The 72,089-nt window shown below is 37.2% G+C and overlaps 3 protein-coding genes across 5 annotated transcripts; 1 reads left to right on the top strand and 2 right to left on the bottom strand.

The window, feature by feature from the left end:
* Positions 1 to 14,914: 14,914 nt before the first annotated feature.
* On the bottom strand, positions 14,915 to 21,287 carry LOC149413840 (uncharacterized). 3 transcript variants are annotated; one of them, XM_089644608.1, is made up of 3 exons: positions 21,224 to 21,287; positions 17,425 to 17,676; positions 14,915 to 16,632 (listed from the first exon to the last, which is right to left on the bottom strand). In XM_089644608.1, exons 2-3 carry the CDS (start codon positions 17,674 to 17,676, stop codon positions 15,898 to 15,900), a joined length of 987 nt encoding a protein of 328 aa, XP_089500734.1. In that variant the 5' UTR covers positions 21,224 to 21,287; the 3' UTR covers positions 14,915 to 15,897. The 3 variants fall into 3 exon arrangements, with proteins under 3 accessions (XP_089500734.1, XP_089500733.1, XP_089500735.1); XM_089644607.1 differs by lacking the exon at positions 21,224 to 21,287 and adding an exon at positions 20,998 to 21,209; XM_089644609.1 differs by lacking the exon at positions 21,224 to 21,287 and adding an exon at positions 21,159 to 21,189.
* Positions 21,288 to 32,638: 11,351 nt separating this feature from the next.
* On the top strand, positions 32,639 to 35,010 carry LOC149413841 (uncharacterized). The gene has a single exon (XM_089644482.1). The coding sequence runs from the start codon at positions 32,701 to 32,703 to the stop codon at positions 35,008 to 35,010; it is 2,310 nt and encodes a 769-aa protein (XP_089500608.1). The 5' UTR covers positions 32,639 to 32,700.
* A 6,621-nt stretch (positions 35,011 to 41,631) lies between these two features.
* On the bottom strand, positions 41,632 to 55,262 carry eIF2D (eukaryotic translation initiation factor 2D). Its single transcript, XM_089644553.1, has 11 exons — positions 54,954 to 55,262; positions 54,607 to 54,865; positions 52,149 to 52,324; positions 51,878 to 52,019; positions 50,687 to 50,928; positions 49,770 to 49,866; positions 48,898 to 49,127; positions 48,641 to 48,736; positions 44,128 to 44,326; positions 42,589 to 42,732; positions 41,632 to 41,834 (listed from the first exon to the last, which is right to left on the bottom strand). The coding sequence occupies exons 1-11, from the start codon at positions 55,007 to 55,009 to the stop codon at positions 41,739 to 41,741; spliced, it is 1,737 nt and encodes a 578-aa protein (XP_089500679.1). The 5' UTR covers positions 55,010 to 55,262; the 3' UTR covers positions 41,632 to 41,738.
* Positions 55,263 to 72,089: the final 16,827 nt, after the last annotated feature.

Here is a 72,089-nt window from a genome sequence, read left to right on the forward strand (position 1 = left end):
TAAAACAATATATTTTTTATTTATGCTGAGAAACTACCATAGTACCGAAAATATAGAAATTGAATAGCCAGGTACCTAGCAATAGCCTGATTCTTAACAACCTTTTCGTCCCCTTCCCCTTTCTACTTCTTTTAACCTTCTCCATGTTGAGAACACCATGGCCGCACTGTTTAACTGATGGCTAATTCAATTATTATTTTTGTTTGTTTTAAACAAAAGTATTTATTTAATAATTTAATTGAATCGTCGCCAGCAACTTTTTGCAAAAACTCCACAAAATGCTTTATGAATATCTAAATATAGCTTATCCACCATACCTGAGAATAATCCAACATTTCCTTCGTATATCCCAGAGTTTTGAGTAATTTAATTGACATTGCATTCTTTAAGGGGGTGACAGAGTGCTCCTTTAAGTTCAAATCGTTTTATATAACTCCATATTGCTCGCCATATAATCCCATACAGACCTGTCACATCTAAAAAGATGATGTGCTATAAGTGTGGGCGTGGCAACGATATGAGCTATCTGCTAGGCAGGCTATATTTATAAATTATGTTAGGTATTATACGTATTATTATAGCTGTTGATTTTGTTTACGGACTTTACGGTGAGGGGAAGTTTAGTTTATTGTTAAACAATATTGGAGATATAACAACATGCGATTATGGGTTTGTTCGTAGGTACCGATGCGAACTTATTTATTTATTCTCAAAGTATATTTGAGTAATTGTAAAGAAAACTAATTTTCAGTGTTAGTTAATATTTGATTAATTTAAATGGGTTTCTTCTGATGGGAATGTAATGCACGTAGCTTTGTGGTATATTCTTTTTTAAATCAAATTTAAAACGTTTGGTGCATAAGTCTGAGTGCTGGTGCGGGTCCGGACCTGCAGCAGGACTCACAGCCCGGTGCGCGTGGTCCATGGTCCGGAGCCGAGTTCGCGGCTGGAACCATGCGTCCCGGCAACCGCCACACCACCCAGAACTCGGAACCCTTTCCTAAAACACGAGTTATTTCTAAAGGAAGCACTCCTCGGAGACTTCCGGAAATCTTCTGCAGTTTCTGCAGCGGGGGTATGGGTTTAGAGCAGTGTTTCCCACGCGTATTTTCCCAGGCGTACGCCCCACCGTGGGAAACTTTAGCTTGACTTTTGTGAACTAAGAAAAACACTAATGACTGGTTGTTTCGGAGAATTCGAACAATTCATCAAATTTCAACGTTCATTTTCGGGTTCTGTGAAAGATTTATTCAAGTTCTGTTTTGATATCATTGTAGGCTAGTTGCTTGACAAAACTGAAATAAAAACAGAACTTGAAAAAATCTTTAAACAGAACTTGAAAATGAACGATGAAATTTGATGAATTGTTCAGATTCTCCGAAACAACCCGTCCTAAGAAATACACTAAGAAAATGAGAATGGTTTATCCTAAATATGAGTGATAATGTGTGTCGTTAAATTTGACTTACATAAACGTGAATAATTATAGTATGAAAGGTTTTTCTTTAGTATGAGTGCTATTGTGTCTCATTAAACGTGACTTCTGTGAACATGAATTATCGCAGTAAGAACATGAAAATGGATTATCCATAGTGTGAATGCGGATGTGAGTTACAGTAAGAACATGAGAATGGTATTTCATTAGTATAAATGCGAATGTTTGCCATTAAACTTGACTTCTGCGAACATGGATAGTTACAGAAAGAACACAAGAAAAGAGACGGGTTTTCCTTAATATGAGTGTGAATGTGGCCTATTATGCTTGACCATGAATAATCACCGTAAGAAAATAAGGACAAAGGTGATTCAGATTCAGAAATTCAGATGCCGGTGGGGCATCTGAATTTTGAAAAGACTACGGTGGTGCATGACATAAAGAAGGCTGGGAAACACTAGTTTAGAGCCTTTAGGAACCCTGGCGCTTGCAGTGTTAATTAAAATTGCATAGGATACAGACAAACCTTTTGGCACTTACCTAAATAAACAATTATACAGGAGAAATAAATCTTGATTTTGAGACTGCACATCGAAAGTTGAAACTTCCCGTCTAACTTTGTTACAACAGTATAAGTAATTAGTATTCTGAATAGCTTGCACATGCTTTGGGACTCTCCCACCATACCTGAGAAGAATCTAGAAGTTTATTCCTTCATCCCAGAGCTTAAAGTAATTTAATTGGGTTTCCGAATTAAGAGCTTCTCAGCATGCAATGGATGCAGCATAGTTTCTGTGGTGGAGGTATTGGTTGCGATTCTTGAGGGACCCCGGCGCTCGCAGCGTTAATTAAAATTGATCTCCCTGTAGACACGACCTCAAACTACACCAAAACTATGTCTGTACCTACCTGAAATATTTCCAATATAATTTTTAACGCTGCCAAATATTTACGTGACATTATAGAAAAAATTACCATTTTATATATTTTTTATAAAACCTGTAATAATACGGTATCGTGTCGTATTTTACGATTTTAAAGTGGGTAGTTCAAATCTCCGTAGCCCCGATGGAAATGACTACCCGAAATAGTAGTGATGACTTAAAAATTCAAAACAGAAAAGTGTCTTGTCTGGTTTCATGACTTAAAAATTTTGTATTTACATTATTATTTTAATTTAGGAATAAATAAGTGTCTACCACAAAGCAGAAATCAAATTCAAATTGCTAGTTTGGCGTCAGGAATCGTCTCACCTTTTGAATCTGATTTCTACTACGGTAAACATTTATTTACACCTAATATGAGAATCTTGTTTATTTTCTTTGAATTACACTTACTCACAGGTATAATTAAATCGTTATTTTCGCTTCAAATTACAACAACCAGGTAGGTACTTACAACATTCCAATTTCTCCACACAACGTATCCCAATTTTGGGGTTGTCGTAGACTCATTGCCTCCGGTAAGGGAACCTGTTGCAGTGTGACGTGAAAGTCCTTAAATAGTATGCAAATTTTTATCATACCTGTATTCAATTTTCCCATGTTAAAGAACGAAAGCTCATGAGTGTTTTTTTCAGCCTCCGGAATTTCCTCTACCCCTCCCCTTTTGCGTTTTTCCAATTTCACGAAGTTCTGAAGTGCAGGGCGCAAATTTTGATTAGAAGTCTTAATTTTATGCAATGACAATTCTAAAGAAAACTAAGAAATCCTTGTAGGAGTATTACATTACGTAAGTACTTATTTCCTAACTATTTCTAGAAGGGAATTAGGTGCCTATCACAAGAAAGCGGTACAAACGTGGGGATCCGGGAAGAATGCAAGGAAGAAGTCGAGGACGCTCTATGAAAACATGGCACCATCGAAGGAGTTAAATATTTGAGTTGGGACATGTCAAGAGTATAAATAACAGAAGAGTTAGTACGTATGATACGACGTTCAATGGTAAATGAAGCAGTGTTTGTCGAGGCAGAGCTGTTTGGCGGTACAAACTGTGATGAGATAGGTTTCCTCCAAAAAGAAAATGTATTTAATGAAAGCTAAACCTCAATTACGAAGAAATCATCACACTAGAGACACCTAGCGAATTTTATTGAAATAAATGCAGGAGACTGTAATTGGAAAAAAGGGGCGTTCTAGTAGGATGTGTCTACCCAAATTTATTACTAAAATTAGCCAATCACAGTGGGTTTTTGACAGGACAAAGGAGAAATCTACATTATTTATTAACATGGGAACGAAGACATCGAGTCAAAGGATAATGCACTATAAGATAAACATGTTCTCACGGGGGAAACATTGGTCATAAACTTTCGGTGTAAGAAACGAAGAGAGATTGATACAAATGAAAAAAAAGGATTGATTGTCATTCGAAATCAAATAAAGTATGATAGACTGTTATCTGGAAGGGGCAAGAAACTTCTAATAAGTGAAATTAACGCGTGAGGGTAGAGTAGACTCAGGAGAACCCGAAAAAAACTGTGTAGAGAGGTGAAAACAAGACAAAACTAAGTGATTTAATTATAGTTTTGAATGATGGAGGGAAATACATCTACAGATCAACAAGAAAAACGCGTAATCGATATGCAAATTTGAGAGGATCGTACTAGGAAACTACCGGCCGAGGAACCAATGGTTTTGGATCGATGGGATTAAATACAATGGCCTGATTCATAAATTTATGTGCTTATATCGAAATAAACAATACAAGATCCACGATCATTAGAAGGACAATTAAGATGGAATTGGTCATAAAATTTAACATGGGACATATGGGACTATTTATTTAAGACCAAATACATTAGATTGACAGGCAGACACATTAACTGGAATTGATGGCTGAGGTACAAAGATTTCATGATAATGACTCCATATAAATCAAAAATTAATGACTATTTTTGAGGGAACAAGATGCAATACGGGTAACGCCTTAATATTTAATTACTTTACAGTGGCGAAACGGTGAAAGGGGGCGAAAATAATGTTCATTTCTGGTCAAATGACATTAAGGTGAATAAGAAATTGAGATGGTTAGAAGTACTACCCTGTACGTTTAAACTGAGATAATGCATAAAGATATAAACGAAAGCATTTGAACTCTGTTTTCCGAGCGAAATTTGAACAGGACGCGTACAGACCGACAGATTGGCAAGAACTAGAATATACACGAAAATAGCAGCATTATGAAGTTGATTTCGGCATCATAGGAGCGTGGAGACGAATTTAAAGTGCCATAATAACCAGAGGAAGGATGAAATAAAGGTAAGCACTAATAAACATGATTGGATTGAGGGAATCCAATGCGAACATGAACTTGCCTGCTAAGACAGGAACAATAGTGACTGAATTATGAAGCGCAATCCCGAAAAGAACAAAAATTAGAGGGAAAATTATTTATAAGATAAAGAATTAGATAAGGAACGTTGAATGTGAAGTGTGCGTAGGGAGTACGGTAATGGACTGATTATATTCCCAGAAAAATAAACGAAATTAAGCACAGCTAGAAAAACACATCTAACCTTACGACGAACTCTATGAAAACAATTAAAGGATGCTTATCCAGCCCTGCAACTGCAGAGGACAAAGACGGTAAATTTGAAGGCGTAGCCGAGAGATGACTATGTCGTATGAATAAGTGACCAGATTTAAATAACCAAAATTAGTGACACATATGTTCCAATTTACGAGTTGATTGATGATCTAATTGCCTGAAGGGTGAAATCGACTTAAGTCATTTTGGTATTGAAGACAGTATAAAAACGAGTGCGCGAGAGGATTCGAGACAGTTCTCGGGGAATTTTGTGAGGCTTGAAAGGACGGGAAGTGCGAATTACGCGTGTGTGTACGTCGAGAAAGGTAACTAATAAGTCCCTGGACTTAGGAGATTTTCAATAAAAGTATTAAATTCAGTTTTAAGTCTCTTTGAAAAAAAATCCAATCAGTGAAATTTGAACAAGTCAGTTTTAATTAATTAAACAGTGTTAATAAAGTAGGGTTATATTCAGTGACTTTCAATAAAAGTTAAATTCAGTTATTCCAAATCCTCTTTGAAAATCCCATCAGTGAAATCCTATAATAAAATAGAGTTTAAACTCAGTGTTTAGGAGTGTTAATGTGAAAAGTGCAAAAAAGTGATTTGTAAATTATTTAAATTCTAAACTAATTATTTCATTCAAAGTGAAAATCATTTAAATTCAATTTAAGTGTTTTATCGGATATCTAAAGTGAACGTGATCGCGTATTGATATTTAAAAATAGATTATAATTTAGTATCAATTTTGGAAAAAAAATATTAATAGTAGATACGTACATCATTAGCTTAAAAAGAAACACAATTTAGACAGTTCGAAAAGTAATATCAATGATTAGATTTGATTAAATTTAATCTCTTTGTGATTTTATTATTCAGTTAAAATAAGTACGAAGAGAATTCGGAAGGATTAAAAAAAAGTGAAAATGATAAAAATAAATATTGTCTCTTTGTTTAAAAAGTAATAATGAAATAAATTTGAAAATAAAGGATTCATCGGATACTTTAAAGTTAAGTTTAAAATTAAAATAAACGTTACCTCTTTGTCTTAAAATAGTGTTTCGGGAAAAATAACAATAATCACTCTTCTTTGTTTCGAAATAAAAGGAGTAATAATAATACGATTAGTTCAGATTTTGTATAAATAATAATACTAAATATCTTATCATTGTTTGCGATATATTTTGGAAAGTATTAACCTCAGTCCTTACGTCAATCAACATTTACGAAAACTAAATCAAAACTTTAAAGCCGCGGTCAAATGAAAAAGAAATGGTAGTCACGAATCAATTTAATTAAGACTACATTCTAAACAGCAAGTAGGTAATATTTTGGAACCTTGATCGCAAATTTCGTGTAAACCCGAACGGATATATTTGCATGATCGATCAAGGTGGGTGAGTCAAAAGAAATCAAAATATAAAATAAAAATTCAGAAATCAAAAGACAACGTTCCTGAGAGCCGAGAGGGGAGAGAAAATCATTGGCGGCAACGTTCCTGAAAGCCGAGAAATCAAAAAAATGAAATCTTATAATATTTTATATTTTATATATACAGGTTATAATTCGGTCCAGCCTCTGGTTGCGATATTTCAGCAACTAGATCTATCCCAAGAATTAGGTACATATGATACCTATAATATGGTATAACTTTGCACCATTTCACATATAAAGATGTATATATCACGAATACCTATTATCACACTTGTGTCATGCACAAATGTCTACTTCAAATACCTATTACCACATTCGTGTCAAAAACAAATACCTACTTCTAAATATCCTTTCATAATTAGGTACACCTTATTTACCAACATGTACTATGAAAATCCAAAAACGATAATGTACGATTGGCCTTCTAAACTATCAGCTGAAGTAGATATTATGTCACTGATAGCAGATACAAATATAACCCACAAAGAATTCATAAGACCCTAAGTAGGTCAAAGTCCTCTTAATTAGACGAACTGCATTCCAACCGAACTCTAAAATAAATAAAACATCGTGTCCGATAAGGGCAGGTTTCTCAAAGCTCGTTTCTTCATACCAAATCACAGCAAGCATATTCATGTGTGTTTTATACACTGGCTATAAGTCAAAATAATATCAACAAGAAAACTTCCTAAATACCTAACTACATACGTCAGAGATGAATAGCCCACTCAAGATACCTATTCGGTTAATTATGATTCAATTAAGTCGCACATACTAGTTATGTGATCATATCCAAAGTGGCCAAATCAAAGTGTCATAATAATTTTGTACGTATGAGTACAACCTATTTCCACCCAATGTTAAATAACTCAGTCAACTTCAATCAAAAGAGGGGGTGGTCACTCCTTATAAAATCCATCAACGAAAACAAAAAAAAAAATGTGGTTGTCAGACCGCGATACCAAAACTGTCAAACAAACAAACAAACAAATATATTACTTAGTATATCGTATTTATTCGTATTTCCTATTAGTATTTATGTATCGAGATATCGGACTCAGGGCTCACAACCCTGGGATTTGAGATTCTCGGTTCCCAATGTTTCATGTGAGAAAATGTTACATTGTGAATTATAAAAAACGTATGTATACATATATGTATTTGAATGTATAATCCACTGGGTGATGTGAACCCGCCTACAGCTGGCGTTTTAGGCCTAAGAATGGTCATGTCACATCGCTTCTTGGAGTGGTGGCAAGCCTAGGAAACTTGTCATTACAACAACCGTGAGTATATGATTGTTCAGAAGACGAAACCGGTTCGCTTCAGTAGTCGTAAATCCGGAGGTGATGGAATTTGGAGTGTACTGGACCCAGGGGAGGTTCGATCGTAGCGCTAGAGGGTTGTGGATCTGGAGGTGTGGGAAAGCCTCGCAAGTACCTACCACTAGAGGCACCTGACGACGGTGTGAAAGTCTTATTCGACCTTGGTTCACCCGGTTACATTGCAGGAGGAGGCGCCAAATTATTAACAGCAATATTGCTTTCCGAGTTCGTCTTCGTACAAAATCATAAACACTAACCATACTTACAAAGATTAAATCAACATGTATGTACCCCACAGGTCGTCGCAGAATTGGAGAGAATTTTGGAGAACATGTGTTTCATAACTAATATTGTACTAACCTATATTCGATTGTTTTAACTATATATGTATGCTATGACACTAAATTAAATGTTATGTATTTTCCACAGGTTTTACGGTTTCTAAAGGAATTAGAACTAGGAGATAGGGATTATCAGGAAAAATTTAGTTAGGTTAAATGATACCAGCGTTCGCAATATCTCGACGTAATCCAATCTCCTTACCCAATCACTAACCTGAAAAGAACCAAAGTTACCACAAAATGAAAGTAATTAAAATCCTATATCATAAATCAAAAAAATTACACAACGTTTGATGGAATTTAATTACAATATAAATACGAAAATATTTGCGTTCAAGGCCGTAAATAACGTATTAATTAGTTAAGTACATATGTCTATAAAGATATATAGTACAAGAGAGCTTTAAGTGGCTTTCTGTAGTTATCAAAGAAATTAAGGGTCCAATTTTCATGGAGGCTTATGTGTTGTAGGGGAAGAATTTTCCAACCCTACGAACACATGTGTAAAGCCTTAGAAAAGAAAAACAAATATCGATCATAGCCAAGAGAGAAGAAAATTCTATTTGTTTTAAACAAAAAAAAAGAAATATATAAAATTACTCTCACACCCAAAAAGGTGAAACATTACAATCCTCTCTGCCTACCCGAACGCGAAAACAGCTTTAGTTAATTACCACAAGACAAAGAAGGGGAATTCTTCTATTCTTGACCTATTCTATAAAATTAAATTAGGAATTTTATGACAAGATTTCCGGAAAGAAGTTTTGAACAGCTTGGGTTTAATTAAGTAAGTACCGACTAACTTCATTTTGCAGCCGCGAAACAGATTAGGCCGTGTAGCGTGACATTTGAAATTTGAACTCCCTTTGTTATTTAAAAAAGAAAAGAAAGACATTTCCCTCCAATTTTCACCTAACCTTTCAAAACAATGGCGGCGATCAAGAACAAAAGATTGCCAACGTAAAAGTTTTATCCGCAAATTCAATAGAAGGGTCTCAGGTGAATATTGCCTCTTTGTTTTATTTGTTTTCCGCTACAATTCACTCGGGGCGAACGTTTTATATAAACATATTGCGAGGAAGCGGGTAGACGCCATTTTTCGGTAACTTTTGGAATACCACTCGATCCTTTATTGCCGGAAGTTCGATCAAATAAAAGTAGGTATGAAGTTTTTTTTTAATATTTGCACACATTCGATTGCTGCGTTGTTCACAAATCATTTTTGTGTACCTTTTAGTTTTTCGTATTATTATTTACTTTAACTAGGTATTGTATGAATTCATAACAGGGGTTTTTCTTCTTTTACTGATTGAATAATTGATTTCATTTCATTTTCGGCAACCCGGGCTTTATTTCAATTTTCCTGACTAGGCAATATCTGCTCTGAGACGGACATGTTTCGTTTTATAAAAAATGATTTATATACCTAGATAACTAATAAATCTGCTTTCAGTTCAATTGAACCTCTGAATACACAAAAAAAATATTATGTCCAACAAAATAAGAACCGAGAGTTATTAATTAGTTTTTCCACTTGTTGCGACCCACGGTAATTAGGATATGCAACGTTCGCTCTTCCAGAGGGTAGCGCGGTGATTGGTTAGAAAGTCGTGACATACGAAACTTTCTCGGCTTACAACACCTGAAAATGATTAATTTTGCTGTCTGCCAATCTATTATTGAGTATGGTATCATAGCATGGGGAGGCTGAACTTCATCTGCACTAAACCCAATCATAAAGGTTCAGAACATTATTTTTAAAAATAATTCTTAGGCTACCTATAACTACAGACTCTAACCTAATCTTTAATATTATGAATGTGTTCGATGTTCGGCACTTATATGCAAAAACTATACTAACTCATCTGTACACAAATATACATAATTACTACGAAAAAAGTTCAAATACACGATGAACTCGAAGCAACAACAAAAACTTACAAGGCAAGACTCTACAACATTCTTCGAGACAATATAAAACTATGAGATTCAAAAAAAAATTTCAAAGACAATGTAAAAACTTAGATCAAAAATAAAAATAGGGCCTTTACCGGTGCATTCACCCAAATTTCGGTTTTATTAAAATAAACACATTATTGAGCGAATACATCTTAATACAAGTATAGGTATGTTCAAAGGTATTAGGAACTAACTTGAAAAATTCTGCCTCAACACAGGATAGCCTAGTGAGGCGGTATTTGAGAAACCTCAACTAACTGTACTTTTATTTTCTTTTTTTACCTTCATCATATTATTTTTGTATTTTTCTGTCAATATAACCTTAAAAAACTTACTCACTGTACTTAATCAATGTACAATATACATCATAATATACATTTTTAGTTGTAATGTGCAAACTTTCTTAAATAAAGATATATATTATTTTTCCGACTTTATGTCCGGGTTAAATCTTCTCCATGGGAAAAACTAAACCCTTCCACACACTTTTCCACAAATGATCATCTAGTCCAGGGGTGTCCAAACTAGATGGGACCCAGGGCCAATAAAAAAGACTAAATACATTGGTGGGCCGCAAAATATTTATAAAAATAAAATACTGGTAATAATACGTAATATCGTTATTTTATTATCTACTTTTTCATTAATTTGTCTTTTACAATTCTGTCAACATCAACCTCAATACTAGTGGTAGCTAGGCGCAGTGCATGTTTAAGTGAAGTATCTGTCAATGAAGACCTGTATTTCGATTTAATAAACTTCATTGTTGAATATGCACTTTCACAAAGGTAGGTACTGCCCATCATCGAGCCCATTTTTCGCCCGAAATTCGTCAGTTTCGGGAAACGTTCAGCGAGGAGCTTAAAAAAATCAATTCCTGTTTCCGGACTTTTTTTTGAAGTCGGTTAAAAAAAGGTTCAATGGGCCGCAATAATCTAAACCGCGGGCCGCATGCGGCCCGCGGGCCGTGGTTTGGACAGCCCTGATCTAGTCAATCCACATTATGTAAGTGCATTATATAAGCAAAATAAATACAAAACAATACAAGAACAACGCGTCAACTCACCAGAGATCAAATGGGAAAATAATTCACCGACTCCAGATATTTTCATATCAGAGGGTTCGGCTCGGTAGAACTCTTAACAGGGCCTATAAATCCTACTGATCCCTCAACATAAATATTTAAAAAATCTTTCGTAATTTTTATTTTATTTTTTATTTTATTATGACTTGAAACTCAATCCACCGGGAGACTTGAATACACTGCAATACAAGTGGCATCAACCGACTCTGAATGCATTTGCAAATTATTTTATATTTTTATTATATTACAATATAGAAACAAACAGTACATTGGTTACAGTGATGAAACAATTTACAGATATTATATCTTTCAAGGTAAGATTGTAATGATCTGCCCTTTCTACTTCAAACTTGTCCTTCTCTTCTTTCTACGATAATTTTCCTTAAGTCCCGTAGGTAACTTTTCCATAAGGCTTTGGTTATATATATATCCGGGGAGGGAAGGTCCTCCCTGCCGTCTTTTCTTTATTACACACCCCTTCAAGAGTGTACATCCTAGTTTGTCTACGTGACGTACGACCTTGAACGTACTCATTTCACGTGACGGTTCAGTATAAAAAGGCTTCACCGAACGTTGTGTTGGTTTTTTGTTTCTCGGTTTAGAAACCTAGTTATTTATGTATGTGTGGTATCCCTTGGTTCTTTTGAGATAGAGTGAGTTGAATCCATTACCGCTGTGTTTCAAAACCATTTTATAAACCTTATCTTCTAAGTCGCCTGCTCCCCCCCCCCCCACTAGCTACTCGATTCTACCTATCGTAGGGTAATGTGAATATAATAAAGTGTTAGATTTTATATATGTGATATACATACGATAAGTTTATGGTGTTAGTTGTCGGCGCCATCCATGTATATATTTTGGGAGGGGAAGGAGAGGAAAGGAAATGAATTTTTTTCAAGCTAAGATTGACTCCTCCTCTTACCAAACAAAACTGATGGATGATAATTTGAGCAAGGCGATCGATATCTGCGTGTCTGGATATCACAACCGGCCGGGTCTCCCCTTGTTCCAAATCGGCAACCTTCACGCCAGAATAAAGAAAACCAGGTCTCATCACCAATTTCAGAATTGCCCCAATCTCAAACACCTCCAGGAAAATCTACTTTACTGAGTGTAGAAGGGGAAAACCATGACATCCCTTGTCACGAATCTAGTCGCGAAAATGTGACACGCAAGGTCCTAAGTTACGTGCCACCTCCAGAAAACGTTGTAACTCCCACGCCGTCGGGGATTTACATCCCTTTCTAGGTCAATACATAGATAACACACGACGATCTTGTCGACATTTAGCCCGCTTTTTAACGATAGGTTGTGTGCCTACCCATTCAGCCAATTATCATGTGAGATATATGTAAGGTCTACTCGAAATGCCAAATTTAGGATGAGGACTGTCTGTATTTTAATATTCGGTTCTAGTAATTATTTTATGAGGTTACTAGCATCCTCGTGTATTAGGTATGGGTAACTCCTACTGAATACCTATCCTCTCAGGTAGGTATAAACGGATAATTGGTTTGATTTTTGCATTTAATTTAAAGAGGCTGCCTACCTCTCGAAAGGTACCTGTTGAGAAAAGTTGTTCGGTTGGTAGTTTTATTTCGGAGATTACCATCTCCCTCTTTCGACTTTAGATTTGTTTTTGTGCATCCCAATTCGTAACTTAGAAAGTCAAACAATAGATGAAAAGTATTAAATTAGAAAGTCAAATAACAGAAGAAAAGTTTTCATTTTGTTCCGTCTGGTTGCATCCGATCGCTTTCAATTTGGGACGGCATACGCTAGCAAAACTTCCCCTTTGACTGACTGTACACCGCGCCTTGTCCTATATATGAAAAGGTCGTTGACTCGTCTCTCGCTCATTGACGGTTGATTGACGGTTCGCCTAGCACATCCCTGTTAATGATAACATTATTTGGGCGGCAGGTGTCGTAAACTTAGTTCCTGTACCTCGGTTGTATCCGTCTTTTAAAAAGGTCCTCTGAAATTTAATAAATAATATAAAAAACTCACCCAGTTAGGCACCTCTCATTCTCAGCGTGAAGCTTACCTGGTTACACTATATAGCTAAATCACTTTAATTTTCGACCTCCTCCCTACGCTTATAAAAGGGTAATTAAATATTCCTGTAAATAAAATTGTACCTCCCTAATCTGTTAGGATTCGAACCCACAGTTAATAATCTATTTGATTCTCTGGTTTTCGGTCTCCGTGGATAGAATGCCATCTCGCCAAATCAATAACTTAGCCCGATTAAAACTTGCTGCCTTTATATATGGTCACTCTGTTTTTAAAACGAAATCATTATTATTATTATTTTCATGTTTTTAAGACAAGTAATTTAGTTTGAACTACACATTTAAATCAACACAACTTTATAACACAATCGCGATTGCACAACACCTGGCGCCCCTGAGGTGGGTTTTTACAAAACGGCGCTCTACAAATTATCCAATTATTATTATTGTCATTATTATTAATTGTTCTCTCACTGAGTCGAACCACTTTCACTTCACACAAACACCGGATCAATAATCTTTCACTTTAATTCAATATTCCGCAATATTCTCTAATACCATTTGAATTCAATAATTAACTGTAATTTCAAACAACACTTCTGATTTGTATCCATTTCTCGGGGCTGTCAATGCACCCAAGTTCAAAACTCGACTGTCCCTCCGGTCTCTCCTTTCCCGTGGGAATCTGTTTACTCCAGGCCTGTCTGTCAATAAATCTTCCGTCGTTGTCTAAACAAAAAAATTTTTTGAGCACGTTCGTTTATTATTTATCGTTTATTTTTGTGGATATTCAAAACATCACAAGATATAATATCTGTTCTTACCTATGATATGTTTCCTTGTAATGTCTTATAATATGCGGTATTTATATTTAGTAATTACCGGATGACATGTGACATGTGTATTGTGTATTGTATGTACAGGGGTGTGTGAGAGTGTGTGTATGAATGTATGTGTATTGTTGTGTGTGTGTATATATAGGGGTGTATGTGTATCTATGAGTGTGTGTGTGTATGCACATTGAACTGTTTATAGCATTGATAAAAATGCTTCTTTTAAATTTGGGCACTGAATCCGAAAAATCCGAATAATTCATTGGTAATAATTATAACAATTATTATTTATTTAAACCAGTATACGGAATGAAAGGTAAAAAAGCCAGGAATATTTGCAGTGTTACTTATACATTGATGATGTAGAACAAGGGTGGCCAACCCGCTGTGTGTCTACTTGTGGCCCGCGGAGCATATACACATATTTTTTTTCTTTTAGCACACATAAAACCACCAAAAGAACATTCCAACATGCGTAGTTCGTATCATATCTCATATATGGAAGTATCTCAATACATTGATTCAACTATTGTGACAAGCTCGCAACGCCGTCGGACGTGTGGTCGCTTCCATTGTGTGCGTTATCACCAATCACCATGTGTCTCGAGAGATTTTACGTGAAACTTTTAAATACACATTGATAAGAATACAAGTTGCTATAACCGAGTATCCAGTCTAATGCTGTACCGACTCCTGTCTACTTTCTTAAGTGCAGTGAAGGTGAGCAAACCCAGATATTATTTTTTTAAATTAATCTATGATATTTGGCTTTCATTTAGTAGAGTTCTATTTTATGTTTAATATTGGGTATCTAAGCAAATTACCAACCGTGCTGAGTACTGGCTTTTCTCTCAGTACCTACTTTTAAATTTATTAGTACAAAAAATAAAAGGCCTTTATTTAGTATTAAAATATTTATTACTTTATTTAGAAAAATAAAAATTGAAAGCATTTATTGGTTTGCCTCTCGACATAGAAAAATTATCGCCTGCAGCACTTTTTCCGTGTGTTTGTGGATATAATAATTCACATTATACTCCCTTCACCCACACCACCTACCCCAATTTCGTCTGCGGCACTTTTCCGTGTCTTTGTGAGAGTTATATGTATCTAATTTTCTACTCCCTTCGCTCTCGTCACTTACTCCAGTTGGGGATGCCATAGTTCCACAGGCTCCGAGGTTAGTGACGAAAACAAAATTGGGTCTGAGGGGCCTTTTTGCAACAAAGCACTGTTAAAACAAAATGCCACAATTTATTCCAGCTCTTTCAAACCATAGCCACCTTTATATGAAAACCTGAATACATCGGAAACGTAACTATGCATTACATCAAACCAATTGCTGATTTCATGAATGAAATTTGTCATGTTATCGCAGAGAGATTCATTATTACCCACGTTGTAGCATTTCAGAGATGTGGTTGTGGCATATGAGAAGTTGGGCAGATAACTTCACATTCATGCACTGTGACTGCAAGAAAGTTTACATGATCCTCGGAGGGATTAAAACATGCTTCAAATTCTCCACAGTCTCGATTAACAAGCTCCATTTCTGACCCTTGTTGATGAGCGCCCCATTTTCGAGCTTGAAGCCAGTGTCCAGCTACCAATTTTTAATTAACTTTAATAAATGCGATGTGTCTGCAAAGAAGTGGATGCGTTGTCCATCATTGGGATGAGAATACCACGGCTTGTCCATGCTTACCCCTAGTTTCTTCCAAATACCACGATTTGAAGCCCCCATATCGCTCACAGGAGTCACAACCTTATAACGGACACCAAAGCTTGGAAGCGAGTCCTTTCAAAATAGTAGTCGCTTTCACATTTCAAAAAGACCTCGAGCCAGAATGCCTTGAACGCATTTGCGAATTAGATCCAAGAATCTCGACAGCCTCTGATCCGTATTGATCTTCAACTCGTCCAACTGCAAGACAACAACTAGCTCACGGGGTTTCTGCTTCTGCAAGGCAATTTCTGGCATTATGGAGAAGACATCTTTGAGCATTCTTTACTGCAGCCCAACGCCTCAAAGTTGACAATGCAGGAAGTGGATACTTCAAATAATTTTTCAGATATAGATAAGAGCGACAGCTTAAGTATCTCAATGCAAAAGCAACTGACATACTTCTGTCATCCCACTTAACCTTTTTGTGCTTGTCAACAAGTACTTTTCTCTGCGAAACAGTGAAAACTTTGTTCATTGCATCGCATACTTTTTTGTGTTCATTTGAAATTTTTACGTGGACTCGCTTCAATGTGTGCATTTCTTTCTTCAAAGTGCTAAGCTCAATTCTCTTAACTACAGTCAACCTTCTCGATTCTGTCAATTTCTTATTAACACATTTGAGATCAGCTTCTAAAAACTTGTTTCTGTCTAGTAAAGTTGCATTCTCAGCAAGAAGCTCGTCTTTTTCTTGGACTACGTCACTCAACTGTGTGAACAAATTCTCTTGCTTTGCAGGAAAAGCAACAGGAGCAGTAACAGGAGCAGTAACAGGAGCAGCAATAAGAGCAGTAACAGGTTCAGTAGGAGGGGTAACTGCAAGTTTAAGCAAACTGGCCACTTCTTTCCTACTCGTTCGGCGCTGTTGTCGCTCAAGTCGCTTCTCACAAGTGGCATTCTTCACCGATGTACCTTCACGTAAGAGTAGGGATGGTGCAGCTGACATTTTGAGAACCTAAAAAAAAAATAATCAAGTATATTTTGTTGATATTTAAGATTTTGAACAAACGAACATTTACATTTTTATTTATATAGATAGATTATTTAGGTGCAAACTATTTAAAGTTTCTTTGTCCAAACGTAGTTATTGTTTTGGACTTTAGTAGATTTTCTTTAGATTAATGTGGCATGTTTCGAGTATTTTGAGTATTTTCATAATATTAGGTTTTAAATAGGTGAGTTAAGATGTTTTTTTGACAAGAAATTTGTCAAACATCAATACTTGTAGTTTTTTAAATAAATCTTCAGTGTTTGTTTATAACTCATAGGGCCGGCAAGAAATTAAACAAATTAAAATATTTTTTTTTGCTAAGTAAAGTAAAGTTGTTAAAGGTCATTATTGAGAATCGTGAGGTTAATGCTAAAAGTTGGTAACTACATTTTTTCGTTTTTTTTGAGTTACCAATGATTTTTAATGTTTATGATTTATTTTCTGTGTCTGGAAAAAGTTTAGGTCACCCCTTACGTTGTAAAGTAGATTTTTAGCTACTCTGTTTTTTTTATAAAACTTTGTAACCTCATTTTTTTAATAACTAATAGACAACAAAAATATTGTAAAAGAACTTAAAAAATAAGCATGTTTTTTAAACAAACAAAACTCTAATGAATTTTTAAAAATTATCATTAACATTATTCCCAAAACCTTGACTTTAAAATTGTGTTTACTCCAATATATATGCTGGTAAGTTACCAACTTTTGGCAGTAACCCCACGGTATATTACTAGCAAGTTTATATTTGGGTCTTACCCTTCTAGCTGGAAGGCCCAGTAGCTCAGCTTTCAGATCCCTCACGTAGTCCTCGCTAGTGAAATGAACGGAACAGATTCGAGCTGTTGTTACTTTCCACTTTCCCGCCCGGCGAGTACCGATTATCCACAGCTTGCGTTGCTGTTCATCTAGTGGAAAGCGATGGTACATGATGTGTTGTGTTGCTGGATCCTTTACCGTCACCATCTTAGAATTTGTGCAGACAGCGACTGAACATCTCACACCGGGCATCTACAGTCAGATATTTTAAGGGATATTTATTTAATGACATAATATGTAGTTTAGTGCAACAGTAATCAAGAAATAAAAGATTGCTATTGGTTATATATAAATTCAATGCAGAAGAATAGTATTATGTTTAGCTTAGTTATTAATGTTACTATAGCCTTCTTGTAACTATATTCCGTGCAGTTGAACATATCTACAATTTCTGCGAAATTATTGCCAACTGCGTGTACTCTAGGTACAAGTGAGTATCTAAATGCCTCAGTCCTGATATTGTTGTTGTAATTGAAAAGAATTTTCGATTGAGTAGTTGTAGTTGGTTATGTTCAGTATCAAGGAATTGTAATGATATCTCGGCATATAGCTCAAGTCTCCCAAGTTTTTTCTAATAAAAGAAGCTACTAAATAAAAATTCAGTAAAGTTTTAGAGTGTGTGCCCAGTTACTCTAAAACTTTACCGATGTTTTTAACGTGTTAATGAATTCAACAATTGCACAAAGTCTTTAATTAGCAACAAACCTTTGGCCTACAAGTTTGCTTCGTGCATCATGTCATTCCAAAAGAAACTCACAACAATATATTTTTTTATAGAATTTTTGTTAACGTTTTAGAGTAACTGGATACGCTTAATATGAATATTGAGTTGAAATAACACATGGATTCAACATAATTACTATGAAAGTCAATCAGTTACTCTAAAACTTTATCAAAATGTTATACAGTGTGTCCAGAGGTGAAGTGTGCAAACTTCAGGAGGTGATTCTTCATGATAGTACAAGTAAAAAAGATTAAAGACTTATTTCGAAATTTAAACGTTTTAAGGTAGTTTTCAGGTACAAAAGTTGAATTTTTTGCATGGAAAAAATAATATTCTTCTATAGAAAAATGTTTGATAAACTTGTAGAATTCCGCTTCACGCTTAGTACGCAAAAAAAATAGCACTTGGTTTCCACTTAATTACTTCAAGAAACAACTATTTATTTTGGGGGAGATGGTAAAAGATGCTTTAAAGTTCCATTTATCTCAATCAAAGTTAAGCTTGGAGGTTAAGAAATAATAGTGCAAAATACCAAATTATTGATATAATCCAAACTAACAATCTAAAAACCTGGTTTGTGCATGTTTACTTAAACCCCCGACTTAAATAGTTTTCTCCATTAGACATATAATTTGATATCAAGGGATGTTTTTTTAAAGAGCCTTTGCATACATCGGAATTCGACAAATTTACCAAATATTTTTGTATGAGACCAAAACAACGGAATTTTGAAAAAAGTTTTTTGACTATTTTACTTCTACCGTCATGTAGAATCTAACGAAGTTTCAATTTTTTTTCGGGAAAAAATTGAATCCATTCGTGCTTCCACATCTCACGCCCCTCCGCCAAAATTCACTGTAAATTTTCAAGGAATTTTGTCTTCCTTCAAACCCACAACGCCGGAAGAAGTAATAAAAATTATTTCAAGCTCGCCTAATAAGCAGTGCAGTCTTGATCCTATACCGACATGGTTATTAAAACAATGTTCTACTGTTTTAGCTCCATTCCTAGTTCACGTTTTTAATAAATCACTGAGCATGGCTGACTTTCCTGAACCACTCAAGTCAGCTGTAGTTACACCAATACTGAAAAATTCACAACTAGAGGCCGATAACTTAAGGTAATTATCGACCCGTTTCAAACTTACCATTCATTTAAAAAATCTTAGAGAAAATTGCTGCCGCACAAATAACCAGTCACTTGAATTCAAATAAATTATTCGCAAATTGTCAATCTGCGTTCAGAAAGTTCCACTCAACTGAAACCGGACTACTTCGTATGATATCAGACATAACTCTTGCCGTAGAGTCAGGTGAGTTATCACTTATCTCACTCCTAGACATGAGTGCAGCGTTTGATACGATTGATCATGAATTCCTCATTAGGAGATTAGAGGAAACGTTTGGTTTGAATTCCGACGTCCAAAAATTGGCTGGTATCGTATCCATCCAATCGCTTACAAGCCGTGAGGGTTGGAAATAAATTGTCTATCTTCGCAAAACTTTCTTCGGGGGTACCCCAGGGATCCGTTTTGGGTCCACTTCTCTTCATCCTTTTTACAAATGATGTCGCCAAAATAATTTGGTCTCTTGTCTCACTACGCTGACGATCAGCAAGTTTATTTTTTCTGCGCTCCAAACGAAATCAATAGTCTCACGATCCGTATAACTGAATGTCTAGAAGCAATAACTCGTTGGATGTCTTCAAACAAGCTGAAGCTGAACCCATCTATGACTGAGTTTCTCTGAGCGGCCACAAACAAACGTCAACATTTCATAGACGATTCACTTATTTCTATTTCTGGCAGTGATATCATCCCATAAACCACAGTCAAACTTCTCGGTCTCAATTTAGATTCAGACTTTTCGTTTAAAAGTCAATTAAATAAGACTGTAAGCACCGGTTTTTCTCACCTAAGACAACTCAAGTCTGTCCGGAGAAATCTTCCTACAGAAGCAACAAAACTACTTATCAACTATCGATTACTGCAACGGCATTTATGCCAGCCTTCAATGAGTGTTTAATGCAGCAGCACGGCTCATAAACGGAGTTTTAAAATATTCGCACATTTCAGAACACCTTCGTAACCTTCACTGGCTCAAGTGACCTGAAAGAATCCAGTACAAATTGTGCTGGATGGTGTTTAAATCCATCAATGAAATAGCCCCACTGAACTATGCGTCCCGGAAAACACTGGTCTGAGGCAGTCAACTCTTAGATCAGTAACATCAGCAGCTGTAGGCAGACTGATGGAACCTAAGGGCAAGCCAAATACTAAGTTTGGTAATCGGGCTTTCAGAGTATCTGGGCCGAAGGCTTGGAATAAACTCCCTCCGGAACTAAGATTCATAACAAGTCCAACAGAATTCAGGTCTAAACTAAAAACTCACCTTTTTAAGCTGTCATACCCTTAAATTAAATATACCATTCCTGAGAGAAAGTCCAGTTATATCCAATTATGTCCTTAATTTAGCTAATAAACAATTAGTTAATGTTAATTAAGTGCTAATCTCAAGTGACCTACCAGGTAAGTATTGTACTGTTTATTATCTCCATATATAGTTAGTAATAACATTGTATGTATGTATATATTTGTACAGCGCCCTTGAAGTGATATTATTATTATTATTTGTGCGCTATGTATTATTGTTTATAAAGGGTTGGAATTGATCCTACAACCGCTCAAAAGGAAGTAAAACATAACGTCAATGAAATTAATAGATGAATCAGACCCTCTTTTACACCGGATTTTTACCGTCGTTTTACAACAGCAAATGCAAAATTATTACCTTTAAAAGTTATTTTATTTATTCACCGTACTTCCTTCGTGTGTAAAATGTAGTAACACAACACTGAAACGGCACGTTTACGGAGAAAAGAATCAATTGATCTAGAGGAAAGAATTAGACTACAGCATAAATAAACCATTCTCGAATATAGTAGTATTTACTTTTGGTATTTATTATTTATCACCGACTGTCAACTGTCAGTTTGTTACATAAATAAACCACTCACGTTTGTTATGAAGATGAAGCATAGATGAAATGAAAAGTGAAGTGCAGTGATGTGATCGTCCGGGACTTCGATCTACGTCACGAGCTTACAAGCGGATTTTTCGAATCTTTCGTGTACGAACACAAAAGGACGCAGTTTTTAGCTTTCTGATTAATCGGCGCGTAGGCGGCTGACTGGCGCAGACGCGCCAATGAGAATGTTTGTGAGTGTGAGTGGTTTATTTATGTTTTTTTTATGTAAACGTGTGAGACCGCACATAGTGAAGGCAGGTTCAGAGTCATATTCAGAGTTGTATATGCGCGTAGTGCAGCTGATAAACTTTGCTTCGTTTGTGCAGTAGAAGTGAGTCGTTCGCGAACGAGTCGGCTCAGTGAACCGGATCTTTACACCGATCCGTAAGATCCGGTTCCCAAATCATCCGCTCACTCGTTCGCGGATCGGTAGTGACTCACCCGTTCGGGAACGGTGAGCCGGTGACCCGGTGACCCGGTGATCCGCTTCACTCGTTCGCGAACGAAGAGCCGGTGAGCCGGTGAGCCGGTGACCCGGTGACCCGCTTCAGTCGTTCGCGAACGGTGAGCCGGTGAGCAGGTGACCCGCCAGACCCGCAGAGCCGACTCACCCGTTCGCGAACGAAGATCCGCATACATCGTTCAACGGATCTCACGGCTCGCGGGTCACTACTGACGTACTGACCGGATTGATCATATATATGACATAATAATACTGGTATTCCCGCTTGCATAACATTTTAGTTGTTGTGTCGGCACTTATTTAGTTTATTATAACAGGAACAAGGAAGAGTTATATTATGTTCATGGTTTATTTTCAGTTAATCATTGATATCGAAATAATCGTAAAAAAGTAATGTTGGCATTGAGTACTTACATGAACGACGTTTAGCTATCATTCTCACACCGAAGTATTTTGTCACAACACAATTTTTATATTATTATTGCACTTATTTGGGACAGAATTAATTTAAAATAGATTTAAGTTTATTTTCATTGTTCTATATTTTGATTCCATTCACCAATTGATTTTTTTAAACTTAATTTGAAGAAATTTTTTCAATATTATTGATATAGATTATAGATTTTAATTTAAAAATAACACATCTGACAATTTTTGTGGCCGCAGAAAAATGATTCCAAATTTCACTCTTTTTTCTTGTGGAAATCATGGTAAATTTAAATTAAAGCTATTAAAAATTTCGTAATTATGTTTTCCGGGTAAAAAAAAACTAAAAAGCGATAAGAAACGTGATTCAACGATTACCGTACGATTGAAGTTTGACGTTTTGTACCAAAAACCTAACAAAACAAAAGATTTCTCGATTTCATTTTTTCATTCTAATAAAAGGGTATTCCAATAAAATTGGGAATCCCCCTTGAATGTAATCATAAATATACGATATGTTGATCGATTTTTCTGGGCAAAATTTTTTCTTCGAAATATATAATATTCCCAAAGAAGCAAAAATGTCGGAATGTTTCCTCACGATAGCAAGGTCCCATCTGACGAAGCGCAGTCCTGAGAAATGACCTTTAAAGCATTTATCTTTTCAGCTCATTCTTCCGGAGGGAGCTTTGTCAGACGCAACCTGTTATGAAACATCATAAAACCCTAAAAATATTTTAAGTGCAACTTTTATAAAAGAAAAATGAAATCTCATGGTTTCATGTTTAAATACTTTTATTTTATAAGCAATAATTATTAGCCTAAAACACTCATCCACATTGAAAAATCTCCTGATAAAAGATACATGACACATCTCTTATCCGCGAAATAATTCAATATATACTAGTGTTTCAGGCTAATAATTATTGCTTATAAAATAATTGTTACCCTTTGTGCTATGCATAAAAAATCTTGTCTTAAATATTAGTTTACCAAAAAAAATAATAAATACTTTTAATTTCACCAAAACATAAAAATAGCACATTGTATAATAAACGATCCAATTTGATTTCGGTCACAATGTACAATTAAAATAAATTTCACTAGCGAATCTTAAACATCTTAGGACACTGTAGAGTGTAGAACACATGTCGATTTCAATATCTGTACCATTGTATAATATCGACGACTACACGTATGTATTCTTTTATCGCGAAGAACTTTGTTTTTATTTTATTTATGGAGGGGGGAGGGGGGGGTTCAATCGAGCCGGTTCACTGAAGCGGATCTTTCAGGTGAACGGGACCCAGTGAACCGGCTCCCTCAACTGAGCCGCTTCGCCCATCTCTATTGTGCAGTTCGTATACGAACACAAAGGACGCGGGTTTCGGCTTTCATATACAGGGTGTATCGGCACTAACCCGACAAACTTTAACCAGCTATTCCTTAGCACATTTGGAGTAAAAAATGTTATGTGCACTTTGCTGTCCGGTAACGTTTTTTTTTAATAAAAAATTAATTAAACATATTTTCACCACATGTCACCACTGTTTTATCCTTTGTCAAAATTTGAAAGCAACATCGCAACTCTCGCGTGTTGCTGCGAACGAAGCCCGTATTACATAATCCAGTACCAGAAAAGAAATATTTTATTTAACAATAATGATTATTCACATTTTTCGTATGCGAATCACTGATTGTCTTCTTGTATTGTACACATCAGTTTTATTTTTGTATCTAAATTGTTTCACCTCTGGAATGCTTTGGTTTCACCTCTTACGCGTTTCACGTATTAAATAGTCTAATTTTGAAACTAAGAAACTAATTAGTAGATTTCCTGAATTTATAATCGAAGTCCAATAATTCTGAGCACTTTTAAAAACAATTTTCCTCACTTAGGTACTTATCAATAATAATAATTGGATTATTTGAACAGCGCCGTTGTTTTTTAAATCACCGTAAGTGCTCTGTCAAAATGTTACTTGCTAGGCTATCCTACAACGTATATTTTTTAATAAATTTAGTTATTTACAACTTCGCGGAATGTGATTTATGAATATTATTGCTTATGTTAAAAGCCTTCCAGAATTACCGGAATATAACGAGCAGCTTGACACACTTAAGTTTATTTCCACTAATTTGAAGGTACAAAGAATGTATAGTTTTAAAAACAATCCCGATGAATCAAAAAACGGTTCATATAAAACTGCTGCGCAACACACTGAGACAAAGGAAAGCACTCACACAAACGTCATGACTGCATTGGATTGACCACCTGCAAATGAATGCTGCCAGATTGCTAATTTATTTAAACAATAATTATTAAATTTTATTTAAAATATCGCAATTTTTTTAAAAAATCGACAATAAATTACAACTATAATTTTAAAAAAATATTCTTAACCCCACGCTTTTTCGTAATTGATTAATTAATTCAGAATTTAAACGTTGCTTGAAATGACTAGCCGTATTTGGTGACCAGATCTGAATATCCAGGTTCAGAATTTAAACGTTGCTTGAAATGACTAGCCGTATTTGGTGACCAGATCTGAATATCCAGGTTTAGAATTTAAACGTTGCTTGAAATGACTAGCCGTATTTGGTGACCAGATCTGAATATCCAGGTTCAGAATTTAAACGTTGCTTGAAATGACTAGCCGTATTTGGTGACCAGATCTGAATATCCAGGTTTAGAATTTAAACGTTGCTTGAAATGACTAGCCGTATTTGGTGACCAGATCTGAATATCCAGGTTCAGAATTTAAACGTTGCTTGAAATGACTAGCCGTATTTGGTGACCAGATCTGAATATCCAGGTTTAGAATTTAAACGTTACTTGAAATGACTAGCCGTATTTGGTGACCAGATCTGAATATCCAGGTTCAGAATTTAAACGTTGCTTGAAATGACTAGCCGTATTTGGTGACCAGATCTGAATATCCAGGTTTAGAATTTAAACGTTGCTTGAAATGACTAGCCTATTTGGTGACCAGATCTGAATATCCAGGTACTTCCTCACCTTCCACTCCTTCCCTTAGCCATAAAACTTACCCCAATTCAACATAAAAATTGTTTAAATTATCGGATGTAATGAAATGCATAATAATTAGACCCCAAAATACTTAATTATTCAGGGAAATAAACCCCTGAGTCATCAGTTGGAAATACCAACGACATTAAGTGAAATTAACAATGCAATAATCCTATTATTGCATTGTTTAAAATTTCACTTAATTATTAGCATTAGCAAATAATATTGGGATTAGCAAATAATAATTTACGACAATTTACTCGGAAATCAATAAAGCCAGAATAATAAAAAAAGAAAGTTATCACTTACGTCGTCTGTAAGTGGCTTTACCAAAGTTTGATAATGCCGTCAGAAGGTGAAACAGCTGTCACGCGTAATAATAATTACAACTAGCAGAACTTGTTTATAAACACACTGTTTTTATAAATTTTTTAATAAGACTGTTAAAATAAAAAAAATCTCTAAATTGAAATGGAGTTCTACAAACTAAACTTAAAATCAAATAAATTTATTGCGAAGGTTCAAAGTACTGTACTGTAATATTATATTAAATAATTTTTACGTGTTTAATTATTGTTTAAAGTCAGATTAAAGCGATTAAAAAACCCACCTGGCAATTCTTATTCGAGTTTCGTTGTTTTTACGTATTGGCGCGCTTACAAGCATCAGTCGTCTCATTTTTAACCATTAATATTTAGTGTGTAGGAAAGAGAGAAGACGCTTTTCGACACACTTGTCGAAAAACTTGTTGAATGCCGACGGGCATACTCTTCTACAGATTTTATTAAATATTGATATGTAGGTAATATTGATGTGTAAATGAATGACATTGTGAGAATTTTACCAATAAATAATAAATGAAAATGCGGACATGTAGTTTATGTTAATTTTTTTATTGGAGCATTTGTTCGAAGTGACTACCATTATTTTCGATGCAAGCGTGTAGTCTTGTTATATTTTGATTATTTAAGTTTGCAGGATTTGCTTTAATTTCTGCAGCGGCTTCCATCACTCGTTCGAGCAGTTGCTCTCTTGAGGCTATTGGCTTAGCATACACTTTTTCCTTGAGAGCCCCCCACAGGTAGTAATCCAGGGGGGTCAGGTCGGGTGATCTTGGTGGCCAAGCAATGGCCGGACTTCCACGGCCTATCCAACGACCAGGAAACTCGACATCCAAGTAGTTCCGCACGGCAATCGAATAGTGTGGTGGGGCTCCATCGTGCTGGAACCACATTCTCCGTAGTAATTCGAGGTTCACATCTTCCAGAATCTCGCCCAGTTGCACTTGTAAGAACTCCAAATACATCGGTCCATTTAGTCTGGGAGGCAACTCGATTGGACCGAGTATTTGATTTCCCAGGATTCCTGCCCACATGTTGATGGAAAATCTGTCCTGGCTCGACGACTCCCGAACAAGCTTGGGGTTTTGTTCAGCCCAATGGTGCAAGTTGTGCACATTTAGCACTCCTGTTTTAGTGAACTGTGCTTCGTCGGTAAACAATATGTTTTTCATGAAGTCTGCATCTCTTATGACATTATGCAGCATTCTTCTGCAGTACACGACTCTGGAAAAGTGGTCATTCTCCATGAGGCCTTGGCAGCGCCTATAGTGAAAAGGTTTGAGCCCGTGCTTCTTCAGAACTCTCCATACCGCCATGTGTTCCCTGTGTCCTATCATCAGAGCGACCCGACGCACGGACAGCGTGGGGTCTTCGGTAATTAAGTTCAGGATTCTCTCCTCAACTGCCACAGGAACGATGTTGTGTCCTCCGCCGGCGCCTTCAATCCGTCCGATGCCACAGTCACGCAATTGTTGATACATCTGAAACAAAACAACAAATAACAACTGCTTTTATTATTCAGCTCAGTAATAATGTCAAATAAACAATCGCGGGCTTTTTCACTCATTTTATTTTTAAAGAACACTTATTTTAGGCACATATCAGAAAACTTACGTTTTCTCTTCATTTATTTCATTTTTTTATAGTAAAATGTATAACAAAGTGTTTTAATGATAGAACGTCCAAACCCTTGTCCTGCCGGAAGGAGCTTCCGGAAGGACAATTCGACGAGTGTGCGTCCTGCCAGCAGTACGCAATTTTTTGCGGTTTTTGTATGAATATAAGAGGCTGTCCTTCTAGCAGTACTCGACTTTTATGCATGTTAAAAATAGGCAGAGGTGACAAACTTTCTGTATTTTATTTAATAAAATTAGATATGGGCGCTTATTAACATAACAGGGTAGAAAATAAACAAGAAAATGAAAAAAAAAACGAAAGTGAAAATTGTATTTATTTTGAGAAAATTAAAAAAAGGTATAATAAAATAAGACATGGGCGCTTATTAATATAACAGGGTAGAAAATAAACAAGAAAATGAAGAAAAAAAAACGTAAGTGAAAATTGTATTTACTTTGAGAAAATTAAAAAAAGGATTATGCTGGAATTCCATTCGCGATATGGTAGGTGAAGCAGTTTCTTCCTGTCTGTGGAGAGCATAAAACACATCGCGGACCACATGTCTTGCAAAAAAAGCTCGCCTTCTGCTGTTTTTTGTTGACTCTGGAGCAAACTATACATTTGCGTTGAACTCTCTTTCTGTCATCTGATTTTGACAGGGCCTCAAGAATGTGTTCTCCGCTGTGAGCGATGTTCTCGTGTGGTGGCGGCTCATTCTCTTGTAGGTTATCATCGTCATTAATAGTTAGAGCTAATACCAGGTTGGTAGTAAACCACCTGTGAGACACCTGATCATGTTCGGAGCGAAAGAAATTATTAAAAACCAAATACGCATTCGTTTCTATAATGCCCAGAACTGAGGCATATATTCTATGTTCCCATTTTTGTGTGCCCCAAGCTTTCTCCAATGCCAATCCATCCTGCCTAATGTGATTGTGAATATCGATAGCCGCAGCCCCGTCAAAATATTGCTGGACTAATTTAGGCCGATCGACTTCTCGGTAAAATAAATTTCCTTCATCGTCCCACCTTCTTTTGCGTGATGGCAGGCCAGGCAGTGTCGTTTCGCAAGTGGCTACAAATGTATGAATCTTTTTGTCTCTCCAGGCACAGGCAGTGAGCTGCACAGAGTCTTTTTCTGCTGTACTCACAACAGATGCCCCCTTATGCGTAGGACACTGAGCTGCCATCTCAGACACAGGATAGAAACTATGTGCTGTCTTTACCAGTCCAATAAAATACAATCCAACTTTGAATAACTCCACAGCTGTTTTGACTGAAGCAAACCAAGAGTCACCAACTATAACTCTGCCAGAACCATACCATGGCTCTGTCAATCTCAAAGTAGTTGCAGTTCCTGCGCCAAATTCTCTTTGCCATTTCTTCGTACTCATTGCTTCTTTGCCCTCATTAATTTCCATTCTGATCATAATGTTTGTGTCACTATCACACGCTGTTTTTACTTCACAACCGACTCCTTTTGGTTTTCTTTTAATCTTCATAACTGCTGGCATTCCGTTTTTGAAGTACGCACCCCTTCCATACCAGGCGAACATGGATTCATCTACAGTTATTTTTGACCCAGGATGGATGGTATCTTTTAGTTTATCATTCACCATCGTTACTAATGTTCTAGTGTTACGCCATTTATCAGAAAAATCAAGGTCTGAGGATTGTGTGAAGCGCAATGCCATGAGAATGATCTCAAATCTTTGGCGGCTCATACCAAATCTTTGTCCAAAATTTGCAGGGGGATATATTCCATCAGAGGTGGTATTCCAATAGGATCGTCGATCTGGAAGTTCTTGAAGAGTCATAGCATATAATATGCCAAAAACAGTTAATAATTCCTTCTCGTTCAACAGTTTTTGTCTTGCTGGAAACGAATAGTTGGTGCAATGGACTATGTAACTAAGCTTCTCTCTCGGAAATATCATGAAAAATGCATCCTTGATACTTCGTGCGGGCCCCAATGGTACTAGCAAGGTAGCTTTGAAATAGCCTTGTTGTCGTTGATCGACACGTATTGCTTCATGAAAAGTCCAGGTAACACCCTTTGCAACTGTTGTATTTCGAGCAGAATTTACGTTGCTTGTACTTGAATTCGGATGTACTGAAATACTTGTCTCGTCATCTTCGCTCGAAGAAGAAGAACCCGATTCAGACGATGCTGAAAAAAAATCCATTATTAGTGATCAACAGACGCAAAGGGGTGTAGGTACTCAATATATTTAAACTTAAAATTATTTTCCAAATAAATATAAGCAATAATTATTAGCCAGAAACACCCATACAAATTGAAAAAATCTTCCGAGAAGAAATAATAACCGCCGACGCGTCGCGACGGTACTCACACCCTCCTGATTTCCGGTCAGGTGATCGATCCATTGAGCTACGCCGGCCTATCTCCTGTCCCGTCAAATTATTCAATATGTATTAGAAATATTTCGTTCAACAACTATTGCTTATTTTATTATTTCACCTAAGAACAACATACTTTATTATAGTAGGGAAGGCAATTTTACTTGCTAAATTCCCCACTAGATAGCGTCGCGACAAATTATGTCTACATTTTATTGGTGAATACTTAGAATTGTCAAATATTATTATTTTTCGTCGTCGGCAGTTATTATATCTTCTCGGAAGATTTTTTCAATTTGTATGGGTGTTTCTGGCTAATAATTATTGCTTATAATAATTTGTAATCCTTTGTGATATGCATAAAAACCTTGTCTTATAAACATTAATAAAGTTTATCAGTTAAAAAATAATAAAAATATTTTTAATACACACACACCCAGGCACAGACACACAGGCAAGCACGCGCCCACACACACAGACACGCAAATACATACGCATACATACCCATACAAGTCAAACTTAGCAAAGTTAATTTATGTTGTGCCTGTCAAAAAAAAATTGTCAATCACGTAAATAATGGAAACGAACAAGCAACCTCCAAGTACTATTTTTTCTATGGGAATATACTAGGCTTACTATAAACGTAAGCCTATGAATAAAATAAGAAAGTTTGTACTTACAATGTTCTTCATTTGTATTTGCTTCCACTAAATTGTCATTTTCGGTTTCAGCAATTAGAACTCCAACGGGCACGGTTGATATTTTTTTGTCAATTTCCCAATATACCCTTGCATAATTGTTTTCTAACTTTTTTACAGTGCCCCAACAATAACTAATGTCGTAATTATCACCAAAATGTTTGCGACTCCATGTGTTTAGGCCATCATTTTCGTCGAAATACGTGGCTTTGACGCGAACGCGGACCCCACGTCTTATACTCGCCGCCATTTTGGCCAGACTGATCGCAGAAATACGATTCAAAAACTCGCTGAATCAGAAAGAGACGCACTATGCAATGCAGTTAACGGCATCCTGCTAGCAGGCCTACAAAGCCGCATATAAACAAAAAACTTACGTCCTACCGGTAGTACGTAAAGTCCTGCTGGCAGGACGCTGGACGTTCTATCATTAAATTATAATTTTCTTAACTAGGTACGGTTGATATCTTGGATTCACAGGGGTGAAATTGAATTCAAGTAATTTAAATAATCCCATGGTGAGAAAGGGAGTGAATTCAATTGCAGTGAATGATGCATTTATTAGAGATTAAAATTAATTAACTTTTTAAAACGCCGTTTAGTGACCACTGAACACAAATCACCTAAAGTACAATTTACATTTTTAAAGTTGGTGGCCCCTTGTTATGTTTTTAATGTTCCCAGTTTAAATTTCAAAAGCGCTTTTTGGCATTATCAATGAATGTAAATAGTTTCAATAAACAATTGATAGGGTACAAACCTGGACAAAGGTAGCATGGTGTGGGACGCGTCTTCCAGGAAACCTCATGCGATACTCCCTTACGGCTGCTCGTGAATTTCCATTGCAAAATCCATAAACAAAAACAATATCTGCTTGCTCGGCAGGTGGATAATTGAGGGGCATATTTCAACAGTAAAAACTTAGATAACAAAACAAAAACGAAACTAGAAACTTGATGACATGCGAACTCCCAAAACAGCACTGACCACTGATACGAGACGGGGTGGCGGGAACCACACGGGACTTGAGACAGAATATGTGTGAAAGAGATGACAGTAGCGCGGCGTTGCCAATTATTTTACCCCTATACTGTGGGCAGTAGCGGAGTGTGGAAATTTTATTTATTTTTTGTTTTTAAAAGAAAAAAAATGTTACCGGACAGCAAAGTGTACATAACATTTTTTACTCCAAATGTGCTAAGGAATAGCTGGTTAAAGTTTGTCGGGTTAGTGCCGATACACCCTGTATGTAGGCTACATAATTCTGTTGTGAAAAACTTCGTCAGCTTTTAGAATAAAATTGCTGGACACAGAAAAAAGAATTTTGAAATAACACTTTGGATTTAATTTAATTACTTTATAAGCCGACGATTTACATCCGGGGGAAATGGAAAATACCGTATTTAAAAATACAATTGCGTGAAATGAAAATTTGATTTTATATGGGACGACTGCCATATTTAAGTTTTACAATAATTCCTGTCAATATTACAACATTTGGTATCTTGGTTTTCCTGATATTTTGTATTTAAAATAGTTTTCCTATGTTAAAAAACGTGTTTTTAAATAATATGTGGCATAAATAATGTTCTCCTAAATTAGATAAAAAAATTACATACATGACGTGGTCGAGGGGTAAGGCTCTTGACTAGTAAACTGGAGGTCGCGGTTTCAAATCCTGGCGTGTGAAAATAAATTTTAACGGATTAATCAAAAATTACTCTATTATAAATAACATATAGTATTTTTGTTATTTGTTTTTGGAGTTTTATGCCGTGTTGCGCTAACTCCTTCTTTAGCCAACGTTTCGGACAGCATTGCAATGTCCATCATCAGGGCAAATGTGTTGACACATATACACCCCAAAAACAAATAACAAAAATATTTTTGGCCGTGAAAATCTTAAATCATATTATAACAGTATATTTGTAATTCGTTCCAGAGTGGAAGATACTCTCAGTATCGCCCTGTAAGATCATCTTTCAGATTTGAAACGTTGCTTGAAATAGCTTTGTGACCAGATCTGAATAGCCAAGTACTTCCCTACCTTCCTCTTAACCATCTCCTTCCTCTCCTCACTACCTTCAGCCTCACAACATACCCCAATTAGGAATGCCACATTCTCACTGGCTCCAGACGATTGGGAGCAGTTGGGACTCTTGTGCAGTATCACACATAAAAATAACAATAATATAGTGTGCATTTTTTTACTACAACTTCATCTTTAAAAATCAGGATAGCGAGACAAAAGTAGGTGCAGATTCAACGTTATCTTCTAAATATTTATTTTCAAAGAATTTCTTATTTTGACCGACCTCAACGAAAGAACGCTATATTTTTACTTTGGGAACACTGGGAGCACTGGCAACACCGTCAACGGTTGTTTATTTGAATTTAAAAACTGACGTACAAGGTGAATGGTAGTGAATGGTTTATTTATGAGTACAAGAAATATTTGATAGTGAGTTGTTAATTACAATACAATAATACGTATATAATATTGTTGTTTGTTTCAATTAAAGTGATAAAATGGCTCAAAAGCTAATTGATTATTCTGTGCTCGAAATATTAACGAGTGGGCATTATGGTGAAGCTTGTTACAAAGTGAAACATAAACGTACGAATTCTCTTCTTATTTGGAAGGCGTACGATTGTAAAGGATTGACTAGAGAGCAATTAAATAATATATCTAATGAAGTAAAAGTCATAAGCGCCGTTAAAAATGATCTTATCATTAAATATACTGAGACAATTAAACATGCAATGTCGAATACTCTGTATGTTGTTGCGGAACTATATCCAGCTCAGAGGCTCTCAGATCTAATCACAAAATGCAAAACAGAAAACATTTGGTTCGAAGAAAGCTTCATCTGGAGTTTGCTTTATCAAATGGCTTCTGCAAGTAAGTTCATCACAACATTAAACATCAATATTTTGCAAAGGCGCCTCAAATCATCAACAATCTTTGTCGATCCGGACTCGCAGATAAAAGTCGACGCTTTTTATTTGAAAAGTAATCAGGATCCGTTGGTGATGAAATGTTCCAGTAAAGTGTGTGAGATTGGCTCAATAATATATGAAGTGTGCACATTGCAAGAATATTCAGGATACAACACAGTCTCTAAACAATTTCATTACAGCGAAGATCTGCAAAACATGGTCAACATTTTACTTCATGATGGCAGCCGCCAGGTTTGTGACTTGAATCCAGACATTCTGTTTCATCACCCGACTGTGTTAATGAATCTTAATCCTGAGTCCAAACAAATATTTGCTGATCCTGAAAGAGTTCCTACTCCGTTATGTAACAACGATAGCGCTTTTGAATCTGACGAATCCATGCCCAAACTCGAATTTACTCTGCGTAAAAATCTGTCATCTGAAAATGTTAACCTACGCAGAAGTCTTTCTTCCGATAATGTTAGTTTTTCCATGTCTCCCAAAAGTAACACTGTGCTTGATTCTTCAAATATCCTCGAAAATAAATCTATCGGAGGAGCTAAATCAAAGTATGAATTCATTAATAATCAATTGTCTCCTACTTTGATCGCTTTAGATCTAAAGATTCCTGGATATGTTCCGTCCAAAGTATCGGACAATGTCAATAAGTGGAGGAGTCGATTAGAACTATGCAAGGAACCGCAGCAAGTAAGCGATGAAGCCATGAGCAGTGTCTGGCTGAAGAGATTAGAAGCGTTAAGAGAACGAGAAGAAGCGGTGAAGCTGAAAGAACAAGAAATAGACAGAAACAAAGTATTCAAAGAAGTTGCCTCAAAAATATGTTCAAACCTTGACAAAAAAGAAAATAAGATGGAGTCAAAATCAATTAGTACAGATGATAATCTTGCAAAATCAATGTCCGGAATTACGCTCCAAACTGCCATGAATCAAAAAGTTCTCGATGAAGATGTCAACGACTCGATTCCTAAGTTTAAAAAGAGATTGTCGCACTCTGATGGAAGTGTAGCCAGCAACAGCGATAAAAGTCACGTCTCGAAAAGAAGCTATCGTAGATCAAGCTCGGTTAAAACAAGGTACAGGAGAAAGAAGCAGATGAACTACGAGGATATGAACAGCTCACTCTCCGCTGACCAGGGCGATACGAGCATTCTTCCAACATCCACTAAAATATCCTCTAATATTCCAAGACCGTTAAGCATGCATAATCCAGCTAGAAGAAAAGTCCACTTCAACTCGAAAAGCAATCCATTTGCAGAATACGACGCCGTATCCAGCACCACCCTTACCTTCTTTGAAATCGAGAACTTTGACGCGAGTTACGAAATTCCTAAAACTATGCCACCGCCACAAGAAAGCATCGCTGACCGCATTGCTAAGTTCACGTACTTGGATCTCGAAGCAATGACAAACCAAAAGAGAGCACTCATGGAAGAGTTACGAAAGACTCCGCCAAAAGTCAACAGAGAAACAAAACCAACGTTGCGTTCAAAGGTTAAAGCGGCGGAAAACTTCAAGAAATTCAACACTAGTGATGCAGCCCATTTGAAAGAACGCATCCTTTACACTAACAACTTTGCAGTCCCTCGAGCATTGATTTCTGACACTAATAAAGCTCCTTCGATGTGTTCTCGCATGAGCGCTTCTAGTTCACTATCCGGCAGTAGCTACAAGAGTGTCTCTAGCTTTACCTCTACTAAAAAGGATGAAAGACGGAAGACCATAGCTCCTTTGGCTATTATGGATATTGATATTGAAGGAGACCAGCCCGTTGCTAGTGAAAACAAGGAAAATGAAACTACTCCGTTGCCTAAACTCAAAAAAGATTTTAAACGGAGGTCAATTTTGGGATTCAAAACACCTTTTAAATTCAGGTTATAAATCCATTACATAGTATGTTACATGAAGGGCTAGCAATTGGAGCAGTCCGCTCCAGGCGCTCACTTGCCAAGACACCAAGGAGCCAAGGCACTGATGTTTTTACTTGATTATAGAGAGACTAGCCCTGATTACATGGTTCGTATTGTGAAAGTGTAATCCTTTTTGTTTTATTGGTAATAGTACTAAATTTTCTCAGCCTCCGTAGTGCAGTGGTAAGGCAGTTAAAAGATTTTCTTTTTTTTTAGCTTCTCACGGATTTTATCATTCCAACCAATAACAATATTTGGATTATTTGTATAATGCCAATTTTGCCATAAATCACCTCGGGGATTCAATTACTAAATTGTAGATTTTTTTTTTTTGTAATATGTGAATAATAATATTATTTTATGGGTGTCCATATAATTTGGCAGCTCTATATTTAAGAAGATTAATTAAATATTGTGCAACCTTGCAATTACAGCATTCTAGTACCTACGATTTTAATTTAATACCTCGGAACTAGCTGTTTGGAATTGGAGCCCTGTCATGTTAGCCTCGCTCTAATCTAAAATATATGTGCTGAAGCAGAAAAACCTTCTATGAGTTCTGGCTTCAGGAAATTCGCCCAGGTTTTCCTGTCGGGAATTTCTAGATAAACACAGCTATTTTCAATGTTAGTTCCATTGTGAGCTGCGGAATGTTGAAATATCCATTTAAAATGAAAATAATGAGAGAAAACACCATATATTTCAAATGCTCATAGTGGAACGCAGCTAAAGCCAGAAGTAAAAATAGTATTAAGGACGGGTTGTTTCGGAGAATTTGAACAATTCATCAAATTTTAACGTTCAAGTTCTGTGGAAGATTTTTTCAAGTCCTGTTTTTATTTCAGTTCTGTCAAGCAACTAGCCTATAATGATATAATAACAGAACTTGAATAGGACTTCCACAGAACCCGAAAAAGAAGGTTGAAATTTGAACAATTCATTCAATTTCAACTTTAATTTGCGAGTTCTGTGAAAGTCCTATTCAAGTTCTGATATTGTATCATTATAGACTAGTTGTTTGACAGAACTGAAATAATAACAGAACTAGAAAATATCTTTCACAGAACTCACAAATTAATGTTAAAATTTGATGAATTGTTCAAACTCTCCGAAACAACCCATCCTAAGTGTTATATATTTCAAGAATTTTTTAAATGTTATTTTGTAATCATTTAGATTCTTACTCTTTGTCTTGCGTTGGTATAGTTGAACTGGACTTAAGGCCAGGTACCTACGCCGTCGTGGTTATAAGTCAAGTTTTTACTATCCCAACCTTACGCTCTGCATAATATACCGTATAATTTGTAAGTAAGACAGAATATTGTGATTATATATCGTTTTTACAAACCTGATTGATTGATGGTTCCTCTTGTCTTCCAATTAAGTCTATTTTATTTTTATTTTAGATCTTATAAGCAAAACAAATCATTTAAAGTGAGATTTATAATAAGGAATGATTATATTTAAATAGGATTTTATGTGAAATTAAATGTCACATAAAACATTATTGTGTCTTCATAAAAACAAATTAGAAATAGATTGCTTTTTTCCGGTGATGGTATAAAATGCAGTGCAAATTAAGATATTTTAAAAAATTATTAATATAAAGTTATTAATGTTATAACCCCAATGTTACCTCAGTTTAATTACCAATTCATAAATTGATAAACAATAAATAGGCCAGTGCAATTAGCGATTCGCGATCGAAGTAATTCCGGTAGTCCCAATTTTTTTATATGTTATATAAACTGATCCCCTGATGTAAAATCTGATTTTCCGACCTTGGCGCACCTGTGCTCGCGCCACCATTTTGAAAAAACTGGCCGAAATCGGGCCAAAATCTAGTTTTTCCCAAATATCTCATTTCCAATGCAAATTTCGGCTAAAATATCTTAACAAGTATAATAGAACATAAAATAACCTACAACTTTGGTTAACTAAAATTTCTTCTATCTCTAATAGGTACCGAGGTAGAAAGTCGTAAAGGTGCGTACATTTTTGAAAAAACAAGTTTTTTGCGCGACTAGGTTTGGTTTTTTATAAATACCTTGTTTCCAGTACAATTTTGTGAAAAATTTATTGATAATAATTTTGTAGAAAATAAAATTTCGTTAAAGAAATAGGTATATAATTTATATTTTTTATCTCTATTACGTATCCAAACTCTAATCCACCAAAACCAGGCCAAAAATTGAAACTGAGGTTAGGTGTTTTAAACTTGGCATTCCTTGATTTTATTTTTCTTTAACAATTATTGTTCTAAGAACATATACGTTGACAACAATCGTCATGCCTGTGTCAGACCTAGATATAAATATAGTAGATAGACTATTTCAGCATATCGGTCGCCATACATTCCCAATGGGAAGACCACTAAAATAGGCCAAGCCACTACATTTGTGCTCGCAGCTTGGTCTGACATGCCTATCAACGTAATCACAACATAAATTTAAGATTATTAATACAATTAAGATGATAAGGTACATAAAAAAAATAAAAAAATGGTATTTTCGTAAAATTAACATTTATTGACATTCTTTTCTTTATTAGTTAAGTTGTCAGCATAACAAAAAATAAAATTAATGGTAGATCAGTTTAGACAGAAGTACGAGCACTTGACTATAGTTTCTTACTTCTGGCCCTGAATAGCTTCTTCATCTGTCTTATCACCCAAATTTGTGGCGACTGGGTCATCATATTCCTGTCATCGTCATCAACGAAGGCTTCTACAGCATTCTCGCAGGAGTTGCCATTGCAATGAATGCAGAGTAGGGAACATTTCAAACCCGACTTTCTGCAGGTGCACTTTCCAGCGCAACCTTTTTTACATTGACATGATATGACGTTCAGCAAGGCCTGAGGTGCAGCTTCCTTCAACATTGTTACTGGAGTAAGTAACCCAACAGCATCCCTTTTCCACCCCCATTCAGTCGGATCTTTATCGTGATCAAGCCAAGTCTGCACTTGCAAGTATGTTCTTGAAGCGTGTTGCTGGACTGCATCTTTGGTGGGTGGTAGCCTGGATAAATTGAATTTGTTCTTTTTTACTCCTTTGACGAAAATGATGTACCTTAAATTTTCCAAATTTGATTTCTCGTTGCCGCCATACAAAAGTGCAAATAGTTGTTCGGCAGCCAAAGTGATTGTTTCTGTCTTTGCTTTTGGGTCTTGAAATACACGAACAAGTTCATTCACTGAGTGGTTCTTGAGAAGAATATTACAAAATTTGTGTTTGCCTTGACCGAACGGAGCTCCAGTTGTATCGCTACCACTTATGGCATGAAGTAATAAAATGTTTTCAACTATTTCGATGTGTTTAAAACATTTTTTCGAGTACAATGCGTTAGAACTTTTTGGTAATATACGTTGAGAGGTGAGAGAGCTGTGAGGAGTACCAGCAGATCAATATCCTGACCAACGATTATGACTACATCATGTTGAGATGACAACGAATTTGCTGTGTTCACTAAGAGAACGTCAGCATCCTCTTCAGCTTGTACTGTCGTTATGTAGGATCGTGCAAATGAGGTTCTGAGTAGGGAAATAAAACGAGACTTGTTCTTCTCATTTCCCAGAAACTTTTCCTGTGGCACTTGTGGGTGCATGCTTTCAAAAAACAAAACTTCAGCAGAAGTTGTAACTCTGGCACGCCGTGCTCTTTCCACCCCTTTAGTGCTATTCTTTTCCATAGAATCTGGGTATCCATCGAATACCACTACTGCATTGGATCCATAGTGATTTTGCACATATCTGACATATTGCTGGAAAATTACTGAAAAAGGATGAGCACGAGCCCCATACAACTTTGTGCAGTAAATATCCTCCATCAATTACCTGTATTTTACTGCTTCCCAGTTCTGTATTATTTGGTAGAGGGTTTAATGATGAATAAAATATAGACTTCGTTCTTTTGCGCATGCCTTCTTCTGAGAAAAGAGACAATGGTACAGGAGAGAGTTCATATTGAAAATATTATTTAAGTTCACTTTCAGACTTTTTGGCAATACACATACGATGGAATAGCATTAATGGATATATTGACATAGTCACACCCTGATTTTTGACACTGCTGGTCACCGCCGCAAGAGAAACTATTGCATCATACTTTTTAAGTGTAGGTTTCCAAAGTTCTTGTTGATAACTTTAGACATAGCTAATTTCCCCATCTTTTCAGCCATGTGACAAGTGACTTTGCTATCCCCGATTGTGCCACTGCTAATAGACATAATCACGTTTGTTTTAGGAAATGGTTCATGGCAAGCAAACCAATCAATGAGAGTTTGAACGTCTCGATCATCCCTCTTAATTCTTGTAGGCCTCATCTCTACATGTTGCTCTGACGTTCCTGATTCAATCCCACAAAATGACTCGATACCCTCACAAATGTTATGCAGATAAACGAATCCAGCAGTCCAACGAAGGATGGAACTGTCTGTGATTCCCCGTCCTTGGGTCAAACCTCCAGATGTTTTCATCGATATCATCAGAGTTTGTTCGATGGTCATGTCAGACCAAATCCCTGACCAAAATTTATGAGACCGTCGGATCGTAAAGTAGCCCTCTTTTGTAAATCTTTCATACTCGATTGCACTGAATCATTTCGAACTGAACGCTGCTGTGACACTGACGCTGTCAAGCTCCGCTCCAGGCTCAAGACGTGATACGCGGCAACTGAAGGGAACCGGAGGGGAGGAGTAGAAGGGTGGGGGGTAGCCCTCCCCATACCGAAGTGACCTCTAGTAAATTTATAGATGTTTGTATTTAAAAATGCAAAAAAAATCTAATAACGTGATAATAAACCGTGATAGATTTTCTGTGCGTACCTACTTGGATTTGTTTATTCTTTATATCGGTTAAAAACTATATAAACATAAAAAACGGCACAGCTTTTTTTGAAATTTTATGTTCTACATAATTGGTATCAATAAAATTTTCATGAAATTCCACTGGAAACGAGGTATTTATAAAAAAACAAACTTAGTCGCGCAAAAAACTTGTTTTTTCAAAAATATACGCACCTTTACGACTTTCTACCTCGGTACCTATTAGAGATAGAAGAAATTTTTGTTAACAAAAGTTGTAGGTTATTTTATGTTCTATTATACTTGTTAAGATATTTTAGCCGAAATTTGCATTGGAAATGAGATATTTGGGAAAAACTAGATTTTGGCCCGATTTCGGCCAGTTTTTTCAAAATGGCGGCGCGAGCACAGGTGCGCCAAGGTCGGAAAATCAGATTTTACATCAGGGGATCAGTTTATATAACATATAAAAAAATTGGGACTACCGGAATTACTTCGATCGCGACCCCCTTTTTGGCGCTAATTGCACTGGCCTAAAAACATTGTGATGTTATTTTTAGCTGATAGATACTCTCAGCATCGCCCTGGTGACAGATCAACATTCAGAATCCAAATCGTTGCATTAAATGGTTTTAGCCATGTTTAGTGACCAGAGCTGATTAGCCATTTACATCCCAACCTTTCCTTCAGCCTCACTCCATACCCCACAATTAGAGATGCCATAATCCTCCTGCCTTCGGACAGTTTGGCGTTGTAAGTTATCCAAAATCTGGATAGATCAAGTTATAAAATTCAAATTGTGCAATAAATAATATAGTCAGGATTATTTTAGCATTGTAATAATATGAATTACAATATTGTATGAGATCTTGTTTTATAATATTATTTTTATCATAGATTATAGTTTGACAGATATGACAAAAGTGGGATAATTAATATGCCAGTAAAAGTATTAACTCGAGTTGTTGTCAGTAAATGTTGGTAAGTTGTAAAAAATTAAAATAAATAAATATTTTTATCAAGTTATTACACATGAAATTACTTTTGTAGAAATAATGGCAAAGACAACATGTTGAGTATTTTCAAGAAATAATTATTGCAATAAGACACTATGTCACGCCGTATACATAACTATATTATTACCTAAAAATCACAACCATTTCTAAATAATTATAAGTAATAGTTAGTCGCCTGAAATACTAATACAAATTGAAAATATCTCCAGGGTAAAAATAAATGCCGCCAACGGGAATTGAACCCGTGCCTTCCGAGGTCCGGTCAGGTGCTCTATAACCACTGAGCTATGTCTATATACAAGGGCGACTAATTATTACTTTTAATTACTTGTTATCCTTTTTGCTATGAATAAAACCTTGTCTTATAAACATTAGTTTATCATTAAAAAATAACAACCATTTCTTGCCATAAAAAATGTATTTTAAGAAAAAAAAATTGTTATACAAAAAATATTATATTTGAGATAAAATCTTATTTTATTGCATAATTGCAAAATATAAGGTCACAAATTAACATTATTACTAATAAAATAAATATATACCCCTTGCTAATAAACGTTTTTTTAATTTTACACAACCATCTAAGTATGGTAAACGGTTGGTTATCAGTTGTATAAAATGAAAAAAAAGTTTATTAGTAAGGGCCATAAGATTTAATTAATTAATTACTTTTATACAAATAAATATGTATTTTATTGGGAGAGAAATAAATTTAAAAAAAAAAACAATAAAATATTTATGAATATGTTGTCATATTTTTATTAAAGAGATCACATTTTAAACAAATTGATTGTGAAATTAAGATATTTACAAATTTTATTTATGTACACAGATTTTACCAATAAAACATTGTCGAATTTTAATAAAAAGATGTTTTTGAATTATTTTTTCTTGCTTGCCAATGCCTTTTCCGCTCCTTCTATAAATCTCTTGGGCAACTTGTAAAATTCTGTGAGATGTTTCGCCAAAAAGTAAGTCTGTAAAGAAAACAATTAGCATATTGTAGATACATTTAATATGTACATTCATTCCCATACTTCTTTCTCCAATAATTCTTCTTACGCAATGCAGTATGTATTTAACGACCTGTGCGGCGGAATAGTAATAGATTTGCACTAGGCTATATGGTTGAGACCACTGAAGATAAAACAGATAGAAGTCTGTTATGGGCGTGTCCTTGTGCCCAAAAAGAGCTAATTTCATTGGCCTATCTACAGTCTGGGGTCCAGGAGTCAAAAGATCTTAAGTAAATTGGTGTCATTGGTTTCTTTCTGTGATTGACGCAAAGTAAACAAATTAGTCATTTGTTTACTTTGCATCGAAAACTTGAGTCAGGCCATGTTAAGAGTCAGAATAACAGAAAAGGATGTATGAATGTGATGGATACACAACACCGCGATCCAAACGGGGAAATAAAGTGTATGAAATCAATTGTACGATGAGAAAAATGAAGACAATGTTAGTAGTTGTTATTCGAAGTACGATACAGTTAAATATGACCGAAGGAGATAGGGTCCCATTAGCTCAGTTGGTAGAGCGGTGCCCCGGCAAAGCAAGGGTCCTGAGTTTGAGTCCTAGATATGACCGTATCCTTTTCTGTTTCAGATTTTCGTTTAGGAATCACTAATATTGTCTTCAATAATTAAATATTATAATTTGAGGTTTTACTCACTAAGTTATTCCAAAAAATAAAAATAAAGTATTTATACAAATCTAGTGTCTGTTGCATACCTGATTCCCTTGCACCAGGAGCTGATCGAACTTGGATCCAGCGCTCTTTGTGATGCTGCACGAGGCTGCCACTCCGTGCTGACACTCCTTGCTCAGGGCGGCCAGGCTGATGCCGTAATAGTGGAGATTGCTCACTAGGGTCACCTGGAACATTGTAAGTCAAGTTAAAGCGATGACCATATATGAATAAGCGAGAATAAACATCAATGAGATAGACAACGACCAAACAAAACATAACATGGTAAAATAATGGGTTAGGTTTATTTAGTCAAACACAGTACTCACACAGATGCATTTATTCTATACAGCAAGTTGTGTTTTGACTTTAGAAAAGAAAATTCCAGTGAAGATTAAAAAGTTCTTCTTTTATAAAACTATTGAATAAATGTAAAACATTTTCAGATATTCAAATTTAATGAACATAGATAAGGCAAATGACAGATGCTTGTGATGTGATCTATGGTTGTGTTCAAGGTACAAAATGCCATATTTTGACAATTAAATACCGTCCCAAAATATAATTTCTCCAATAGCAACTATCTGTGTTTAATCTTAAGTATGAAAATAAAAACCGTGTAAAGAAAATATTTTTCGGGTTTAGGTAATAGTTTTGTAGCGATGCTACGAGAATCTTCTAGAAGGCTCGCCCATACAAAATGCATTGTGGTGGGAACACTTTAGTCGCAATGTGAGTGTCCGGTGTTCCTACCTACAGTTCTGAAAGTTCTCGATGCACCCGGGCGCCTATATAATGAGGCGCGCCCAGAAGTACTTAGCCAGTCATTAATTGAGTAACCAACTAGAGACTGCCTGCCGCATACTAAGGAAGCAGCCGACCACCGACCGCTGTTTCCACGCGCGTCGCGTCGCGCTCCTTAACCACACCGCTACAGGATCTAGTCACCCGGATCTGCACGGTTTACAATTACTATGGACTTCTTGGGATCACATCAGCCCCCTGGCGCCGCCATCGTTCCTGGCCAGCGCTGATCTCACGCGCCTAGACCCTGCGACCACTTAGCCGGTCTGTGCCTCGGCCCCGCAACATCTTCGCCGGCCTGCATCTCCCGCTCATCTGCCGACCAGGTCAATCGTACCTTCGGCTACCACGTTCACACTGGAGTACCCGGAAGACTCCACGCCTTCACCAGTACTGAACTCGCTCACGAGTCCGGTCTCTATCGAAGCGGCGTCGACTCACTGACCCGCGCCTCGACCGCTTAGCCGTCTACACCTGGTGTCATCATCATCATCGGTCCCAGTCATCTCGCAACTGCGCAACTCAACTGACTCCAATTAACTCTGTGACACAACACATCATTGTCTCCTCACAAGATCCCCAAAGTTTCATGTGAGGATCGTTGTGAAAAAAAGCACTGTATAAAATGCCCCCAACCTATGTAAAGGTTTTCCACGAATACAAAAAATACCAACACAATAAGTCACTATTTAAGCTGATTCACAAAGGATACTAATTTCAGGGATTCTGTAACCCCTGTTAGCAACGGAAAGGTTAAATAAACTATTAAAAGAACATACCTTTTTATTACCCGATCTGTTGGCAACTTGCATTGTGATCATAGGCAGCTTCCCCGTGTTGATGGTGGAAGATCCATCTGCAAAGGTCATCTCCGTGCAGTTCGTCATCTTCTTCAAAATACACGCCTTCAGATCCTCCCACGTTATCGTCACATCGGCCGGAGTTATGTGTGCTAGGAGGGGATCTACGTTGACTAAACTGGAAAACAAACAAAAGAAAGTTACTAATTTTCTCTAATTTAATAAATCAAAACCAAAATTTGCTCTAAAACCTTAAGGCGATGCACTACGTCGTGTAATATTTTAAATTGAGCCGCTATCAATAACAACCCTGGGCAATCAGAGGGTTTGACCCTTTTAAAAGCGCAGGAGAGGATGGAATCTTTCCGGCACTTCTACAGAGGGGCCTAGATACAATCCTACTTCCGGTGACGAAGATCCTGAGGGCATGCTGTGCCCTCGGATACATCCCCATACCATGGCGTAAGACAAGGGTAGTGTTCATACCCAAACCGGGGAGAGCTGACTACGACCAACCAGGTGCATTCCGCCCAATTAGCCTCACCTCATTTCTTTTGAAGACAATGGAGAGGCTAATGGACAGGCACATAAGGGACGGGGCACTGAAAGAGAAGCCCCTCCACGAGTTACAGTTTGCTTACCAAGCAGGTAAGTCAGTCGACGCGGCACTGCACAGGTTGGTGTACAAACTGGAGCAGGCACAAGCGACTGGGGAACTGGCGGCAGGGCTATTCCTGGATATAGAGGGAGCATTTAACTGCACCACTATTAAATCCATTGATGAAGCGGCAGAAAGACATGGACTCGACAAAACCACCAGAAGGTGGCTGAGGAACATGCTCTCAGGCCGGATACTTACGGTGACAAGGGGTGAGGTAAGCATCAAAGTGCTGGTGACACGAGGGTGTCATCAGGGAGGGGTCTTATCACCCTTGCTGTGGAGCCTGGTGGTGGACAACCTCATCCGGAAACTCAACAACAGGGGCCTATATACGCAAGGGTATGCGGATGACATTGCAACCATAATAAGGTGTTGGGATGCAGACACAACCCGAGGCCTTATACAGTCAACACTGGCAACAGTGGAAGAATGGTGTGAAGAAACAGGACTGTCAGTCAACCCAGACAAGACAGAACTAGTAATCTTTACGCGTAAAAGGAAACTAGAAGGATGGAGCAATCCAACCTTCAATGGAAAGGAATTAGAACCCTCTGACACGGTTAAGTACCTCGGAGTCATCATAGATGCCAAACTGAGCTGGAAAAACCAGGTGGAAACTGTAGGCAGAAAGGCCTGTGCTCTGATGTGGGCAACTAGGCGAATCTGCGGCAGAACGTGGGGTCTCAAACCTAAAATGATGCAATGGCTTTACACAGCCGTTGTAAAACCAAGGATCATGCACGCAGCCCTGGTCTGGTGGAGGAGAACAACACTGAAAACAGTGATGGTCACACTCAATCACATACAGGGACTTGCATGCAGAAGCATCACAGGAGCCATGAGAACCACTCCAATACTAGCCATGGGAGTGCTGCTGAACCTACCCCCACTAAACATAGAAATAGAGGGGGCGGCGATGGCGGCAGCCTACAGGTTACATTGCAATGGCCAATGGAGAGGAGAGTTGCCCAGAAACAGTCACACGGAGATAGGAATAAGACTGAGGGCAATTAGTCCGACGGCTGGGATGAAGCAGGACGGCAAACAAGCCGAATACTTCTTCGGACAGCTGTTTAAAGTGACGTACCCCACAAGGGAGGAATGGGACTCGGTCCCAGGTCCAAACTCCAAACAGGAACTAATCTGGTTCACAGACGGGTCCAAGATGGAGGAAGGAACAGGGGCCGGGGTCTGTTTACAGGGATCTAAGAGGGAGCTCAGTATACCTCTAGGAATGCACTGCACTGTGTTTCAAGCTGAGATGAAAGCCATCTTAGCCTGCGCACAGGAGAATATGAGTATCGGGTACAGAAATAAGAACATAAACATATGTTCGGATAGCCAGGCGGCCTTAATGGCACTGGAAAGTAACCGATGCGACTCCAGACTGGTGATGGAATGCAGGACTATCCTTATAGGACTGGCGACCATCAATAAAGTAACCCTGCTCTGGGTACCAGGACATAAAGGTATTGAGGGCAACGAGCGGGCTGACGAACTAGCAAGGAAAGGGGCGAAAGCACCACTTGTGGGATCTGAGCCGGCCGTAGGAGTAGCAGCTTGCCACACCAAACTACATATCAAGAGGTGGGTCAAATCCCAACACTGGAAGGAATGGAAGAAGGCACCCGGAATGAGGCAATCTAAAGTACTCATAAACGGACCGGACCCTAACCGAACCAGGCAACTACTCGATATGGACAGAAACTCACTGAGGGAACTGGTAGGACTATTAACGGGACACTGCCATCTCAGGAGACACATGCAACTGTTGGGAGTGGAAAACACCAACATCTGTAGGAAATGTGAAGAGGAGGAAGAGACTCCAATTCACCTATGGTGCCAATGTCCCGCTCTGCTGGGAATAAGGCTCAGATACCTGGGAAGACACAGTGTGGAACCAGAAGACATCGCCACATATCCAATGACAGCCCTGGTGAACTTCATAAAAGGGACCGGGTTACTGGCAAGGGAATGAAGTAAAATGGGAGATACTACAATGGGCCTATGGCCTAAGTGCTCGCGGGGAACGTAAGTAAACCGCCTCCGACTATAAAAAAAAAATAACAACCCTTACGTAGATGGCGAAAAGGTTTAAATTCCCGCTTAACACCATCCGCCTGTTTTGATTTATGCAAGAAAAGAACATGGCCAAAAAGTGCCTTTTATTTTATTTTGTGGATGTTCAGGCATAAATATTTAATTTTTTTTCGATCATTTTATAAATAACTTAATTTGCCACATTATACAATAAAATGATAACCGAAAATGGGTTCGTAAGTAGGATATTTTGAACTTTAAAGCAGTTTTCATAGGCCTTATACATTATTTTTTTCTGGGCTTATAAAAAGACTTATCTAAAAAATACTTTACTTTTTTTAGCAGTTTACGTATTGTGGTACCGATATTTTTATTCAATGTTTCGTAAGACTGATTGCTGTCTCAGCTGTTTAACTCGTGCAGTCTGGTTATGAATTGATGACCCTAGGAGCGGTGACATAACCGCTACATACTCGATTATTTCAAAGGCCAAAATGTATTCTACTCGCAGTATTTAATTAAAGCATCTGAAACATTTCTAGGCGACCAAAATTTCAAACCAAAAACACATGATTTTAGAAATTTTGCATTTCTACGTATGGCATCGCCTTAAGATTTGTAATTAAGTACTTAAAAACCAACCAGTCAAACGGTTTTCATTCACAAGTGAGTGACAAACAGAAAATTCTTTCAATTGTCATATTAAAATTGGAGCAGTGTCAAGAATTCAAACTATCCTGTGATTTTTCACGGGTCTGTACTAGTTTTGATATAACACGGTCAACAAAGCATAATTGTAATATCCATTTTTATTAGAATCCAAAATTTTTTGCACCCTGTGCATACACTACCCAAAAATAGTGTATTTTTCTGAAGTGCAGAAATAAACAATTGTAACGCCCATTTATTTCTACGTGGCCAGCAATGAGGCGCAATCAGCAGCCTAGCAGAAATATAAGATGAGGAAAGTTTTCGGTTGGAAAGGCAACTCTACTTTCTGCCTATCCATTGAGGAAGAAACTTATAACTGAACTGCGAGTTACGTCAACTTGTGTTTGAATCACAAATAAACATCTATATACAGACTATTTTGTCACATTCTCCTGCATAATAAGATACCAAGTGTTTGTTACACAATAATGTGTTTTATTTTCAAGTGATTTTCATCCAATAAAACCATCTCCTTATACATTGTGTACTCTATTTTGTAAACTTTTTTCTTACATGGAACTCTTTCTTGTGGAACAGATCCTCCGTGTAAAAAGAGAATTAAATAGTGTAATTTTGAACAACGGAAATGATTCAATAATACACAATTTCCCGAGAGAAAAAAGTGTTGAAGACAAAAGTTGAACTTGTATGCCTGTATCAATATCAATATTCAACATGTCTGATATCTGATTACTTGAAAATATGCATACTGAAGCAGCGAAAACTATCATTTGGTGAGCTCTGGGGTCATTAAATTAGCATATTCTGTCTGGTTTTACTATTTTCAGCAATTTCCATCACGAGCTGTGGAGCTTTTAAATTCCATTTTACTGTCAAAAAAAAAAGTCAAGATTCCATATTATAGTTACTAAACACTCTTGCATAATGAGTTCTGGCATCCTGACATTTGCACAGCTGTCTGTCTGAAATTTCAAGGTAAATTAAACTGTGAGCTTTGAAATATCCACCGAACTATTAGAAAATAAGTCAAAATAACATATTATTTGTTTCACTGTTTAATAAGAAAAATAGTGATTTTAGTAGATACATACATATAGAAAAGATTTGATTTCTACTTACTTTTTGTTATCGGCGTTTTGGAGATTATTTCTTCTTACATAGGCCACCAATGCATTGGAAGCTTGAGAAGCCGTCAAAGCGTCACCCCTCTTGTAACTAAAACGAAAATTTAGAATTATGCGTTTTTTTCGAATTATCGGTGTTTGAATTAACAGAAACACAAAAAACCTTTAGATTGTTAGGTTAGTATGTTTCACACAAATTTAACACTATCATCAAATGGTCAATCAAAAATATAAAGAAATACTCATACTCACTTCTGTTTTTCAAACAGTGGCAACACAGCCGCCGTTATTTTATACATCTCCTTAACGCCGGGAGCGGAAAACGAAGGGGAATCCTCATCGGTGGGTTTCTTATTTCCTAGTTTGATTCCGCTCTGGGTTTCCGTGATGACGGCGTGGGATTTGATGGATGGGTGGGCGAAGTTCACTCCCACTACTGCATCTACTCCTTTCTCTAGGGGTTTCACTTGTAATAAGCCATCCTAAAAAATAATAATAACATAAAATATATACATAGGAGGTTAAACAAGGAGGAAGATAGGATGGGGATAGGTGATGCCTCAATACAATCTGTACTCAAGTTTTCGGTTCGATATTTCTGAAGGTTATGGTTAAGAATGTCAAGATTATTAAACTGTGAACATATTATGCGGGGAATTGACAATATAAGATTAATAAGACAATACAAAATTACTGTGAACATATTACATGGGGAATTGACAATAAAAGATTAAGATTAATAAGACAATATAAAATTACTTTGCGGTGGGTTAGTTAAAAAATCGTCCAAAGACACAATATGGCTGAGTAAGCAATGATTTAAATCATGAAAACAACTAAAACATAATAGAGAAAATAAAGATGGTGGTACTAAAATAGTTTGGTCATGCGAGGAGATTGTGCAATGAACACCTCTGCAATAAAGATGGTGGTACTAAAATGGTTTGGTCATGCGAGGAGATTGTGCAATGAACACCTCTGCAATAAAGATGGTGGTACTAAAATGGTTTGGTCATGCGAGGAGATTGTGCAATGAACACCTCTGCAATAAAGATGGTGGTACTAAAATGGTTTGGTCATGCGAGGAGATTGTGCAATGAACACCTCTACAAAACAGTTCATACCTTTTCCATAGCCTCCAAAAATTTTGCCATCTTTTTATAACTGGATTTTTTCACATCTAGGGTTCTTTCTGAAGGACAGAATGTCGTCATGTGATTTCTAGAAACATAACGAAACATATGAACTGATCTTGAAAATAATCTAAATCTCTTTAATTTCCCATGAGTGACAATTTCTTCTCCAAATGTATACATAATGTCTTTAATGTCTTCATTACTATTTACATGATATTATATACATTTTAGCTGGCTACATTTATATCACATTAACTTTCTCACTGCAATTTACTGTTTATTACAGTAACATTTAACAGACCCTACAAAAAAGCTTGACAAAAGCGAGATTTAAAAATACATTTTATTTTGAAGTTAATTGAACAAGCGGTTCAAAGTTCTGGTTTCAATCCTCTGCCTATCAAGTTCTCCATCATTGCTCAAACATTTATATTTTTTAACTAAAAAAAAAAAAAACACACACACACACACAATATCCCTTATAATCTTTAGAGTACAGGCGTCAGGTGGGAATTCTGTCCTTGTCCTACCAGTATTTCAATGAAAGATGCTTTAAGGAACTAGCATCATTGATCCCTTAGGCACCAGTGCTTAATCGAGAAACACACCAAACACACGCCCAACATTTATATACGGTCAACATGAGAACGGGTCGTCTACAACTCATTCATGAGTTCGACAGCTCGTCTGTGGAACGATTTGCCAGCCTCTATGTTTCCTTCCTCCTACAACAAAGATCTCTTCAAGACACAAAAGTTCACTCCTTCCTCTCCTCCAAAAGACCCTCTGTTCAAAGATAACATGGGCCCGAGGAAAATAATTTTGCGGAGTAAATGTAAAAAATAAGTAGGAAGAAAAAAATATTGTTGAGATATTCATGAATTTTAAAAAAATCCAATACTTACGCATACAATAAGTTTGTTTTCAGTGGCAGAACTATCTTTTTACCCTCCGTTTTGAGAACGCAAAGCAAACAGTATTCTAGTAACTTGTCCATATCCACGGGGAATCCGTATTCATCCACTCCGCTGGAGTCATCGGGTGATGTTTCTGAAGAATTGTTATCGGGATGATCTTCCTTGGTATTCTCATTGCTGTCTTTATTAGATGTCTCATTTTCATCTGCTTCATCGTCGTTTAATATCATCTGGAACGTGATAATTGGAAGTTTATTTATTTATTTACCTAACCTTAACTACGCGGCTGTCGCACAATACGTGATCCATCAGAGGCGAATAAGCGAATGTTGCAGTTTTTTTATTTTATGTGAATACAGCGCGAGAGTCTCAACTGTTCCCAAACATCTAGAGCCAGTGATACTCTGGTATATGTTGTAAGGCTAAAGGTAACGGGGAAGGGAAATAGATCCCCTATTAAGATATGCTGTGAGGCTGAAGGTAACGGGGAAGGGGAATAGATCCCTTATTGAGATATGATGTAAGGCTGAAGGTAACGGGGAAGGGGAATAGATCCCTTATTGAGATATGATGTAAGGCTGAAGGTAACGGGGAAGGGAAATAGATCCCCTATTGAGATATGTTGTAAGGCTGAAGGTAACGGGGAAGGGAAATAGATCCCCTATTGAGATATGCTGTGAGGCTGAAGGTAACGGGGAAGGGGAATAGATCCCTTATTGAGATATGATGTAAGGCTGAAGGTAACGGGGAAGGGAAATAGATCCCCTATTGAGATATGTTGTAAGGCTGAAGGTAACGGGGAAGGGGAATAGATCCCCTATTGAGATATGTTGTAAGGCTGAAGGTAACGGGGAAGGGGAATAGATCCCCTATTGAGATATGTTGTAAGGCTGAAGGTAACGGGGAAGGGGAATAGATCCCCTATTGAGATATGTTGTAAGGCTGAAGGTAACGGGGAAGGGGAATAGATCCCCTATTGAGATATGTTGTGAGGTTGAAGGTAACGGGGGGGGGGAAGTAGATGGGGAATCCTACGGGGTACGTTGGGAGGCTATAGGGCGTGCAAGAGGACAGATTTCAGGGAGAGGAAGGTTGGGAAGTATCCTGAAATCTCAGTATTTAGAGATACTGAGAGTATCTACCACTCTGGTGGGACTCTTATGAACAAACCATGTTTACCTTTGACAATTCCTCTGTGACAGTTTGACTCTCATCTGGGGACCCGTAAGGTAATCCTAACTTTGGTCTCTCTAACCGAGTGAACTTTTCAAATTTACATAATAGATCCCCAAACATCTGCAGTGTTTTCACGCACTGTCCTCTGAAAACAAAAAAATTTAATAAATATTTACAAACTAGTGCTAAAACTTTAAAATATAAACATGGATAATAATATCTAAAGATGATAAAAAATACCTAGAGTTTTACTTGAAATTTATCAAAACCTTACCTCACTACTTGTGGCAAATCTCCAGTTGAGTAGTTGGCAACACCAACCAAAATGGCGGCTTTGTTGTCGGTCATATTCACAGAGACCAGACTGCCTTTGCTAAAGGATGGCAGCCTCGTGCCACGCGGGGGGATAAACAAATGACCCCTGCTCACGTGATAATTCCCCTCTGAAAACTGAGAAAAACAATGCAATCTTTAACAAGATAATATAAAATAAAGTCGCTATCTGTGTATATCTGTTTGTGCGCTTGGTTCTTCTAAACCACGCAACGGATTTTGACAGGGTTTTCACTATCATTTAAAGAATTTCTTCCGGAAGGTTTATACATATAATCCATGCATATTATATTTATAGAAAGGCTGGCTAAACCTTATTAGATACCTTAGAATAATATACTATGGAATTCAAGAGGTCTATAGAAGTCCAATGTGGTATGTATACGTCTATCTCGAAAGCATCTCCTAAGGATAAAATCATTTGACAAAGGGAGTATAAATCTAAAATTCCAAAATGTCATTGGCAATTTGGGAGCACAAGATTTATGCCTCCCACTTCAAAAGTTATTTAAATTTTCACAATTAGAACAGATTTTAAGTGAAAATGAAATGTATTACATAAAAATGGTGCTAATGAAGGCGTGGAATTAATTTAATATTTTTTTTCAAATCAACATATTTTGCTATATTGCAAAGAAATTATGGGTAAACTTTTAGAAACGCTGGCCACACTCAATATGAATACATCAAATCGCATGAAATTTTGAAACTTTGACAAAAAAATGTTACTTTAATGTTCTATTAATTAAGTTGAATTAAAAAGTATTTTTTTTTATATTTTCATGCTTGGCCAGCGAACCTAAAAGATTGCCGAAATAATGTATAATATCTTATCCTTCTTTTGATCGTTTTATTTTCAAAAGAACTATTGAAATTGTTCAAATAGCATCCTCGCTTTCCTCCCAATATTCTCAGTTTCAAAAACTTTTACACATTTTTCCCATCCATGCAAAATTTTCCTAATTTTCCTAATATCGAAAATTATCCAAACGTCATATAATATTAACAAAATTTTCCTGACAAGTTTTCCAACAAAATTTTTACTATATATAATAACTAAGTTATTTTTGGTAAAATAAAAAATTTCCAACATGTAAAAATTCTTCTCATCACATTACATCAAAAAGATTTTTATAAAAACCCAATTTTGCAATTAAAAATTCTTAAAAAAACAAAACAACTTCCCGAAATGAAAAATTTCCAAACGTCACATAATATGAAAAAAAAAATTTCTTATAAAAGTTTCACAACCAAATTTTTTTTCGATTTTCCAATTTTTCCGGAAGAATTTTTTCAGAAAAATAAATAAAAATTCTAATTTCACATTATATCAAAAATAAATGTTTCTTATAAAAATTTTCCTAAGCATTTTTCGGCCAAATTTCTTCATAATTAAGAATTTCCCAACATGGAAAATTAACAAAATTTATTTTTTAAATAAAAAAATTTCATCAATCAAAATGTTACTTGCGTGACTGACTAAAATCATTAAAATTACACCACAAATTCCAAGGCCCTGACTTGAGTTCACAAGTCTGGCCATAATGGTTATGGGGGAGAAACTCGAATGTTATGTCAAAATATACTATTTCAGCGGCATTCTTTATTTTACTTTACTTTGGTCCTGATTGGCAGTTTTCTAAGTTAATGGGAGTTGTTACTAAGTAGAAATTAGTTTTCATTAGTCCAGTGAATTTAAAATTAACCAAGTTATAAAATATGATTTGAGATTTTCACGGCCAAAAGTATTATGGTGATTGGTTTTTGGGGTATTATGCCGTGTTGCGCTACCACTTTCTTTAGCTAACGCTTCAGACAGAAAATGTCAGTTCTAAGAGCTGACATTAAAATGTAATTTTAAAGTGATTTTCTGTGTTTAGATCTGGTGTAGCCGTCAGTATTTTTTTTGCACACATTCTAAGAATTGCTGTAGTACGTAAATAAAAGGGCAAAACTCCACCTTAAAGGAACTTTACTAAATTGGGGGAAGCACATAAAAAAAAACGCCTGCACGGCCCAGCAGAAAAGCTACCGCGTGTTTTTAACTGCTGGTATTGTTTAAGTCTGTTTGTTGTATAGCTTCCTACGTTTCTTTCAAGTAGTAGTCGTTAGTTATGAAAACTTTCTTTGGCAACAACACGCATTTCCAAGACTTTAAAAAGGTACATTTCCAGAGAGTTGCAATCTTTAGAGGTTAAAAGTAGAAAAAAAGGACAACTATCATGTTGTCACGCTTGTCATTTCGATCAGTCCAGTCAATCACAATTTGATAGAAATCTGAAACAGACTTAGAATTGGCATTTTATAGGGACCTTTCAAATATAAAAAATTTAAATGGCATAGATTAAAAACGGTGTTACATTTTAAATTTTGCAAAACACCCCAAATTAAATAAATACCTTGCTAGCAACTGTATTGAAGATGGTCAGTGACGGCAGCATGTGGGGGCACCTCCACATGGCGTACACAGTGGGGTACAGCACATCGAACATCTCCATCATGATGGGGATGCTGTCCACTATGTGGAGCCCTACGTCCTCGCCGGCAAAGTTAGTGACCTTCATGGAGGACAGGGGTGCCTTTAGGGGCACCAACTCCTTCAGGTCATCCTCGCTTAGGACAGGAAATGCCGCCTTTATTTTCTGTACTAGAGATTTTCTGAAATGAAAAAGCAAACTTTTATAACAAGAAATTTTGTTGTCATTGGACTTAAGGATAGTAATAATACATAACTTCAATATATTACCTGGCTGAACCCTTCAAGGAGTTGTGTGCTTTCGTCTTGTACGGTTTAGCAAACATTGTGACAGCTTTGTTTTAAAAAATCTGAAACGATCTTTCTATGTGAATCAAATGGTAGGAGATAACCTCAACGTTTTTCACTCAACAAAATAAAACCAGGATAATTATTATCGAGAGATGTAAAACGGTTACTTTAACAGGTTATCAAAATAATTGAGAAAGGTTGCACAAAATATCATAGTATGAGAGCAATGTCAAAATCGGCACGGCTTTTGGCGATTGTCAGCGAGTGTCAACGAGCTACGACCGCGTTTGACAGCTGTGGCTACTGGCCAGTGTTGCCAGGTCAAAAAATTGACACTCCCGCATAGACCTCAAAAATTCACAGACATCCGACAAACACTTCAAATTTTTATTGAAGTACTGTGTACACTAGTGCGGTGGTTTAAAAAGTGATATAAAGTCATGAAGTGATGAAACAAAAACTTGATTAAATAGGTTACGTGGGTGAGGTTTATAGGTTTGTTTTTTACTCGCTTATAAGGACTTTATATCACTTTTTAAAGGTGTGTTGAATTGTCAATGTATTGAGTTAACATGGGACACACTAATCATCCATCTACTAATGCACAATGCACACGTGAGTGGTTTATTTATGCTGCACACTGTGCTGATATGTTTCTAATTCGTGAAAGAATTCAAATGAAAATACGATTATCAGCATTTCTTGATTATCCAACCATATTGAAAAATAATATTTACAATAATTCTGAGATTGCACTTTTATTTCATTTGCTTTCGAAGCATATTTTCTTTTTTAAGGCCTTAACGAATAGAAAATAAATGCTAATTTAAATAGAGTATTGTGTGGATGGTTTTTTTTGGAAATTTGGAGGTAAAGGAATTTATGGGGAATTTTAACATGTGCTGTGGGTATTTTAGAACACATGGCTTGGCAGCCCCGCTGTTTGGTGCACTCACTGTCATTCTTTGTTTCTATGGAATCACAATTACAAACAAACGTCAAGACAGTAAACACAATTTTCCCGCGAAATCGTTACCGGGACGCACATGGGACGCCCAGTCAGGTTTATTTATGCACAGTGGTCCCATAGCTCAGGTCATAGCCATAAAATATTGATGTCCTCATTATAAGGTGTTTATTTTACGTAAGTCTTGCCTAATTACCAAATTAACTGCAGGTATAAATACAATCACGGTTCGCCAAAGATTTGCCCGGACGACGGGAAGATTGTTTTGTGGTTTGTAACACAGCCACTAAAGTGTTACTGTCTGGCTTGTGTTTACGCTGCCAGGCCCTGCTACCTTGCCTTTCTCAAGGCAACCTTCCGCATATTTTTTAATTTTATTTATTAAGTTAAAATAAATTTACATTTCACTTTTTTAACTTAAATACTTATTTACTACCCGCCAGCAAGATCAGGAAAAGTGCTCCTTACATCAGAGGAGCCACAAGACACCTGCCAGGGCAATGTTCCCCACTAGGTCCACCCCCGACGACTCGCCAGTCGCAGTACTGCCCTGCGCCCACCAGCTTGCAACGAGACAGAAGACAGGGACCGTATTCCTCACGGTCCCCGCATCCCAGCAGCCCCGCTCAGAGTACCTGAGGACCCGAAGGACATCCACTCCAGACACCACCGAGATGCCCGAGCCCGATGCAGGCCCCTCATGGGCAGTAGGACCCATCCCAGCCCTCAGACGCTACAAGCCAGGCCCAGTCTCAGCCTACGTGGCACCACCACGACCAGTCGCAGCCTACAAGGCACCGATAGGCCCAGCCTCAGCCTATGTGGCACCACCACGACCAGTCGCACCCTACAAGGCACCGATAGGCCCAGCCTCAGCCTATGTGGCACCACCACGACCAGTCGCAGCCTACAAGGCACCGATAGGCCCAGCCTCAGCCTATGTGGCACCACCACGACCAGTCGCAGCCTACAAGGCACCGATAGGCCCAGCCTCAGCCTATGTGGCACCACCACGACCAGTCGCACCCTACAAGGCACCGATAGGCCCAGCCTCAGCCTATGTGGCACCACCACGACCAGTCGCAGCCTACAAGGCACCGATAGGCCCAGCCTCAGCCTATGTGGCACCACCACGACCAGTCGCAGCCTACAAGGCACCGATAGGCCCAGCCTCAGCCTATGTGGCACCACCACGACCAGTCGCAGCCTACAAGGCACCGATAGGCCCAGCCTCAGCCTACGTGGCACCACCACAACCAGTCGCAGCCTACAAGGCACCGATAGGCCCAGCCTCAGCCTATGTGGCACCACCACGACCAGTCGCACCCTACAAGGCACCGATAGGCCCAGCCTCAGCCTATGTGGCACCACCACGACCAGTCGCAGCCTACAAGGCACCGATAGGCCCAGCCTCAGCCTATGTGGCACCACCACGACCAGTCGCACCCTACAAGGCACCGATAGGCCCAGCCTCAGCCTATGTGGCACCACCACGACCAGTCGCAGCCTACAAGGCACCGATAGGCCCAGCCTCAGCCTATGTGGCACCACCACGACCAGTCGCAGCCTACAAGGCACCGATAGGCCCAGCCTCAGCCTACGTGGCACCACCACAACCAGTCGCAGCCTACAAGGCACCGATAGGCCCAGCCTCAGCCTATGTGGCACCACCACGACCAGTCGCACCCTACAAGGCACCGATAGGCCCAGCCTCAGCCTATGTGGCACCACCACGACCAGTCGCAGCCTACAAGGCACCGATAGGCCCAGCCTCAGCCTACGTGGCACCACCACGACCAGTCGCAGCCTACAAGGCACCGATAGGCCCAGCCTCAGCCTACGTGGCACCACCACAACCAGTCGCAGCCTACAAGGCACCGATAGGCCCAGCCTCAGCCTATGTGGCACCACCACGACCAGTCGCACCCTACAAGGCACCGATAGGCCCAGCCTCAGCCTATGTGGCACCACCACGACCAGTCGCAGCCTACAAGGCACCGATAGGCCCAGCCTCAGCCTATGTGGCACCACCACGACCAGTCGCACCCTACAAGGCACCGATAGGCCCAGCCTCAGCCTATGTGGCACCACCACGACCAGTCGCAGCCTACAAGGCACCGATAGGCCCAGCCTCAGCCTATGTGGCACCACCACGACCAGTCGCAGCCTACAAGGCACCGATAGGCCCAGCCTCAGCCTACGTGGCACCACCACAACCAGTCGCAGCCTACAAGGCACCGATAGGCCCAGCCTCAGCCTATGTGGCACCACCACGACCAGTCGCACCCTACAAGGCACCGATAGGCCCAGCCTCAGCCTATGTGGCACCACCACGACCAGTCGCAGCCTACAAGGCACCGATAGGCCCAGCCTCAGCCTACGTGGCACCACCACGACCAGTCGCAGCCTACAAGGCACCGATAGGCCCAGCCTCAGCCTACGTGGCACCACCACAACCAGTCGCAGCCTACAAGGCACCGATAGGCCCAGCCTCAGCCTACGTGGCACCACCACAACCAGTCGCAGCCTACAAGGCACCGATAGGCCCAGCCTCAGCCTATGTGGCACCCCCGAGGCCACAGCAGCCGATGGAGACGGCTGCCCCCCAGGATGAAGGCGCCTGCGCGCCGCTAGTAAAGTGCGGCAATACTAATACATTTGTAAATTTTTCCCCCGCAGGTGCCAGAAGAAAGGATCGAGTACCCGCGGTTGTAATGATCCTGGGGAACATGACCCACTGGCAGATCTCATCTGCGGTGCAAGGACATCTGGGGGCAGACAAGCTATTCTCTTTCAAATACAACAGGGGTGGCACGGAAAACATTTTCATGCGCACGATGGAGGACCACCGCGCCCTCACCAACGGGCTGCGAGCGGAGGCTCTCGGCTTCCATACGTACACGGCAGAAGCTGATAAGCTAAAGAAGGCTGTCATCAAGGGTCTACCGATAGTGGAGACTGCTGAAATCTCTGAGGATCTCGAAGCACAAGGATTCCCGGCCATCAAGGTGGTCAGGATGACGACCGCCTCCGCCAAAAACCCCATCTATCTGGCCCACTTCAATAAGGAAGTGAATATGGGACAGCTGCGCGCGGCCGTCAAGTACCTCTGTCACTGCCGCATACGCCTGCAGAAGCACAGGAGTAACCACCTACAGCACGGCACCCAATGCTACCGGTGCCAGGAGTTTGGCCACGGGTCCCGGAACTGCTCACACCCGGCAAGGTGTGTGAAGTGTCTGGTAGAGCATGCCTCTGCAGAATGCCCCAAAACAACGAGGGACGAGCCCGCTGCATGCTGCAACTGCGGAGGACCGCATCCCGCTAACTACAGAGGTTGCCCGAAGCGAGTAGCATATGTCGCCTCGCTCCAGCAGCGACCCAGACAGCCCCAACGTCCAGTACAGCAGGGCCCCAGCAGGACACCCCCTCAGGCGAGGATGGATGGACGCAACTGGGCCCAAGCAGCCGAAGGCTCACCCCCCGCCCAACAGCAGACCGAGCCACCCCCACACCCCCTCCCCCAGCCCCGCACACAGCAGGAGCACGAGCGGGTGCCAACTTCAGCCCAGGACGACGTAGACATAATAGCCCTACTCCGAGGTCTAGTGCGCGTGCAACCCCAACTCGCCCGATGCAAATCAAAAGCAGAAAAGCTTGTCGTCTGGAGGGAGCTCATTAAGACCACTCTCAATATCTAATACCGAGGACTGACGAACTTCTCGCTCTAGCTAACGACACAAACATCGACAAATTTGTACATAAAGACACTCACAACACGTGATTCATACAATTTTACACACAGACTTACTGAACATCTTACAAATAACATAACTTGTTTATTAAATTTACAGACCCAGACGCGGACAAACAAGAAGCGAGCAATAGGTATTTCCTAATCTGCCGACTCCCTTCCCAAATATATAACGTTTATATATCTATTTATATATTATCCTATAATTTTTTATGTATTTTTTTCTATTTTTATTAAATACATATATTAATACACAGTTTCTTTGTTTTATTTGGTCGCTTAAAATTAGGCGAAAATCGACCACTCGACCCCTAAGTCACATAGGACACTAGGTTCGTTTTGGCATGCGAGAAAAAAAGTCCCATTCAATTGTTTTTTGCCGAATTCCTGGCGAGCGAAAATCGACCGCCGCTCTCACGGAGCCGCTTCGACTCGAGGTTCACTATGGCGGGACGCGTTTTGGGCGAAATTAAGCCAGAGTTTGTATCGAAATAATTCCCGGAAACTCGAGAGGTTTCGTTCGGGAATCGATGTCGTCAAAATCGTCCCGGAACTCTGCCGGCGGAAACTGGAAGCGCTCGAGGCGCGCCATACGAGAGCGCTGATTTTCTCGCTCTTCGGCGGCCGGGACGGCAACACTCCAATAAGTTAATTCGCGGCCGGTCAATCGGCAGAGCTTCCCGGCGACAAATCAACTTTTCACCGCGAGTGTTGCAACACGCACGGTTTCGAAACGGCCAAATTTTGGTGCATTTTCTCAATGTTTCGTTTTCATCGATCGCCACCGATCTGTAAAACTGTTTTTCCTTCACCGTTTATATTTTTATTCAATTTCGAACGCACCCAAAACGCGAAATCATTAAAAAAAAATTCTTGCGCCTTTTTGCTCGAAAATTTTGCGTTTTTCGCATTACTCGAACGCAAATTAAAAAGACGATTATTTTTGATCGAGCGTCGTGTCTGATTTAATCAGGTATCGTTGATTTTTTTTTTAAATATCACGAAAAAAAAAATTTTAATTTCACGATAAATATTACGAATTTCCTCATTTACCGGGAAAGATTTTTAATTTAAGTGAAATTGTTTTTCTTTGCATAGTGGTATCATTGGAAAAAAAATAATCACGTGGTAACAACGAAACCACGTGGTACGATTTATTTATAAATTTTACATGGTCATCCTAATGATTAAATTCCGTCGCAAACACGCAGTCTGCAGGTGAAATTATCGAAAAAAATCATCGTCCGAAGGTTAAGGAACGTTTTTCGGCCGTTCTACAGATGGCGCTCGGTTCAAAATGTCTTACAATAAGCGGCTTAAGTTTTGACATTTGCAATTTGAACCGAAAAATGCCAACAGGCGGGCTTTCGTATTATCAGAAATCAGCCAATCATAGACAAGCACCGAAGAGATGTTTTATTACATAGTGATGCTACTTCAAAGAAACGATAAAATCTGTGTAGGTACTTTCTTTGGTGGCTTATCTTTTGAAAATCGATAATGCTTTTGAAGGAAATATTTTTTTTTTATTATTAATGAAATAAAGTTGGGGAAAAATAATATGGCACGGGTACCGTCGCCCCGTAGTGAAAAACTACATCAATAGTGTCCCGCAACTTTATAATTTGTACTCGGAGTGCAGAAATTATATGGGGTGAAGCGGTGTTAATCGTTTTGTAAAATAAACATTTTTTAATCAAAAAAATTTCCAGTTTGAGTGTTTATAATAAATTTGAGAGGCGGGCATTGGTACCGTCGCCCCGGGAACCATTCATATTTCAAGTTTTTATCTCTTTATTTTTAAACGAGTAGGTACCGTATTGCGTTATGAATATATTTTTTCGGTATTTTTTTTTAAAAGTAGGTGCAGGTACCTACACAGATGGTACCGGGTAAAGGTCCCAGGTAGGTAGGTACTGACAGCATGTTTTAGCCCTTTTCTAGGTTAGGTCCGATGTATTGTAATATAAAGTATGGATTTAAAATTGAAAAAAAACGACAAAATCTGTGCAGGTACTTACTTTGGTAGTTAATCTTTTGAAAAATCGATAATGCTTTTGAACGAAATAAAATAAAGTTTAATAAAAATAATTTGACACGGATACCGTCGCCCCGTAGTGAAAAACTATATCAATAGCGTCATGCAAATTTATAAATCGTACCAAGTAGTTGTAAATTGTAATTTTAAGTGTAAATTGTAAATTGTAAATTGTAAATTGTAGTTGTAGTTGTAAATTGTAAATTGTAGTTGTAGTTGTAAATTGTAGTTGTAGTTGTAGTTGTAAATTGTAGTTGTAGTTGTAGTTGTAGTTGTAGTTGTAGTTGTAGTTGTAGTTGTAGTTGTAGTTGTAGTTGTAGTTGTAGTAGTAGTAGTGGTACCGTCGCCCCGTAGTGAAAAACTGCATCAATAGCGTCACGCAAATTTATAAATTGTACCCAGAGCGCAGAAGTTATATAGGGTGAAGCGGTGTTATTGTTTTGTAAAATTAACATTTTTTAATCAAAAGTTTTTCCAGTTTGAGTGTTTGTAATAAATTTGAGAGGCGGGCACGGGTACCGTCGCCCCGGGAGCCATTCATATTTTAAGTTTTTGTCTCTGTATTTTTAACGAGTAGGTACCTAATTGCGTTATGAATATATTTTTTTGGTAATTTTTTTTTAAATATATTAAATTTGAAGATTTTTTTTTTATATAATTTTTGCCAATAAAAGTTTTACATTTTACATGTTTGTAGAGCGATGTTTTTTTCCAAAATAAAACTCGCTGGGACTTTTGAAGAATGTCGGTGACAAAAACCGTACATACGATATGGGTATCAAATTACGCGTCTCGACTTACAGAATCCGAATGGCTCGGTGAAAAAATGATCGCTAAGCTCCTTGGCTCTTTTTTTTCTCAAAATATTCATTTCTTTCTAAACAAAAATATATTTTAATACATTTGTGGTCACACATTCATTGCTTCATTCACATGCAAGCATACATATTTTTCGTGTTAATTGAGCAATTTTTTTTCCAAAATAACAACTTTTAAAGAATGTTGGTGACAAAAACCGTACATACGATATGGATATCAAATTACGCGTCTCGACTCACAGAATCCGAACGGCTCTGTGAAAAAATGATCGGTAAGCTCCTTGGCTCTTTTTTTTCTCAAAATATTCATTTCTTTCTAAACAAAAATATATTTTAATACATTTGTGGTCACACATTCATTGCTTCATTCACATGCAAGCATACATATTTTTCGTGTTAATTGAGCAATTTTTTTTCCAAAATAACAACTTTTGAAGAATGTTGGTGACATAAACCGTACATACGATATGGATATCAAATTACGCGTCTCGACTCACAGAATCCGAACGGCTCGGTGAAAAAATGATCAGTAAGCTCCTTGGCTCTTTTTTTTCTCAAAATATTCATTTCTTTTTAAACAACCATATATTTCAATACATTTGTGGTCACACATTCATTGCTTCATTCACATGCAAACATACATATTACATTTTTAAAAGTTTTTAAATTTTGCGTATTTTTGAGGTTAGGTTAGGTTAGAACATGGAAAATAGGTATTTGAATCAAATCACAAACCAGTCTATACAAACCTAGCGTAGCCCACATACTATTTGAAAACTGAGATGTAACTCTAAAGGGGACGCGAGCAGGCGTTATTTAAGGGGCAATATATGTTACTTAAAAATTTGTAGTCCTAAACCCTCGCCTCATCTACATTCAAATACTACACCACGCGATTAATTTTTACCCATTAGTTGCCTGCAACGGGCAAAAAGCTAGTACAGTATAATTATTTAAATTTACATAGTAAGAACATATTTCAATAAAAATTAACATGTTTACCTTTACAAGAGTCTAAAACTCGTGTGTAAAGGGAAGAAAATAAAAATAAAAACTTAACATACATATGTAAATAGAAGAAAAAAAGAATCATAAAAATATATAAAGTGAAGAGATTTTAGTTTTTTCATGCAATAATTTATAAAATAATATAGTGAGATATCATCGTCATTCTAATTCGCTAAATTATTTAAGGTAGTGAAGTTTATTTTATTTTTTAATTTATTATAGTCCGGTCTAATCTCATCTCTGTCGTTAGTTGACTAAACCACACCACTCCAGTGTATGTGTAATAGTGTTGTGCAAAACTGGAGTGCATAAGCGACCCATTGTATTTTGCCTATTGCTCTCAACACGAACCATGGCATGGTGTGACTTCTTATAGAGATCTTTGTGGATTTGAAGCAGCGTATTTTTTAGTGATGGGACTTGAAAGTCTTGGAAAAGTTGTGAGGTTGGTAGTCTGATGGTTTTTTTATTAAAATTTTTATTAACAGCCTTTGAGTGATTTCCAGCGGTAAAAGTGATGATTTGTAAGCTCCCCCCCATGCAACAATACCATACTGTATTATTGAATGGGCGAGTAGCAAATATTTTATATTTTATTTTTTTTAAATATTTTCGCGTAGTAAATATTTTTAATAATTTTTAAGTTAAGTATATTTCTTAGACTAATAAATATGTAAATGAGTTTTCTTAATCTATTTATGATATTGCTTATGTGAGTTTTCCACTTAAGGTTACTATCTATTATTACACCTAAATATTTAATTTCATTTTTATTTCCTATGCATAAACAGTCATTATTTTGACAAGTAGATTTTTTTGATGTGCATTTTTTTTAATGTATTTAAAGTTATAAAAGGTTTTTTTTTGTTTATACTAAAAATTATATAATATGTTTTTTCAATATTTAATGTTAATAAGTTTTTATCAAACCATTCTTTTAACGTATTGATATCATTGTTAGCAATTATTTCAAGTTCATTCAATGAATTCGCTTGAAATATAATTGCAGTGTCATCTGCATATGAAATGACTTTTCCTGTTAATGGTAATTTAAAGATATTATTAACATATAATATGAATAGAAGAGAGCCCAAAATGCTGCCTTGTGGTATTCCAAAGTCACTTGTGTTCGGTTCACTGAGAGTGTTATTTATTTTTACATATTGATTTCTAGAGTTCAGAAAACTTTCTATCCACATTTTGGCATTATCTATAATTCCTATTTTGTTAAGCTTGTACGTAATTTTTTGTGACTTATGCTGTCGAAGGCTTTCTTTAGGTCTATGAATATTGCAAGAGATTTTTTGCCTTGCTGCTTGATGTATTTTTGTTGTTAAATCTATGATTGCGTCCTGTGTGCTTATTTTTGCGCGAAATCCAAATTGTTGGTCACTCAACATATTATTAGTTTCAATAAATTTTAGTAGTTGATTTTTTGCCACCCTTTCAAAAAATTTTGAGATATTTAATAATACTGATATAGGTCGGTAGTTATTAATTTCTCTTTTAGTATTATCAGAAACTTGCATCATATTATTGTTAATGTGTAGCTTTAAAATGTCACTTGTCTTTATTTTTTTATCAATTATTTCATTTATTGTTTTCCAAATTTTTTTACCACTGTTACCCTAATTTTACATCTTTTGTTTATAGAATTCTTCTTTGGTCATTTTAATTAGTGCCGTTAGTTTATTTCTGTATTTTTTAAAGTGTAAAATAATCGAATTATTTAATGGGAATTTTTTTGTAAGTTTAAATAATTTTTCTTTTTCTCTAATGGAAAACACTCATGGGTAATCCATGGTTTAATTTTTTTGAATTTTTTTATATATTTTTTGTGTATTTCACAGCTTGAATCCTTTATATGCTTTTGTAAGGTGTCATGAAATTTTAAAGCACTTATATTTACATCTTCTGTGCAGAGTATAGATTCCCATATTTCGTGAGACAGTTTTTCATGAAGTGTTTGTTGGTTTATCGATATTTTAGGCATGTTAGATTTATTACTATTTTTAATGTTTTGTTTTTCTATGTTATAGTTAAGAATACATGTATGATGGTCTGTTATGTTGTTTGAAGATTATCAGTGTAGTTGGAATTACACCATATATGATAAATACACGATGGTATTTGATTAATTCTCTAGTATATATATATTTTTTTTTTATTAAAAAATATGTATCTTTTATATAAAAACATAAATATGTTAAACTAAAAAAAAAACTAATTACAATAAAAAAAAATTCTTTTTAACGTAACTACCCAATTCAATAGAGAAAAACGTTTCTCGTGTTTGATTTGGGGAGTAGTGCCATTACAATATATTATATTGGGTAAAGAAAAGAAAGAAAGTTTTTAATTTACAAAGTAAGAAATAAACAAAATGTATAAAGCATGATAACAAAAGTATAGATAATGAAAATAGACTACAATAGATGTTACTAAATTAGATACATAGTAAATGTAAATAAATATAAGAATATATTTATTTTCATTGAACATTAATTTAAGAATAAAAATAATATTATTACATTTCGATTGATAAGTAGGTAGTAGGTGGTATAAGTACATGGAGTTATTTTATTCATTTGGAGTAAACAGAGCTGATAATATTGCAAGCGAAGGTACATAATAAATTGCGACAATAATCTGTTGGTGGCTCGAATGCTGATATAATATTTTAAGAGGATATGGTAAAAGAAGAAAAATATATTTTTTTTGTCAATTCATTTTATGAAATAGTTAATTATATACTGAGTATGTACCATTAAAATTTGAATTTGATCAATTACTACTAATATGTAATCAGTAGATATGTAAAAAATCAAATTAAAACTTATAATTATTATTTGGTTGATCAAGAAGTTGTTTTATTTGTAATTTAAAGGCTTTATAATTTTTTTCATATTTGATTTTATATGGGAGTGTATTAAAAAATTTTATACCTTGATAAGTATAATGGTGTTGAGAAGCACTCATTTTAAATTTAGGGATTTCTAAATTGCCACGTGATCTTGATCGGTTACTTATTTTTGGAAATGTTATTGTAGGATTGAAATGATCTTTATGAGTTTGTAACAATGAGTTCTTTTTTAATATATTATTTATACTGAAAACCCTAAAAGAGTTAAATAACTGTGTTGTTGGAAATATAGATGGTTTACGTAGGATGACTTTTAGAATCAACCTCTGTGCCTTTTCTACAGGTAAGAGGTTAGTTTTGAAAGTCTCCCCCCCCCCCACCCAATTATACCATATTGGAGAATAGATTGGGCAAGAGAGAAATAAATTGTTTTAATCATATTATATGATAGGATGTTTCTCAATCTAATGAATAAGTAAATAAGTTTTCTTACTCTGGTTGCCGTATTTTGGACTTCTTCGTATACAGGTTTAAAATTTAAAGCGGTCATCATGTTGATGTAATTGTCCTTTTCAATAGTGTGATTATTTTCAGCAATGTTAATATTAATATCGCCAATTAGAAAATTATTTGTACATTTATTATTTAAAATAATATTATTTCTTCATATGAAGCGGTTACTTTGTGATGTGACATTATAATTTAAAATAATATTATTCAATTCTCCAATAAAAGTGGATATAACAGCTGAGTGTGTCCTGTATATTGATATTATTTGTATAGGTAGTTTATTATTAATGCTCAATCTTAAAATAATACAGTTTGCATTAGTCATATTCGTTTCAGTAAAGAGTACGTCTTTAAATATCGTCTTCGTGTATATAACAATACCACTATTTTTGTTAATATAATGTGAGCTCTGAAATTAGTTGTAATTGGGGAGAGTTGGGATGATTGAGTTGGTGTTTAAATGTGCTTAAGTCAGTATGATTATGTCAGGATATTTGTTTAATAAATTTAGGTTTATTAGAAAATGATCAAAATTTTTCTTTATAGACCGTATGTTTAGATGCATTACGGTAAATGAATCTGGAGTCATTTGAAGTATTGTGTTACAGTCATTAGAGTTGTCACAAATTAAATTTTTTACATAATTTTTTTTTATCCAGATGTTGAATAATGTAGTCATCCATTTCTAGTTTTAGCAAAAGGATTAAATAATATATAAGCGTTTGATGCATTTTTGTTCAGTGAAGCGAATGAATATATTTTAAAAATATTCTGATATTGGTAATCGTATTTTTGTTATTTGTTTTTGGGGTGTTATGCCATTTTGCGCTAACTCCTTCTTTAGCCAACGTTTCGGACAGCATTGCAGTGTCCATCATCAGGGCAGATGTGTTATTTGAGGTTGTGTTAAAATGTAAGCTTATATATGAGGTTGTGATACCGTGTTGCCAGCTCCAACCCTCTGAGCTGACATTAACGTATCATTTTTTATTTAGAGTGGTTTTCTTCGTTTAGCTCTGGTGTAGCCGTCAATTACCGGATACCAAGAACTATTGAGCTTAGCTCCATCGTCTCTATTAATGTTTACGGGATTTTTATGAATTTCAATGGCCTCCGTAATCAGCCGTGCTCTATAAGTTTTGGGTCTCCCCAGGATTTCAGGAACAAATCCAAAGTAATGCCCGGTGTCAATCAAATGCTCGGCAATTGCCGATTTGTCAGGGTGGCAGAGTTGACAAATCGGTCAGTTGGTGCGGTTTTTTTAATAATGGAGTTACGATAGCTGATTTAAGGGATTTTGGAAAGTCACCCGTGCTAAGTGACTTATTGAAAAGATGAACTAAAAAGGGAGCAATTACATTGTAACACTTTTTCAGTAGCCACGTTGGGATAGGGTCGAGCGAACACTGCTTGTTCGGTGAAGTAAGAATTAATTTCCTTACTTCTTCGAGGGATGTAGGTTTGAAGGCAGAAAGGTTTTCTCTATTGCATTTAGTAAAATACGGTGGTGGAGCGTAGGTTGTTAGGGCTCGTATTGACTCAATTTTGTCAAGAAAAAACTTGGAGAAGATTTTCGGAGATATGTCGATTGTTTTTGGTGCATGGACATCAGCAATGACTGTCTTAACCGAGTTCCAAAGACTACGTGGATTTTGACGCTCTGAAGTGATCCTATTTGTCCAATATTCAGACCTTTTTGAACGGATTAGGATCATGTACTCTTTTTGAGCCTGAATCCAATCGTTCCGTGATGTAACCCCCGAGTGTCTGTAGGACCTCTCCAATTTACGCGTCAATCTCTTCTGGCTCCGACATTCTTGGTCAAACCAGGCATCAGATTTTCGTAGACGCCGAGTTTTTGTAGAAATTGGAGCATATGTATTTAAAAGGGTTGAAAGGAAGGTGTTATAATCTGCTGCTAGTTTGGTTGGCGACTCTGTTTCCCATGCGCTATGTGTGCAGAGCGGAGAAGCTTTTAGTTCTGACAGAAAGTCGTCAAAGTTAAAACCGCGCCATGCTCTTGATGTGATAGTAACGTAAGGAATTTTCGGTGGGTTAAAATCGATTTCTGCGCGAATAAGTCGATGGTCTGATAATCCTACATCCACACTATCCGCTACCAGAAACGGACTGCTTGACTTTGAGATAAAAATGTCCAAAGTTCCGCCAGCATCGTGAGTTGGGGAATTAACCCATTGACGGCATCCGAAGCAGTCTAATAAATCAGTAAATTTAAGAGTATTTGGTGATTCTAGACGCTCTAAGTGAATGTTAATGTCGCCTGTTATGAAAATAGTATCGGAAAGTCCTACAACCCGCCCGAGAAAACACGAAAATTCATTAAAAAAGTCCAAAGTGATTTGTTTTGAACCAGGCCGGTATAGGGTACATAAAATGAATGATGCTCCTGCAGAAGAAACTCGGCATCCCAAGTGCTCAAAAGTTCGGTATGCACCAATTGACACCCTTGTTAAACGCAAGCCCTGGCGACCTAAAATCACGATACCCCTGTGATTTACGCTAGCGATGTTGTCATCTGGAGAAATTGTTGCTTTAGGTCGGGCTTCTTCTAGCACGACATAACCTAAAGCTCGGAGTCTCTTTATTGAAAAAGAGTCACCATTTCCGTGCCAAGTCTCAGTTATGGCCAGGACATGAAGATTCTGTTCGTCGAAAACCTCCTCTATCTTATTATTGAGAGATCTAACATTCCAGGATCCTATACCTAGTTGACGGCTCTTAAAGTTGGCATGCCGTTGTATACAAGCATTAACTGTGTTATATTCTCTCTCCGGATTCGCGAGAATTTGAGTTGCAACTTTTCCCTGTTCTTTTGTTAGCGGTGACGTAACTATTTCGATGCTGTGTTCCAGATGTTTTTTCCTACTGCGTCCAGCTCTGCAACCACGAAACCTAATCTTACGGGTAGTTGTTTTAGTAATAACGCGTTCAAGGTTATACAGCGATATCTTTGCAGCTATTGCAGGGTCCAGATAAACACTTTCACTATTAAGTCTGAGTAGTGTGGCCCGGTCATATCCGACATTGTTTACAACCACCATAGCTCAAAGGATACCCTCATAAATCACTTACACGCACTTGAAAATGTTCATTAGTCTATCACCGTGCACAATGTGGTAAGCATTTAAAACCGACGACCGATGCTTTGCACTTTGTACACTGTGCACTTTTTGGATAACGTGGCAGATTTGAACTAAAAATATGTAAAACTTTATATTAAAACTTGAATTAAGCCCGAAGGGGCTACAGAAAAATTATTTTATTTTTATACACATAAACTAAAACTTAATGCGGTTATTTTATGCTAAATTTACACCTGGAAAATTGAGGACTTCCCAAGATTTCAAAAATAAACTCGGAGCGCTTCCAAAAAGCAGCCGGCAGCCCCGAAGAGCGCCGAGTAAAACTTCTTTCAATACTTCACCGTCTATCAATATGTATTTTTTTGTTTGCGTTACTCGTTTTCCAATGTTCATGAATTTTGTTTTGTTTACATTCAATTTAAGTTTATTTTTCTTCAGCCATATTGATATATTATGTAGGTCTTTATTTATATGGTTCATTATGAGTTCATAATCTCCTCCTGTTATATATATCAGTGCGTCGTCTGCAAATAATCTTATTTTACAATGTTTCAATACTTTTTACCATATCATTAATGTACATTATAAAAAGAATAGGTCCGAGAACCGACCCTTGTGGTACTCCCAATGTAATCTTTACTGGTTCGGATATTGTCTCACTCACTTTTGTGATTTGATATCTATTACTTAAATAATCCTTAAACCATTTCAATGCCTTTCCTTTTATTCCATTTTTAGATAGTTTTTTAATAATTATATCTCTATCTATCGTTTCAAAAGCTCTCTGAAAGTCCAGGAAAACCGCGATCACATATTTATTTTTATCTGAGTCTTGTTTCTAGTCCTCCAGAACTAGATTGAGAGCCATTTCACAAGATTGGTTATTTCTAAATCCACACTGTTCTTCACATAATATATTCCATTTTTCTATAAAATCAACAAGTTGTTTTTTTATTATATGTTCAAGTATTTGTTCATACTTAGGAAGCGTGTTCACTGGTCTATATTCTTTACATTTTTTTGTATTTTTTATTTTTTTATTGGGATGACTCTTGATATTTTCCATGATTGAGGGAACTTTCCTAAGGTGATAGATTCATTTATAAAATTAAGTAAGTAATTCTCAATGATTGGTAATGATTGAATTATTAATTGTATTTTTATTCCATCAGGACAATGTAAATATACCCATTCTTAAAGAAAAGTTTCTGGCGATTGGTATTCCTCCTAAATTGGTTCAATTCATTATCAATTTGCTCTCCGAGAGAACTGTTTTTGTAGATGGATCCGAATCCTCTCCCAACATAAGACAAATATTCAAAGGACTCCGGCAAGGGTCTGTCTTAAGCCCGATACTGTATAATATTTACACATACGATCTGGAAAAATCTATTCATTTCATGTGCAACGTACTCCAATATGCTGATGACTTAACGTTTTACAAAATATCCGCCAATCTTTTCATCGCAGCATCAGCAATTAACAACGCTCTTAGAAAACTCTTGGCGTGGTTAAATAGTAATGGTCTTGAACTTTCCCCTGCCAAAAGTTGTCATCTTCACCCGTCGACGAAAGCTTCCGGATATTCAGGTAATATTTGGCGATGAAGTGATCCCTATCTCGAAGGAAGTTAAGTTCCTTGGAATGTTTTTGGACTCCAAGCTTACTTGGAACTCTCATATAAATCACGTTGTTACAAAATGTGAAAGCAACATCAATCCCCTTAGATTTCTAGCCGGAGTGTGGTGGGGATCCCACCCAGATTCTTTAAAATTTCTATACAATGCCCTCATCCAAAGCCATCTCGATTACGGATCTTGTGTGTTTGATCCAATGTCCACGTCAAATTCTCATAAATTAGATAAAATCCAGTCAAAATCACTTCGCCTTGTTTTGGGAGCCATGAAATCTTCTCCAATCAACGCAATGCAAGTGGAATGTTGTGAACCTCCTTTACATATAAGAAGGCGATGCCTGGCAGAAAAATATGTTTACAAAATATGTTCAATAGCATCCCATCTCTTGATTCCTATACTTCAATCGTTAAAGTATG

Source organism: Hesperophylax consimilis, chromosome 21, assembly GCF_061612785.1.
Source record: "Hesperophylax consimilis isolate HC1 chromosome 21, BYU_Hcon_1.0, whole genome shotgun sequence".
Classification (NCBI taxonomy): domain Eukaryota; kingdom Metazoa; phylum Arthropoda; class Insecta; order Trichoptera; family Limnephilidae; genus Hesperophylax; species Hesperophylax consimilis.

Bases quoted from the DNA above. Each gene is read 5' to 3' on its own strand.
- LOC149413840 (XM_089644608.1), bottom strand. From the start codon at position 17,676: ATGCCCGGTGTGAGATGTTCAGTCGCTGTCTGCACAAATTCTAAGATG. The intron at 16,633-17,424 runs GTAAGACCCAAA...TTTTTTTTTTAG, and splicing joins TGGGCCTTCCAGCTAGAAGG to GTTCTCAAAATGTCAGCTGC.
- LOC149413841 (XM_089644482.1), top strand. From the start codon at position 32,701: ATGGCTCAAAAGCTAATTGATTATTCTGTGCTCGAAATATTAACGAGT.
- eIF2D (XM_089644553.1), bottom strand. From the start codon at position 55,009: ATGTTTGCTAAACCGTACAAGACGAAAGCACACAACTCCTTGAAGGGT. The intron at 52,020-52,148 runs GTAAGGTTTTGA...TTTTGTTTTCAG, and splicing joins GATTTGCCACAAGTAGTGAG to AGGACAGTGCGTGAAAACAC. The intron at 42,733-44,127 runs GTATGTTCTTTT...ACAATGTTCCAG, and splicing joins ACAGATCGGGTAATAAAAAG to GTGACCCTAGTGAGCAATCT.